Source organism: Grampus griseus (genome assembly GCF_964374135.1).
Source record: "Grampus griseus genome assembly, chromosome: 12".
Classification (NCBI taxonomy): Eukaryota; Metazoa; Chordata; class Mammalia; order Artiodactyla; family Delphinidae; genus Grampus; species Grampus griseus.
Genome location: NC_139006.1, coordinates 26,725,017 through 26,793,283, shown reverse-complemented (window position 1 = coordinate 26,793,283; position 68,267 = coordinate 26,725,017). Strand labels below are relative to the sequence as shown.

Sequence of the window (68,267 nt, the reverse complement as noted above, 5' to 3'; positions counted from 1 at the left end):
CTCGGAAAGCCTCAGGGTCCTCCCAGCGTCCAGACGACCCTGGTGGGCGGCAGGCAAGGCCCCGGGAGCCCTCCCCAACTGGTTTTGTTTTCTGTATTTTCAAAAAGAGCATCCCCCAGACAGTCTGCCGGGCGTGATTGATGCTGGGGGTGGAAGCTTTTCACAGTCCTTGGCCTCTGACCTTGCTTTCCGAGGCGGCGCTGCGGTGGCGGGTTCCTGGCACGCCTCCTGGGTCTGCACGGGCAAGTGCTGGCGGGGCCACTGCTCCCGCCGGGTTTTGTAAACATTCAGGAACCATTTCCCAGTTTAACAACCGGGAATGTTCTCCGCCCGTTTACCAGGTAAGCCTTGAACCAAGCGTTATTTCTACTTGCAACAAAGGGTGATCCTGGAGGTCAAAATACAACGACCTGGGCGGCACGGCTGAGGAGGCAAAGAGCTCGCAGACTGTAGGTCTGCCCAGACGCCAGTGCTGCATCCACACCGTCTGGACTTGACGTGTTAAAAATGAAAAGGGAAAGATGCGCCTCGTGCCCTGTGGACGGTCCACGTGGACGGCCTTGGCCACAGCCGACGAGGCTCACAGATGCGGGGATGGGACGTGGGCCCTGCAGTCTGCCAGCCTCTTCCTCGGTGCAGCCTTGATCTCCACGTGGTGGATTAAACACATTAGCAGCTAAAGCAGTTAATTGCTGTGCAGGGGGCCGGCTCATTGTTTGTCTGTGAATCACCCACCCACACCAGGTGTCTTAGATAACAGGCTGGGAACTCGCAGGAGGAGGATTTCCTGTCTGCAGATGTGCCGATTACGGTGCTGAGTGAAGACAGTCAGCCCGCCTGCCGCAGGCTCGTGTTCACCCGCACAGTTAACCACTTGTGGCCTGGAGCCTGGCTGTGGTGGTGGGGGGGTGGGGGGTGGGAGCAGGACTGGCTGGCCCTGAGTGGACACCTCCGAGCAGGAGCCTTCAGCTTCCTTGTAGCTTCCTCTTATTTTAAAGAATGGCTAGAGCACCATGACCTCGGAAAAACCAGGAGCTGAAACGGTCCCGGGCCCCTCAGCATCTCCAGCCTCCAGGGAAGGATGAAGGCTCTGGCACGTCCATCCCTGGGCCACAGGAGCCCTGCCCAAGTTGGAAGAGCCCACCCAGGTGGCCACTGTTACGGGGCCCAGAGTGCCTGCCTCGAGACAAGGCAGGGGGAGTCAGCCCCTGAAGCCATCTCCTCTTCCTCAGGCTTTGTCTTAGCAAAAAGCCATTGCCGTTTACCTGTGTCACGTTTGAGCCTCAAACATGGGAAAAGGGAGCTCGTGAGATCTGGCTCAGGACTGGAGGCCAGCTTCCCAGCAGCACCCAACGACCACACTGAAGCCCTTGGGCCCGAGGACACAGCCCCTTGTGTGGCTGTGTTCTCTTAGGTGGGGACCCCACAGTGGCCTGGCTGTGCCCCCTGGGAGGGTCGCCCAGGGTGGGTCCCTGCCTCCCGGCACTTTGCTGCCTGTGCACCCACGCTGCAGTGTCTGACCACAGCCTGTGCTCACCATTCACACTCCTGCCGGCACTGAAATCTTCCCTCGTTACACGATCCCCCTGCTCGTCGGGAAGTGTGCTCCAAGGAGGCATGAAGTTGGAGGGAATGCCCGTCTTCCTGTAACGGGAGGCAAGGGGCACGTGAGAGGACGTGTATCTGGTTGTCTGCGTCCCCGTGTGCTGAGGAGCAAGTAGCCATGACCAGCTGGTGGTTCTCCCAGTGCGACCAGAGGAGGCTGGACTGGCCCGGCCGCATCGAGCGCTCTCGGGCGCAATGCTGCCCTGGGCAGTCGGCGCTGGGAGGGAGGGCCATCCCAGCTTCGAGGCACCGGAGCTCACACAGTCCCCCCGAGGGACTCCGGCCAGCAGGCGAGGGGCAGCTCCAAGGGCAGGGTGTGTGGACATCGCCTCCAAGGAGGAAGCCGGGTGTCTGCTCGTACGTGGAGTTCTAGTGCTCTCGTCATTTGTAATAAGCACGGCAGCGAGTCACGTGCGTTTTAAGGAAGAAACTCTTTCAAGGGAAGAGAATCACGAGGATGCGTATAAATGAATGAAAAGGGCAGTATCAGACATTCCCAAGAGGAGATACAGCTAATTTAACATGTGGCCAAAAAAACACCGAATTTTACTAGTAGTCAAAGAAGCGCAAATTCAATCCTCACAGTCCCCCCTCCACCGCCCTGCAAATGAGCAGAACCCACTGCCACTGAGGAGGGGGCAGCCCTGCCTGCGCCCCGAAGCCCCCCTGAGGGTGCCATCCTCATCCTGGGGGCCCACCAACCCCGTGCAGGGCGAGGAGCAGGCAGCCCGCGTGCCGGACAGGGCAGTGTGTGACCGTGACATGCAGGGTGACCGGGACGGGCCTCCACCAATCGTGGGAGGAGCACTACCTGCACACAAGGTGCGAGGGAGGCAGTCGGAGGATGACGTGACCGTTGCCATGTAAGCCCAGCCTGGGCCTGAGCTGGCGCCCGAGCGACCAGCCACTGGGTAGCCCCCCGGACCCCACACCCGTTCTCCATCTTCCTCTGGGGCTCTGGGCCTGAGCTGAAAGGGAGGGCATGACCCCCTGCTCTGAGCACGAGGGGGCAGCGCGGCAGAGGGCGTGGGCCTGTCCCTCCCTGTGTGACCCCTGTTGAGGGCTTGCCCACCCCAGGCCTCACCCGCAAGGCCCAGCTTCCAAGCCCTGAGGTGCCCGCGGCTGCCCCTGGGGCTTCGCCTGCTCCAGCCCCTCCCTTCCTTCAGTCTTCATTCTGGAAGCGTCAGTGGAGTGCCTGCTGCATGCGGCCTGTTCTTCACTGTACTGCCCCGCACCCCCCATGAGCCATCCATTTATTCTTTTTACCAGTGGCTTGGCTCACACATCCCACATACTTTCCAAGTTCATGTATGCAGAACGTCCTAAAAAATCCTGGCTTCAAAATGGACTGCAGAGGCCACCTAACTCCAGCATATGTTACCGTCTCCTGTTACTACTTTCAAATTTATCTTTATTTCCTTCGGGATCTGGGATATGGTTTGCTGGCATCTGCAAGGTGTGTAGTTACCATGGTTACCACAGGCGCAGGAGGAAGCACTCTTGACCTCCTGTGACCAGCCAGGCAGGGGTGCAAGGGAGAGCCTGGGACAGCATGGCCGGCGTCAGAGCAGCTGGTCCAAGTGCTGCCGGCTTTGCCCTTGGACTCTCCAGTCCCAGCCCAGAGTGTCACCGGGAGGCGCAGGGCCCAGGGGCCTGGGGAGGAACCTGAGGACTGAGCTATGAGCCCCTGCATAAGGGACTGTCGCCCACTAAGCCCATGCCCTCCAGTCCTGCCTGTGGGGCCAGCTCCCTCCTCTCTGGGAGCACAGTCCAGTCCCCTTCCAGGTGCCCATTGGGTCCCCAGGCACCTTGGCAGGATGCTGGGCAGGCGGCAGGTCCCACTCTGCACTCATGGGTCTCCATCAGGACCATAGGGCCAGTACTGGTGCCGTCAGAAGGTGGGGCCCTCCTGGCCTTGCACTACCCGTGTCCAATCTGACGGCGAAGGGCGCCAGCCCTCAGTCCCCGATTCCTGGGGCCGAGCCGAATGCAGAGGCCAGAGCCATCCGCTCAAGAAGCAGGCTTAGCTGAGCCTGTGTTTTGACTTCCCGCCAGGAGAGCAGCTGGAGACTTAAGGCTCCCCTCCCCGGGCTCCACCAGCCACCACCCGACCTCTGGGGCCTGAGCCATGGAAGCTGTGGGAACTGTGCCTTTGAAGCCATGCGTCCTGCCGTCGGAATCCCCCAGCCACGGTGACGGGGGCCACCCGCTGCCCCCCTGGGGTCGGGCAGGAAGAGTAGCCCTTGCCGCCCTGGCTCGACGAGGCCACATCGTCTGAACTGGGAGAGAAAGGGTGGTGAGGCAGCTCAGCTGTGACGGGGCGCAGGCTGTGAGCACACGGAGCCGGCAGTGCCTGGCACTTCCCCTTCTGGCCTCTCCCCCAAGAGCAGGGTTCGTGCGCTGACTGCCTGCAGGGATGGGTGGGTGTGCAGTGTAGGCCCTGGAGGTCTCGGAGCTGGGGCTGCCCGGGGAGTGGGGGGGTGAGGTTGTGCGCACTGTCTGCCTCCTTTGGGTCAGCTCGTGCGCCACGGGTGCTGGGGGAACAGCCGCTGCCAGATGTGGGGACACGAGGCCACAGCCTGGTGGCAGAGAGAGGTAAACCCACGTGGAGCACCGTCCTGCCTCGCACAAGCTGCAGGAGGGGTGTGTTGGTGGGGGCGGAGGCCAGCCCGGGGGACCACGTGAGGACCCTGAGACACCCCTGCCGGGAAATGCACACAGGGGATGGGGCCCCAGTGTCTGTGAGGCCTGGGTCCTGTTTCCGACTTCCCCTTGGGCTGATGCCTTCAGAGGCTGCAAGGTCCTGTCGGGCTGAGCCTGCGGCCATGCTGATCCTTCCTGTCCATCACTCCACCATGTGGCCTGGGGTACCTGGCCCCGCGGAGTCCGGCCCCTTCCGCGGGGAGGGGCTTAGGGATCACAGTCTGGGGCTGGGGGCACATCGCCCTTGGTTTCTGCTGCTTCTACACCGTTTCTGTGGTCAGAGCCAGGAGCCTTGTATTTTTAAAAAATCATGAATTTCCAATTCAAAGTTGACGTTACGGAGTTTGAACCATCCTCTTTGAGTGACACGTAGGACCTGTTAGTATCTTCACTTGTGGGGACGTGACCCTCGGAGGTACAGTTCCAATGTGGGTTCGCAGGGTCTCCCGAGTTGTCTTTCCACGTGTTCTGTTACAATAGGCCCCTTTGTTTTAGGTTGTTTACACGTTATAGGGATTTTTTTCACGTTTAATTTTACTTTTTGAATATGTATACGTATAAACTGTGTATATGATTTAAAGAAACAAAATTGTATCATAGGATGTGTTTAGGAGGGTCTTGTTGCTGACTCTCCATCCACCCCATTTCCTCCCCATTCCTGCTCCGTCCTTTCATTGAGTCTCTATGCAGGTGTTTGTGTGTGCACATGTATACACACGTGTGTGTGTACGTACATACATGTGTGAGCGCGTGTTTGAGGCCCTTGGCGCTGTTGGTGCTTGATGTCTTACCAATTCTAAGTGGACATTCTGAGAAGGGTTTTAAATAAAACAAGGAATCTCGGTCAGAACCACTAATGAAAACCTCCCAGCCTTGCTCTTTGTGTCCTTCAGGCCGAGTTCCAGAAACCAGAGGTCTGAATTTGGAGAAGGCTGGTGTGCGTACCAACCCCAACACTCAGAAGATCCTGGTTGATGCCCAGGAAGCCACCTCCGTTCCCCACATCTATGCCATCGGAGACGTGGCGGAGGTACGGCCTGCGCCACTGCCTGCCCCCACCCCGTCCCCCGACCCTGTACCCCTGCCTTGTGGCTCACACGGGCTCTGCGCTGAGCCCCAGGAGGACTTGGCATCACCCCCGCCTCCATGCTCCTCCTCTCTGTGGACGGGTGGGCGGACAAGGGGGCACCGTCCACAGATCCTGCCGTGAAGCTCCTCACGGGTCAGCTCTGAGGGATGGTGTCTGTTTGCACACCATGGAGTGGCCTCGACCTCCTGGCCTCGGTTTACCTCTGATCTTGGGCAGTCCGGACCCCCATGAGCCCGGCTTGGGAGGCATCTGTCAGTGGCCCCCCCTTAAGGGCCCAGAAACACCGGGGGCTGCTCAGCTATGAGCCCTGGCGCCTCAGGATCGGTCGGCCTGTCCTGCACACGTGCATCGCGTCCCGAGGAGGGCAGCCAGGGCAGGGTCCCAATCATAGGCTGGGCCCCCAGACCTAGCAGGCCTCTCCACGGTGCCGCCACAAAGCGCCACGAACTGGGTGGTCAGAACAGCAGAATTTGTTCCTTCCTGTTCTGGAGGCCCAAAACCCGAGGTCAAGGCATCAGGGCTGTGCTCCCTCCTCTGGGGAGGACCCTCCTCACCAGGTCCAGCTTCTGAGGCCCCGGGTATCTTCACAAGCATCTCCTCTGGGGCCTGCCTGTCCCTGGATTTAGGGCCACCTGAATCCAGGCTGACTTCATGTCAATCCTCACTTTAATTATCCCTGCGAAGACCCCAACTTCCCAGGAGGGCACAGTCTGAGGTACTGGGGGGATATGAGTTTGGGGGTGCTGTGAAACCCACCGTGGTGTTAGTTTATGTTTATTCTTCACACATTGAGCACCAGGCACTTTTCTGGGTTCTGGGGTCACTGCAGGAACAGACAGAAGTCCCAGCCCTCGTGGAGGTGATGTTCTGTCACAGTCACAGGTGACAAGCAAATGAGCTATTTCAGGTGTCAGGAGATGCTCAGTGTGGGGGTCAGAAAGGCGGCAGTCATCATCGATGCTGTGGGACCGCCCCTCCCTCAGCCTCCCCAGCCTCTGCTGCAGCTTGTGATAGGTGGGGGGCTTCCAGAGAGCCTGGCACACACATGGAGATGGGGCAGGGGGCGCGGGGAGGCCATGCACGGCTGGGCCTCCCTTTGTTCCTGAAGGGCCAGCCTGCTCATCTGGAGACAGTCTGTCCTGCACTACAGCCTGGCCCCGGTGTCCCCATTGTACCAGAGGGGCCGCCCCTGCCGTGGCCGGTGCTCAGATGGGAGCCAGTTGGCTGCCGCTTGAGCCTCAAGCCCCCCATGAACCCAGGCTCATGAGATGCTGTGTCGGAAACAGCCCCCTGTGTCGTGACCACGGGGACAGCCCGCTGGGTGCGTCAGAGCTCCAGCCGCTCCCCCCGCTGGGTCATCTGGCCACCTAGTCGACCCATTGGTGTGGACGAGGCTTCATGCTTGCTCACTGCCCTGGGGACCTGGCTGCTTAGCTGGGCAGTGCTGTGTCTTAAAACACTCAGCCTGCTCCCTCAGAAAGGTCACTCTGAGCAGCAAGAAGCGTTAACCCCCAGGGGTCTGGCGAGGGGAAGCCGTGCTTCAGGGAGACCTCGTGTGCCGTGTGGGCTATGTCCCCGTTAGTCAGTTAGTCAGGCCGGTGGAATGCACGGGCTGCCTACACAGCTTTATCGCTGCCGATCTCCATTCATTTCTGGAATGTCAAACAACATCTGCATTTCCTGCTGCTGCAGGGGTGATTGGCAGCCAGCCCCAGGCCGATGCGTGTGGGGACACGGGGGCTGTGCCACCCCCTGCTCCCCGGCAGGACACACCCTGGGGCAGAGGCCTCCATGAAACGGCGTCCGATCTGGGCTCGGTAATGGGCTTGACGTGCCAGACAAGCTGCGTGTCGGAGCCCACTGCTGCTCCCAGGGCCCGTCTTAGCCCGAATCCGTTAGTGCGAATGGGTAAATGGTGGTTGGGTCCCTTTTGAGCTTTGTTGTGGGGGCAGCTCTGCAAAGGCACTGACGTGAAGAAGGGGTCCTGAGAGAAGTCACAAGTGGGTACGGGCGGTGTGGCCAGGCTTGTTAGCGGCTCACCCCCTTTTCCAGGGAAGGGGCCGTGACCACAGCTGTCTCCCCCCTGAGCAGGACAGAGGGGAGCATGCGGGGACAAGTAGAGGCAAAATGCGTCTGGGGGAGACGCCCCACTGGGAAGGTGGTACCCCCACTGAGGGTCAAGCTGAAGTAACCCCGTGCTCCCACCTCCCAGGGACGGCCAGAGCTGACGCCCACGGCTATCATGGCCGGGAGGCTCTTAGCCCAGCGGCTCTGCAGTCGGTCCTCAGACCTGATGGACTATGACAACGTGAGTGCCCCTCCTCTTCAGACGCCACTTCCAGCCTGTGGGAGCTGCAGCTCGTTCTGGGGGTGCACGTGTGTCTGTGCATGCGAGCATGTGCGTGTGCGTGTGCACCTGTGTGTGAGGTGCAGCCCGGGAACAAGAGAGGGGGTTGCCTGTCCAGGGACTAGCCTGCAACTACCGCTCTCGGTGTACCCCAGTGGGGTCTTCGCTCTGGTGCCTAATCCCGGCCCACCCTCCAGGTCCCCACGACGGTCTTCACACCGCTGGAGTATGGCTGTGTGGGGCTGTCAGAGGAGGAGGCCGTGGCTCGCCATGGAGAGGAGCGTGTGGAGGTGAGTCAGGGCCCCAGGGAGGGGGCTGCCAGGACACAGGCCTGTGTGGCCCTCCACCCCATCATGGCTGGCCCCCACAGAGGCCTGCGGCAAGCGGGAGTGTTGGCGTCCTGCTTCCTGGGGCCTGCAGCTTAGCAGGGCGGGGCGTGGGGCCCGGAACGATGGCTGTGATGGGCTGGCGGTGCTGGCGGGCAGCCCCGGGAATGACGGGACCTTTGGGCTGCGGCCCACCTCAGGGGGGTGCATGTCTGCCTTGACCTGAAAGGCTCCTCCTGCCCTCCGACCTCTGCTCGCCTCCACCCCTGCCCTTCTGCCCCCGCCTGGCCCTGTGCCTCCTCCACGAGTCTGGTCCTCGTGGGCCTCTGTCAGCCCAGACCCAGGCACCCACCCCGGAGGGAGGGGTTTCTCTGGGGTCTGCCTGGTGGGCTGTGGGTGCTGTGGCAGCTTGCAGGCGGGCTGGGAGAAACCGGACCCACGTGGCCACCAGAGCGGCCGGGGGCCCTTTGGGAATGAGCGCCCCGGGCTCCAGTGCCTGCCCTGCATCCCTGCGCCCCGGTTCCCTCCATCAACGGCACTTTATTTGCTATTTTTGTTCGATTCATCACAAGTGCCCTGGGACATGTGTCCGTGGCATTCCGTGATGTTGTTTTATGTTTCACAATGTTGAATGGCCAAATGCCCTTTGTTTGTTTTCTTTTCAATTCTGTCTTCGTTAGAACAATATTCTCTGAAGCTGCATTAATTAATAATGGCTGTGCAGCACATGTGAGGGCTCTGCTCATTTTTTACTCGGCCGCAGCCCCGAATGCGCTATCGGCCCTTCTCAGGCGCTGAAAGCCTTTGTCCAGCAGCTCCGGTGGGGGCCGCGCCCGCCCCGCCTGCTGGCTCGAGTGAGGGCCCGGCAAGAACCGAGGTGCCCGAGGGAGGCCAGACGGGCGGCCGGGCCCCCCTTCCACTGCCTGCGGTTGCCCCGTCCGTTCTCTGCAGCGTCCACCTGGGCTGTGCTCCTGGGCAGTGCCCCTGCCTGCACTGAGCCTCGGGCTCTGGGGCAAGTCAGAGGGTGGCCAGTCTGGCACCCGTTCCGCTGCTGTAGTTCTTGGGGGTCTTGGGCCTGGTGGGAGAGCGTCTGTCTGCAGGCTGCCGTGCCGGGAGGAGAGGGGTGCCTCCGAGGCCAGCCGAGCCTTGTCCTTGCCCCAGACCACAACCTGCAGGCTGAGCGGGCAGTTCCGGCCCACCCCCCACTGTGCCCACAGCCTGTCGAGCTGTAAAATGCCCCCGGGGCTTAGTTTGCTGCAGCCGCTGACCCAGGAATCCGTGTCTTGTCACCCAGGTTTATCACGCGTATTATAAACCACTGGAGTTCGTGGTGCCTGAACGGGATGCGTCCCAGTGTTACATAAAGGTGAGCATCCCCGTGGGCCTGGCCGGGATGAGAGAGAGCCCCCACGGCCGCGCACGCCCCTGCTGACCATGTGCCTTTCAGATGGTGTGTCTGCGGGAGCCCCCACAGCTGGTGCTGGGCCTGCACTTCCTTGGCCCCAATGCTGGCGAAGTTACTCAAGGATTTGCTCTGGGGATCAAGTAAGTCCACAGGAATGTGGGCCGTTACGTGACACTCAGGCTGGGGTCCCCCGAAAGTCAGCGGCACCGCTGTTGGAAGTCTGCCACATCAGGGTCACTCATGGTCATGTTTTCAGAGAGTGTCTGCCCAATGGGACGGGTCCGGTCGGTCACCTGAGAGGTGGCCATGTCCATCTCTGGCCGGGCCAACCGGGGGGAACAGGCTCATGTCCCCAGCCAGGCCTGAGGGGCACAGTAGGTCTTCTCTGCTCAGAATGAGGGTTGGGGGCTGAGTGCCCAGTCAGTCAGGAGCAGGGCCTCGGCATCAAGTGTGCTGGGAGGGCCTCCCGGGGGGTACGTGTCCTGTGGGGCTGGTCCCAGCTGCAGGCTGTGCATGGCGGGGCCCCGGGGCCCATGCTGTGGAAGCTCTGGTGGGGGTGGGTTTCTGGGTATGAAGAGGCCAGGCAGCTGGTGAGGGGCTGTCAGAGGCAGGAGGGCTGGGGTGAAGCAGAGGGAGGGGGCTGAACTCAGAGAGGAGGGCGAGTGGGCCTGTGCCTGGTGGGCTGGGGGCAGCAGGAGGCCAGGCCAGGCAGGTGGGAGGTGGGCCCCAAGGTGGGGCTGCCTGGCTGCTGCAGGCTCGGGGTGTTTGCTCCAAGGGAGGTGGGGCGGGGCCAGCATAGGTGTTGGCAGGTGTTCCTGGCTGCCAGCTGGAGAAGACAGGAGGGGGGCCAGGGCTGGGGGACGGTGAGGAGACCGTGACCTCCCAACTCTCCCCCGTGTGCTACCACCTGAGGATGGAGGCGGGGGGACTGGAACACGCCTCCCTGCACTGACTCGTCCCCCGAATCCCCTGTCCCCGGCGTGCAGGTGTGGGGCCTCCTACCAGCAGGTGATGCGGACGGTGGGCATCCACCCAACCTGTGCCGAGGAGGTGGCCAAGCTGCGCATCTCCAAGCGCTCGGGCCTGGACCCCACCGTGACCGGCTGCTGAGGCTAAGCGGCCATCCCTAGACCCAGGGTGCTCAGCATGACTTCTGCCCCCACGGCTAGGCTCAGCAGAGGCTCAGAGCCAGGTACGCATGCCAGGTAGGTCCTATGTTTAAGGGGAGTAGGGTGCCACTGTGAATTGCTCTCCAGGTGCAGGAGAAGCTGCACCTGCCGAGAGGGCCCCACCCCCCACAGGGCACTCCAGACCCCAGCCGGGTTGCTGCTGCTCCTCATGTACAGGCGGTGTCTGGGGGCCAGGGTCACCCCGTAGCGCCTGTCCTGGGGGCGGGGGGGTTGGGGACTCAGGGTGTGGAATGCTCATTGGGCCTCCCTACCACCTGCCCCGCTCAGAACAGCCCAGCTCCTTTCTCTATTGCCCAGAAGGTGGAGACGCAGGCTCGTGCTCAGAGCCACCCGCAGTCTGGTTCTGTTAGACTTTGCAAAGCCGGGCTGAGTGGGCTGCCAGAAGCCCCGGGGTGTGATGTTTGTCCTGAGACTCATCTAGGAGGAAATAAGCAAGTCCCTGCCTGACCCCAGCCAAGGGGATGCCTGTGGTTGGGGCCTTTCCGCCTGTCAGCCTGAGAGGGGCAACCCCTGGCCGTCAGCTCCTCCTGGGTTGGGGTCCCGAGGGCCCCGGGGGACTGTGGACAGAGCAGTGGGCACCCACGGGATGCCCACAGGTGGGCGTGAGGGGCCAAGCCACGGCAGAGGATCAATGGACCAGGCCCAGAGCCTCTCCTGGGGCACCCAGGGCACTGGCTCCTCCACACCTCCTGGACAGGGCTGCCTCTGATGAGCTTTATCATTTCAGGGTGTTTCTAACAGTTATGCACGACCTGGTGGGGCAGGGCCACCCCTTGGCTGGTTTCTTCTCTGTCCCCCGAGAGTCCCTGTGTGCGGGCAGGTGTGGGAACGTGGGGCCACCCCATGCTGACCCCCATCCTCGGCAGGCAGGATGCTGGAGGCCGAGCCCGGGTGAGCCTCGCCCCTGCCCAGTGCATCTGGACCAACGCCGAGCACCCTGCAGGGATGGCCCAGGCCTGCATCTCGCACCCCCGCCCATGCCAGATGATGACGACTTGCTCAGAAACCCCCCGCGGGCTGCCCACGTCTGAGTTCACTGGCGTTTCCAGGGCACAAATAAAGAGGGTGTTTTCCGGAAGTGTGCCCTGCCCATGATGTCCCCGACGCACCCGGGGTGGCCGCCCATCCGTCACCATAGGGAATCCCTTCCGAGTCATACTGTGCTGGGGTCAGCGTGCGGGGGCTCCCCATCACCCCGCCCCGGAGGACCCTGCCTTTCCTCCTGGAGCAGAGCCTCCTGGGAACGCAGGCTGTGTTCCAGAGCCACCTGCCAGTGTCATGGCCGGTGACAGGAGTGGGATGGTGCTGAGGCCCTGTCCCCCGAATGTTCCGCTTTCCCGGGCCCCATCCAGCTTGTCGGCTGGGCTCAGGCTAATCCCGCACATGGAGGCTGACGGGGAGGGAGGCCCCCAGCACCTGTCAGTCACCGCGGAGAGGTGGCGCTGACAGCGACGGGCAGGGCCCGGTATTGTACTGGGGCTTTAGCGGCGGTTAATCTCGTGTCTTCCCAAAGAAAACATCACTTAGTCTGCCGCCCGGGAGCCCTGGGTGGGACCCTGCTTGTCAGCGAACAAAGGAATGTCTTTGCGCCTTAATGGGCCTGCGGGAACTCAGACACCGCTCGCGTGAAGCGTGTGCAGCGGCCCTCAGACGCCCCATTGAGACGCCAAGTGCCGGGAGGGGCCAGGCCTCTTGACAAATGCAGCGCGATCAGCCGTGTCCCGTTTAACGCCCGGCTGGTGGCCCCACGAGGAGGTTCCCTCTGCGCTGGGCATGGCCTCCCAGCCTTGGAGGCAGGGGGCGGGCTTTGCGGGGTCAGCTGACCGGGATGGAAGGGGGGCCCTGGACACTGGGATGGCCGCATGGGGCCAAAAGGGACCTGACGCGGCCTCACGGCTTACTGTGATGCCGGGTGATGCAGTCGGGCTGGGAGCCCCACGTACCTGACAGGCGGCCGCCCCATGTCAGTGCCCCTGCAGCCCCTTTCCCAGGGCAGCCTCGATCCAGCTGTGCCTGCGACATCCTCTCTCTGGCCAGTTCACGCAGCCTGTGTGGCCACCGAAGGGAGAACAAAGCCCCCACGGTGCTCGGGAGAGCCCTGGGGCGCCGCCAGTGTGGAGGCCCCTCCCCCACGCGGGGCTCACCCCCTCCCCGTCCCAGGCAGGGGCCTGGCCCTGTTCCCAAACATCAGGAGCCACAAAGGGCCCGGCCATGTCCCCCATCCCCCTGCCCTGGGGGCTCCAGTGGGGTGGTGTGTGCAGACCCAGGCTTCCCTTGCTGACCCCCAGTCCCCCGCCCTGCACTTGGGGAGGCACCTGCTGTACTCTTGGGTCTCAGGCCGGAGCTGGGCACAGGGCATTCTGTCCTGCTTGTGTGTCCCTCGGGCTTGCCTGGCTCCAGGTTCGCTCACTGCGTGGCCTGAGACCCCTCCCTGGGCAAAGCCCGGCTCCAATCCCTCCTCCCAGGGAGCATAGGGAGGGGCCAGAACCCCACAGGCCAGGTGCTCTCCACCTGGGCCCAGGGCCGCCTCCTGCACCTTGGCATGTTTTTATGGTGCAATGAAAATATGACTTTAATTCCTCAGATTGTTCTGTGTAACCTACAATGACCCCGCGATGTCCTGCACTCATCTGTGGCTGCGAGTTGTGCAGTGACGTGGGGGAGCTGCCGCTGGGGCCAGCCCACCCCTCCCCTGCCTCTCCCTCCGTTGGGAAGCCCTCTGCCGCCACCCCAATCCTCTCCCAGCCCCCTGAGGTGCTGTCCCCGAGGTCCTGGGCCCCCAGGGAGACGGATACACAGGGGAGGGTGACCAGTCCTCAAGGGCTGGGCTGAGGGCTACACACCCTCCGCAGGCCGTGGGTGCCCCCCAGCATCCCACAGCCGTGTGGTGACCCCCAGTGTTGCTGGGTGGGTAGCAGGGAACACCCACCCCACACATGCCTCAGCCATAGTTTCACGCGGCGGCAGGCCTGGCTGAGTAGGTGACCGCCAGGTCCAGCCAGGGGTCCTCCAGGCGGAGTTGCCCTGTGAGAAACAGCCATTGTCAGGTGGTGCCCATAGGTTGGGGCATCTGTCCTGTGGCCACAAGCCAGGCAACAGCTCAGAGATGTGGCTGGTGTCCTGGCCTGAAGCAGGCCCTCACCCACCACTCACTGCCTGACGCTGAGCTTCCAGGAGCTGCCGCGGTGCAGGTGGCCCAGGGCCCTGCAAGAGGGACGCCGTGAGTAGGCTGGGCAGTGCGCTTGTCCAGAGGCCCAGGGCCACCAGGCTGAATGACTGAGCCCTGTGGACCCTGTTCAGGCTCTGGGCGCCCGGCCCACCCCAGTCAGGGCACCGCCCACAGTGAGGCCTCAGTGCCCCACACTCACATCACTCACGGAAGCATCTGGTTCTTACGAGTCCACCATGAGAGGCTCCTCCGTGCTGGCCGGGTCTGGGCCAGGCCACCAAGAGCCCCAGGCTGCCCCCACTCATCCCTGAGCCCCTCTGGGAGCCCAGGGCCCCTGGCTGCCCTCACCTGAGCCATGGCCTCTTCCTGCCCAGCTTGACCAAGCCTGCCCTGACCTCCACTGCCCACCTCCTTTCTGGTCAGCGCCCACCGGTCCTGCTCGGTCCACCCTTGGGTCCTAGTCCGGGTGCACGTGGGGGGACGCTGTGGGCCAGTCACTGCCAGAAACAGGTTGGGAGATGCCCCCACACACCCCCGGGGCAAACAAGCCCAGCAGGGTGCCTGGGCCCAAGGTGGCCACATCACAAACAGCCCCATGAGTGTCCCCTGCCCTGTCTCTGCTGTAGTGCCAAGGTCCCACAGCACATCCCTCTGCTGGCCCAGTCCTGTCAGGAAGCATCTTTGGTGGAAGTGATGCCTGATCCCAATGGCCACAGATGGCATCCCCTTGGGCGGGTGCCATGGTGCCTGGGGACAGTAGCTGGGTTGTCCGCCCCGAGTAGCCAGGGTCCGGCAGGAGACCCGCTCCTGCTGACACATCGGATCTTTTGGGCAACACTGGGAGGGAGAAGACCGTTTTATAGATGCTGCTTCTTGGTCTGCAGGAGCTCGGCCTCAGGACAGGTGGGCTGTGGCCTTCAGACCTGGGTCTGACGTCTGTGGGGGGAAGCACAGCCTAGTCTGCCCCGAGGCAGACTCCTGCTCTCCCCGTTTGCTCTCCCCAGGCCCACTCCTCCCCATTGGCCGGCCCTCCCTGTGGCCCAGCTCCTGGAGATCTCTCGGGTTTCTGGGCCTGCCCCGAGGGCTCTGGGAACCCTGCACGTCCTGGGCCCCAGCCAAGCACCTGTGCCTTCCCAGGGCCAGCAGAGCATCTTAGAGCTGAGCCCGCCTAATCCCAGCCAAACGTGGCTTATGGTGCTCGGGTGTCCCTAATCCTGAAACCCAAGCCCGGGTCCCAGCAGCCATACCAGCACCGTCCAAGTGGGCAGCAGGAGGACCACCTCCCTCTGCGTGCCTGTTGTTTGGAGCTGACCCCCACTGGGGACAGGGCACCCGCAGGGTGAACACCCAATCCTGACGAACACAGGTGAGCTCAGGAACCACCGAGCCCTCACTGCCTGGCTGGTCCTGCTCCAGCCTTGCCCCCGGGCTGCCCAGCGGCGACAGCAGAAGCAAACAGGAGAGGCAGGCCTGGCTAAAGCCTTGAGACTCTGGCCTCTAGGGTTTCATGGGACAGTGATGCAGCCTGCAGTTCCATGAAATTAAGTTTGTTGGGGTTTTATTTTCCTAATAAATTTGGGATCTTTATGGCATAAATCTGATGATCAAGTAACACCAAAAGCTTGGGAATAAAGTAGAACCATGAGCAACAGGCACTGTGGCCTTGTTACGTAGCAGCTGGGGGTCAGGAGCCTGCAGGGCCCAGCTCCCTGCCTGGCCGCCAGCCACTGACCCGGCCAGGGCTCCAGGCACTGGGCATGGCCCCCCACAGGCCCCCTTTTCATAATTAGGTTATCGAGGCATGCAGCCCATGATGGCAAGAATGGCTAGTGGCCCCTGATGGTCTTAGTATCTTTGAAGAATTTTCATACCCATAAGTTCCCCCAAAGCAGATGTAAGTGGCTCCTGAGCTACCAGGGTCAAGATGTGGGACAGAACAGGAGGCAATCGAAGCAACATCTGGACGTGTCTTCTTTGGGCCCCCACCTGACAAGTGAGAAGACTGATGCCCAGACCCCCAGGTGCCCCGTGGGGCATGAAGGTGCAGCCAGGCCCCTGCCTGTGGGAGAGGGTGGATGGGAGGCGAGCCCTCTGCGGCCTCAAAGGCGCATTGTCCTGCCCCGGTGGCTGGAACTGGGCCGGGTGATTATAATAATAACGTCCTGACGCTCAGCAAGTAGTTGGGTTTCCATAGCTCAGGGAGTATCTGGTTTTCAAAGGGGAGACATTGTACAAGTGGAGTGTTGTTCACATCAGCCGTTCTCTGCAGGTCAGAGGCCCGCCCGGCGCCTGCCTCCTCCCAGAGGTGCATGCCTGGGCACACCGGGCGAGGAACTGCACCGGGAGGCCCTCCCCACCTGCCCTACAGGGCTGCAAGGACCAGGTCCTGCCGCGGGGAGGCAGAGAGTGGGATCACTTCCCCCACGGCACTCGCCTGGCCCTTAAGCCTTTGCCAGGCTGTGCCTCCAACCTTCTGCCTGGCCAGCCCCCCTCCTTGGTTATGATTCAGTGCAAGGCTCTCCCTCCAGGAAGCCTTCCTGGAATGGTGTTTCTCTCTTGCCCTAAAGGAGCCTCCCTTCCTCGTGTCTCTGTCCCCAGCATGGTGCCTGGTGTGTAGTAGGTGCTCGAGGCACAGCTGTTGATGAACCTGGGTGTGAAGCCTTTACGTTGTGTTTTCCATCCTGACAGGTCCCAGGAGCCTGCTTTGCAAGGTCTGAGCTCCACACACCGTGTGTCCGTGGAAAGGGGTGCAGCTCAGAGCTGACCTGACTTCCTGTAGCTTTCCTCCTCCAGCTCTCATGTGCCAGGGCCACACAGGGGAGCAGGAGGCCAGGTCTGCTCCAAGTGTTCCACTAGGTGCTGTGTGCCTTAATACAGGCAGGCATAGCTGGATTGGTGCTATTGGAGACAGATGTACAGGGGGCAGAGGGGCTGGTCTGGGTGGTGTCTGAGCAGCTTGTATAAAGCTAACTTTTTTGCAAATAAAAGTGATCAACTCCACACAAAATAGAAAAGATACTGTCTGAAGGCACTGAAGATCAACCAAAAGCAATAAAAATCTAGAGAGAATCCAGCCACTGGAAAAAGAAATGTACTGAGTGAGATTTGCGTGTATATGCTTTTCCCCTGAGGGCCCTCCCTAGGGCAGGGCACCAGTGACCAGAATGGGAATAGGAAGCTGTAGTCCTGTTGGCTTGAGGTGCCAGAGAACAGCTGGGGTCAGCCAGAGCATCTGGAAATGAGGGAGAAAATCCCTGAAAACCTGCATGTAAACTCCCGTCAGATCCTTGGTTGATGACTGAACTGCTCGTGTGGGAGCGAGACTCAAGGAGGAGAGAGCAGAGATTTCAGTGATCATCCACTGCAGGGGGACAGAGAGTTTGGATCTCAAGTCCCACCAAGTCACAGGGGCTGTGCAAGCACTGTGGGCTTTCCCCTGAACCTACAGCAAGTCCACACCTTGCGAGAAAAAATTAGGTTCCAAGACTAACGGGTTTGTGTAGGACTAAAGGCAAAACTGCAACAGATCCACCCTCACAAAAATAAAACAATGCCTCCAAAAGTTCAAAGTGGAAGGCCTGATGAAACAAAGGCCAACACACTTCAGAAGATAACAGACTCCAAAGGCTCTACAAAATGCCATCAGTGTCCAGAACGCAACTAAAAATGACTAGATGTGTGAGGAACGTGGAAATGTGATTCCTAGCCAGGAGGAGAAAGCAGTTCCTAGAAACCAGCCCCAAGATGATCCAGATGTTGGAATTAAATTTTTTAAAAATAAATTTATTTATTTTTGGCTGCATTGGGTCTTTGTTGCTGTGCGCGGGTTTTCTCTAATTGCAGAGCAGGGGCTACTCTTTGTTGCGGTGTGCGGGCTTCTTATTGAGGTGGCTTCTCTTGTTGTGGAACATGGGCTCTAGGCATGTGGGCTTCAGTAGTTGTGGCATGCGGGCTCAGTGATTGTGGCTCACAGGCTCTAGAGTGCAGGCTCCGTAGCTGTGGAGCACGGGCTTAGTTGCATCGCAGCATGTGGGATCTTCCCAGACCAGGGCTTGAACCTGTGTCTGCTGCATTGGCAAGCGGATTCCAGGGAAGTCCCTGGAATTAAATATTAAAACAGCTTTTATAAATATAGGTAAGTCCTCAAGGGAAAAATTGGCCATAATGAATGACCACAGAGAATTTTAGCAGAGAAACGGAAATGGTCAAAGAGAACCAAATAGAAATTCTAAAACTGAAAAGTATAACAATAAATGAAAATGTAACTTGATGGACTTTAACGGATTTTAAGAACAGTTTGGAGATGGCAAAAGAAAGGGTCAATGATCTTGAAGACAAATAAATAAGAATTGTCCAATCAAAAGAATAGAGAGTAACAATAGAGGTAATATGGATCTGAGAGACCACAGTAGAAAGTCTAGGGACTTCCCTGGTGGTCCAGCAGTTAAGACTCCGAGCTCCCAGTGCAGGGGATCCAGATTCGATCCCTGGTCAGGGAACTAGATCCCACGTGCCACAACTAAGCGCCTGCATGCCGCAACTAAAAGATCCTGCACGCCGCAACGCACATCCTGCATGCAGCAACAAAGATCCCACGTGCTGCAACTAAGACCCGGCACAGCCAAATAAATAAATAATTATTTTTTTTAAAAAGAAATAAAGTTTAATATAATCGTGCTTCGGAGGGAGAAAAGAGAGAGAATGGGGCATAAAAAAAATTTGAAGAAATGATGACCTGAAATTTCATTAATTTTGGGTCAACTTATAGATCCAAGAATCCCAACAAATCTCAAGCAGTATAAACATAAAAACAAACAGCCAGGCAGGCAGGCATATCACAGTCAAGCTCTTGAAAATCAAAGACAAAGAGGAAACTGTGAGAACAGTTGGAGGAATAAGGACACGTTACATGTGTCTGACTGCACATCGAAAAAATGAAGGTGAGAAGAAATGGAATGAAATCTACATTCAGAAAGAAAGCCAACCCAGAAATATTATTCAAAAATGAGGGAGAAATGAAGACACTTAGGTGACAGCTGGAGTGATTGCTTGCACTACAAGAACTAAGGTAGGAGTGACCAGAGCAAATTTGAACAAAGAAATGGCAGGAATGGTTCTGGGTTCTGCTGTCCACCAGCTGGCTCTAGGGACGGGCCCTGAGGAAGGTCCAGGGGCAAGCAGCACAGGCAGGCTTAACAGGCTGGCAGTCCTCAGGCAGCTGGCGTCACCTCTTGGGCTGCGTGTCCCTGTTTCCTTGCTGCCCTAGCTCTGGGGAGCCACAGACCTGACACCAACCCTGAACACTTCAGAGCCTGACGACTGCCTCTGGGCCTCCCAGTTCAAACACACATCCAGGTCCAATAAGCACATGAAAAGATGCTCAACATCACTAGTCACTAGGGTAATGCAAATCAAAACCAAAAGGTACCACATCACGCCCATTAAGATGGCCATTATTTAAAAAAAAAAAAAAAGAAAGAAAAAGAAGAAAAGAACACCTGTTAGTGAAGATGTGGAGAAATTGGAACCCTTGTGCATTGCTGGCGGGAATGAAAACTCATGCAACCACTGTAGAAAATTTGGCAGTTCCTCAAAAAGTTAAACATAGCATTACCATATGACCCAGCAATTCCACTCCTAGGTACATACCCAAAACAATTGAAAGCAGAGACTCAAACAGATATTTGTATACCCACATTCACAGCAGCATCAGTCACAACAGCCAAAAGATGGGAGGAACCCAAGTGTCCACCAACAGATGAATGGATAGACAAAATGTTGTATATATGTAGAAAGGAATATTATTGTCTTAAAAAGGAACAATAAGTCTGATAGGTGCCACACCATGGATTAACCTTTAAAACATTCTTCTAAGTGAAATGGCAAATAATATGTGATTCCAACTATACGAGGTACCTAGAATAGGCAAATTAATATAGACAAAGTAGAATAGAGGTTACTGGGAGCTTGGGAAAGGGGTGGTGAGGAGGAGTGTTTAATGGGGACAGAGTTTCTGTTTGGGGTAATGAAAAAGTTCTGGAGATGATGGTGGTGAAGGTTGCATAATAATATGAATATACTTAGTGCCACTGAATGTAGACTTAAAAATGGTTAAAATAAATTTTATGTATATTTTACAATTTAAAATATATATATACATAGAAGATGGCCTGAATAACAAAATAAAGTTTTGGACCCAAAAAGGTATTTTCTGATGGTGTGGCCCAGTTGGGTGGGTGTGGTTGGGTGTTTTGCACAAGTCTGCTGCCCACTCTCCGCTGACTGCCCTGAGTTGGCCTTAGCTGCCAAACTGTCGGGAACTCTGTCGGGAACTCCCCTTCTCCTTTGAAGCAGGAAGTTTAAATTATCAGGTCAATTAGGAAAGACACAACCGAAAAATACAAGTTTCATTCACACTTCCAGGAGGCGTTTCCTGGCTGGGTGCCACCTCTATTATTTTTGGCGAGGCTGCTGAAAGCCCCACAAACCCTGAGAAGGTACAGTGTAATCTTTGATTCTGTTTCAAGGATCAAAGCAAGTGAGTTTGGCTGTAAATGCAGATAACATTTCAGAGATGGTTTCATGAAAGAAGTCGCTAGACCAGGGCAGAAAGGGAGCTGGTGTTACATCACTTCCAGTGACCTCGGCCGCCTTGGCCCTGGCAACCTGTCCCCACCTGGGGGCCCCGGGGCACGAGGTGCTAGAGGTCTCGCACGTAGGGCAACAGCGCTCCCCCGCACCGGCGCCTCCTGTGCCGGGGCGCTGGCTGGGCAGCCGCTCAGGGTCCAGCCTTGAGGGGTGAGTTGAGCCAGCCCGCCCACGGCGAGGGAACCGGGCTCCTCAGGGGACGGTCCTCGGGGCCAGCCCCGCCCCGTCGCTCCTGGGCGCACGTACGCGCCCGGCCCCTGCTGATCTCCAGCTACGGGTACTCTCCGGGCACTCCGTCCAGGAAACGCTGCAGCCCCTCTGTGCCAACCCTCCCAGGTGCCCTCGGCCCCCAACATCCCTCCTGACGCTCAGCACTCAGTGCAGTTGTCGCCGCGTCTGTCCCTGAGTCCCAGCTAGAGCCAGGTGGACGCCACGATCCCGCCGCACCGAGCCGTTCCTCAGCGCAGCGCGCCGCGGGCGCCTGCGCACGCGACCCCGCCCGCCCTCCGGACCCGGCCCTTCCTGCGCCTGCGCACGCGGCCCCACCTGCTCTCGTGGCACTCCGCGCGGCGTCCGGCTGAGCGCCCTCCCATCAACCCTCGCGTCCTGCTGCCCCGCTGGCAGGGCCCGGAAGCGCCTGCGCGACCGAGGCTTCACGACGCAGGGCGCAGGCGCAGCGCGGCTGGGAGGCCAGCGAGGGGCGTTCCGGGAGCCGGCGCGGGGACGTAGGGGTCGGCCGCGCGCACGCAGGGGGCGTGGCCGCACGACAAGGCGGTGCTGGGGCTCGCGCTGCTCGCGGCTGGGGTCGCGGGCTGCGCCCGGCGGGTTAGTGTGTTGGGGTCCGCGCCCTTCCGTCCTTTCCCGACCCCGGTCCGCGCCGGCCCTGGCCTCGCCTCGCGGCGGCCGGTCTCGTCCGTTTTGTAGGTGCGCTCGGACTCGCTGTCGAGGGAACCGGACCGTCGTGGCGCCGCGTGGCCGCAGGTAGGTGGGCTTCGTGCGGCGGCGCCTGAACCGGGCGCGCGCTGTCCTGTCCCGGGGAAGGGCCGGGTCCCTCGGCGCCGGGCAGGCTGGGGACCTCGCTCCCCGAATTAGTGAGAGCCAGGCGGGGCGGGGTCCCGGGCGCGCACGGCAGGAGCGGGAGTGGTTCGTGGTCACCGTTTTTTCAGCGCTCGGTGAGAAACTGGACCGGACGGCATTTACCTGCTGTCTTCGGTCTCTGCCTCCCTAGCGTGTTTTTAGTGTTAGGATGGGACGGGCTTTCGGGTGGAAGACCCCCACCTCCCGCCTCGCCACCAGCGTTGGGGGTTGGGGAGGCAGGTGCTGGGGCCCCTGGCGGCTCCGAATGCTGCAGGCCGCCCTGGGAGGTCCTGGGCGGAAAGACCAACAGGCCGTGCCCCCTGGAGGAGCTCCCGCAGATGGGGGTAGGTAAACACGTGGGAAGCCGCCCCGAAGGTGAGTGCAGACTGGCGCCCCTAGGTGGGAGCCGGTTGAGCAGTGGGGGGCGGGGTGTGTGTGTGTGTGGAGGGCTTGTTGGGGAAATCGCGCCAGGAGGGGTGAAGCAGAGAGCGCTCTGTGCAGGCCGGGAGTGGACCTCGTGTTGCAGGGAGACTGGGGAGGTGGCTACCCTCAGGCTGGACTGCGGGAGGACTCCTTGCATCCGACGGGAACTGCACCTCCTTTTTTGTTTTGCGTTTCTTTGGGCTGCTCAGGGGTGATGATGGTCACTGTTCTCCAGGCCCTTTGCAGGGACCACCTTGGGGTGGCGAGAGTAGACAGAGCAAGTGAAATTTAACTTGGGTTCGGATTCTGGGCTGTTGACAGGGAGGGGAATGCAGGGAGGATATGTTTGGGGTGGGGGTGGCTGCACTGTGAGTAGCGACATGAGTCTGGGAGACACAGGACGGGTGTGGGGGTGGGGGGAAAGCTGGAAGGCACACAGGTAGTGCTTGCCATGCTTCTGGGGCTGTGATGTAAAAAGATCTTATGACACATTCTGCACCTGATAGTACAGTGCTTGGGCGGCTGGGAGATGGTTCACAGGACTGTGAAGCGTAGCTTGTAAATGGCGTGGTGATGTGTGGTGGGGTCAGCTGCCTCTGCCACTAACTGGTTGGTGTGTGTGGCCACAGACGAGTGACTTTACTCACCACCGTGCCTCGGGGTCAGCCTCATCAGGGGTCATTGTTGGTCATGACTAGAGCCGTCAGTGAAGGTTGTTATTGTCACTCCTGAAATTCTTTGACAGCCATCCAGGCCGTCCAAGGAAGCCCAGGGGGATCTGATCTGGCCCCCTGATCTGGCCTCCTGGGATTGACATCACCGCCATAACATCTTGCCCTTGAAACATCCCAGGTGGCATGTACCTGCTTTCTGGGACCTCCCAGGCAGGCCTCTGGGCCCCCTTGCATGGAGAGCTCCTGGTGGGGGCCCAGGGTCGGCTGCCCAGTGGTGGTGGTTGGGCCTAGTTCCCACTCTTCCCACCTTGTTTTTGGACAGATCGCCTCGGATGGTGGCCTGCGTCTGACAGTCCCATCAGCTCTTCTCAGCTCTTCTGAGGCCGCAGTGGTCAGCTCCCCGCTCAGCACTTGCCTGGAGCACCCCTTCGCAACCGTCTGTCCCGTTGTGTCTGCGCGCCGCTTCTGCCCACCCTCTGGGCGCCGTCCCTCCCTCCTCTCCCCCTTCTTTCTCTAGTTGACGTGACAGCTCCCGTCTGCTCCCAGCATGCCTCGTGGCCGGCGCCAGGGCCCTCGCAATCCCATCCGGGCGGCAGCCAACTACGCCAATGCACACCCCTGGCAGGAGGACGGGGCCACTCCTGGGGTTGCGTACACCCCCCTAGTGGATCCCTGGATTGAGCGGCCCTGCTGTGGGGACCCTGTGTGTGTGCGCACGACCATGGAGCAGAAGAGGTCAGCGAGTGGTGCTGTGGGCTGTAAGCCCACGGAGAGGGGACCCCCGGCAATGCGCATGGGCCCGCGGCCCCTCAGGGTGGACTTCCACTGGGTGCCCGGCTCAGACCCAGGCACCTTCGATGGCTCCCCTTGGCTGCTGGACCGTTTTCTGGCCCAGCTGGGCGATTACATGTCCTTCCGCTTTGAGCACTACCGGGACAACCTCAGCCGCGTCTGCGAGATCCTCGGGCGCCTGACGGGCCGAGCCCGGGCGTGGGCAGCCCCTTACCTCGATGGGGACCTGCCCCTGCCTGACAACTATGAGCTTTTTTGCCAGGATCTTGAGGAAGTTATTCAAAACCCAAACAACTTTGCTGAGTACCACGCTGCAGGGCCCTGTTCTTTGCCTCTGGCCTCGAGCCAGCCACCAGTGGCCCCACAGCTGCCTGTAGTGAGACAGTACTTAGCTAGGTTCTCAGAGGCCTTGGCCCTCAACATGGGCACTCCCCCCAGGTCTGTCCCCGCTGCTCTGGCCACCCCCACTGTTTCTAGTTCCAATTCCACATCTAGAAATGCTCTATCTGAGCAGCTGCTAGCCATGGAGAGCAGCTCTGGGCCTGTGGAACCTTCTGCCTTGTCCAACTCTGCAGGCAGTGCTGGTCCTGGTCCCGTGGGGCCATCTTCTTCCCAGCCAGGGGAGGCGGCCCCCAAACCTGTCCTTGCAGTTGCAGAATCTGCTGAACCCCCTGCCCAGAAACCAGGTCCCACTAACCCAGGGGGTCCAGGACCCCAGAAGACAAAGGAGGAGGTTTCTGAGACAGAGGCAGGCCAGGAGGCATCCTTAGGTACCCCAGAGGGGGCAGTGGACACCCCAGCCACCCTAGGAGAGCCACCATTCTGTCCCACGCACCAACCCACAGCACTGGATTCCGAACACGGCCTGGGCAGGTATGGCAGTGCCCCCTTGTCATGAAGTGGTCTGCGTGACCAGGGAACCCCACGGCCCCCCTGTCAGGACAGTGGGGTATTGCCAGCTAACTCTAGATGGGGTGCACCAGGTAGTGCCCTGTCCACTTGCCCCATTGCTGGGCAGGAGATGGACTTGTTTGGCGTCTGCCATGTCTGAGCACAAACAGCTCCCCTTAAACTCCCACCCCAGGGCACAGCAGGACAGTGGCCTCTGCCCTGTGCCCCTCATTCTCCAACACAGTGGCCCAGAGGCTGCCTCCCACTGGGCTCTTGGCTGCATCCCAACACCTTGTTGGGAAGCGCCTTCTCACTTGGCCTGTTCCCGCTAGTTGGAAAGAATTGCGTAGACCAGTCCCCATCAAGTTTGTACAGTCCTTGTAACTAGTCCCCCCCAAACCCACCCCCTTCAGTGCTGGCTGGGACTGGACTGGGTCCGCTGTGCCAGCCCTTTTGGATCTAACTCCTGTGGTGTCTGCTTTGACTCCTGCCCCAGTCTCTGCTCCCTGTGTCCCCTATCCTCTGGACTGGAAGTTAAGGAAGGTTGCATGGAGGAAGCAGCTGCTTTCATTATTCAGTATAAGTGGGAGGGTGTCTTGGCAGAGAAGGGTGCTTCCCTATGTACGGGCTTACCAGCAGCCCTGGCCCACTGGGACAGCTTTAATGCAGGAGGGTGGAGTGGGGGCCTCCTTGCCAGTCTCAGCTCCCTTTCAGGCATTTGCCTGCAGTGTTAGCATCTAGTCTTGTTTTGGCCCGCGCTGCCCTCCCCTCTGCTCTTCAGCATCCTGCCTCCACGCCCACTCGTGCACTTGGCTGCTTCAGCACTCAACGCCCAGCGCTGTAATGACTTGTGCCTCTGGATGGACTGTGAGTCCCTAGGGCAGGGCTCCATCAGTCAACCTCGTGTCCCTGCTACACAGTCGGTGCTATTAAACATGGGTTGGATCCATGGCTGAGTGAGTCCTTGTCCATCTGGGAGCAGAGTCTGGGCCCAGCCGCGAGCACCCGGTCAGCGTTGCAGGTGTGGTTCATGGCAGGGACTTGGATCCTTGCAGGGTCTGGCTGAATGGGTGGGAGTGGGAGGCTTGGTGGGAGGGGTGTGGCCTTGAGAACTATCTTCCAGGCCAGCGGTGAAGTGAGCAGGCAGCAGACCAGGGCTGTGAGTCCCCAGGGCCGAGGGTGGAGTGAAGGACTACCTGCTCTGCACAGGGAGGGTTTTCTAGTAACAGAGCTGACTGGGAGGCTTCTCCAGCCCAGGTCAGCACAGGACAGGCACAGTGCATCTGCTCCAAGGGACAGATAGGCAAACATTTCAGGCCCCTGTGGGTCCTATAATTGGGAAAACAAAACACCTTCCTGGAGAATAGGAAAGAAAAAGAAGTGGAAATATAACTGCAATCAGAAAGTCATTTTAGGAAGGAAAGTAATAAGCAAATGGTAAATTTTAAGTAAAATAGACATTGTTGGGATTACTTCATTAGTAATTTGCTTGAAAATGTTCTGGGTTCAGGTGGTTTTATTTCTGAGTTATTTTACGGCACAGACACCTCATAAGTAAAACAGCTGCGAGTCTTAGAAGTAGGTGGGAAGCTGATGTAGCCCCAAAGTGAAACAAGCAAGTTGATAAGAAATCAGTGTGCACCCTTGGTTCTGATCCAGTGGAGGAATTTGGATGTTCCAGCCCAGCCTGGTCACACTGCTGCCCCCATGCTATTGCTCAGGCCCGGGCCCTCCTCCTGCAGGCTGTCCTGGTCAGCTGTGGCCTGGCCCACGTATGGGTCTGATGTCGTTGGCAACATTGGGGCCCCAGAGCTGCCCTCTGGGGCGGGTGGCCCAGTCAGCAGCCTTCTGCACAGGCTGCCTCTCCCGTCTCCACTTAGTGGACCTGGAGTGAGTTCCCTCAGCCCAAGATTTCCATCTTCCGTTTTGACCCCCGGTCTCACTGGGGGCCTTTTCCCCCTCGGGCCCCAGACGGCTCCTGCAGGCTCAGGTTATGGTCCAGCATACCTCTCATGAGGGTCATCTGCAACGGCAGGCCCGGGGGCTTTGGAGAGAGACTGGACAGATGACCTGCGGAAAATGGGTTCTGTTCGTGTGCCCTGGCCATGAAGAAAAGGACGGGAGGGCAGGCCTCAGTTGTGAGGGCAAGGTCACCCATTCCTGGGGTCGGGAGAGGGTGGGAGGGCGCTGGCCTTCCAGACTGGCAGCGCCTATCGTTCCGCAAAGTGACTGCCCCATATTTAGCTGGCACTGTGCCCTGCCTTTGGGCAGATGTGATGACCCAGCTGCTCCTCTCTGGGGGGAGAAGGAACACAGAGGGCCAGGAGAGGGGGCTCTGCTGTGCGTGGCAGGAGAAGGGCCCTTGGGTCATGGCCACTCCCGGCTCTGCACACGTAGGCAGCCCACCCGGAGGAGGGTGCTCTGGGCCTGGCAGGGTTGCTGGATGTGCTCAGGGTGGGCTGTGCTGGGGCGTGCATTCCAGACCATTGTGTCTGTCCCTCGCTTCCCTTGGAAATACCCGGAGGTCTCATTTTCTAAAGCTGGGACACGATGGGCACTGTGGGAGGGTTTGTAAAGCGCCCGTGTCCAAGAAAACTTCTAACACCGGAAGTGTTGAGGATGAGGTACTGTGAGATACAGAACATTTTTTAAAGCTGCAGGAACGAAAGGACGTGGAAATTGGTATGGAAGGATGAGCAGAGAACTTGTAAATAAAGCCGAATAAATACAGGGGTTTAGTTCACGCTGGCAGGGCTGTTTCCAATTAATGGGGGTAAAGTGGATCATTCAGTGAGAGGACTTGGAGCAGCTGGTCAGTTGTCTGGAAAACAGTGAAACTCACTATGTGCCAGCCGTGCTTCAGGTGGATTAAAGATTTAACGGTAAAAAGTCACAAAAGCACCATGGGGAGGTACGGGCAGATTTTCTGCTGTGATTCCAGACATTCTAGGTGCCGTGAACCGCAGGAGGCCTCTGGGCGCGCTGAACCCTGGCCCGCGTGCAGGTGGCGGCTGCTCGCTCCATGGTCTCGGCTGAACCATGAGCCATTGGAATCACCCGTCCTCAAGGCGGCGGGGTAGGGCTGAGTGAGTGCCCAGTGGGGGTCACCGCCTTGTTAACAGCCTGGAGGTCCGGCAGCGAGGAGTGCGGTCACCAGGCTGCTGGCGCTGTGTTGGTCAGGGCGGGCCGACTGTGCTGCAGGAACAGAACCTCCACATCGTGGCCACCCCATCCATTGTGGTCCCTCGGGTCGTGCCGACAGGGCTCTACTGGCTACGTTTCTCCATGACCGCAGAGACTGGGGAAGGACTGCTGTGAACCACTAGTGGTGCGCATCACTCCCCTCCGTTCACCTGGCCTGAGGGAGCTGCTGAGCCCTCCCGCGAAGTGGGTGGGGCCCTCAGCACCGAGCCACAGGACACAGCCGTGCAGCCGTGACGGGGGGCCACATGGGCCGTGGGGAGAGATGCCCGTGCGCACCTGCTCAGGCTGCGTGGCCTAAGCGACAGGAGGTGCTTCCTCCCGGTCCTGGAGCCTGGGCATCCGAGATCCAGGTGTTGGCAGGGTTGGCTGCTCCCGAGACCCCTCACCTCGCTGTGTGTCCCCCAACGGTCTCCCTCAGTGTGTCTGTGTCCTCGCCCCCTTATGAGGACACCGGTCCTATTGGATCAGGGCCCACCATATGACCGCATTGAAGCTTAATCCCCTCTTTGAAGCCTCTGGACACAACCACGTCTGAGGTGCTAGGAGTGGAGCTTTAACATGGGAACTTGGGGGAGACAGCTGGGCCATCAGAACGCCCGACATGGGTTTGTTTGTTTCCCATCTTTGCAGTCTTGGGCAGTGCTGTCGTGAGCATCCTTCTGACGTCGCCCCTGTGTGCAGAGCTGCTCCAGCCCCGAGCAGGATGTGCCCAGTTCTGTATCTGGGACCCCTACAGAGGGTGCGAAGATGTTACTCTATATTCCCAAGTTTAAACATTCTTCCTTTCACGTGACTCTGGAATCTCCTGGCTTGCAGGGCGCCCTTGACAGCCCGTTCCTTCTCCCCGGGTGCCCTGTCTCCCTGTTGGCGGGGCCGTAAGAAGGTGAAGAGGGACGTCCCTGGCTGCTTTCCACCTGTGTGTCTGAGCAGTGCCGGCCTGGGCCAGCGGTCGGGAGTGAACCCGCGCCCTTACACCTGCCTGTGCGGGTGGCAGAAGTGCAGCCACGGTGCAGGGACACCTGCTGGCCGCTGGGAGTGCCACATCGGCCCCCGAGAGGCCTCAAGTGATAGCGACCTTCACCACCACCATGCTTAGGGGCCCCTCTCCAAGTGGGACTGGGTTCACGGGAACTTCCTGGGCACCAGCCCGTGGGCATCAGCCCCATCCCAGGCCCTGGGGAGGGCCATCTGGGCACTGATGTCAGCCCTGGGGAACTGGCCCCTGTGGACCATCCCTCCTGGCGGTAGTGGGCCCCAGAGGCCAGTGCTGGTGCCTGGGAACGGTCCCACTTCCTGTAAAACATGGAGCTTTTCTGTGCATTCACCGGGAACAACCAGGGCGGCAGCCCATTGCTAGCCAGTCCCACCCTGGCCCCTAAGTGCCAGGCAGGCCGGCTGAGAACACCCAAGTGGCCTTCCTTCCTGCCATCTCCAGCTCCTGGACCAGTGGCTCCTCACCCTGGCATTTCCTCCTGGCCCGGCAATGATGGCCTGTCCCCCCATCCCAAGGAGTCCAGTTGGTGCCTCCAAGCCCTCAGCTGTAGGAAGCCCTTCATACTTTTTGTTGGTCAGGCCGCAGAGGTGCTTAGGGGAGAACGGGCTGTGCTCACCTCTGCCCAGGCACCCATCATATCACGTGGACCTTGACCCCAGCGGAGGAGCCTGGTCCTCCGTGGCCATCTTCCCCAAACACGGGGCAAGTTGGAAAGGACACTCACAGCCCCCAAGGGGCTTCACACGAATTGCTGGCAGCTGCCCAAGGGCCCAGGATGCTGCCCCAGGGATGTGAGGCCAGCGCTGCTGCTGCCTGAGCAGTGGATCCTGCCAGAGGGAGCAGCGTCCCTCCCAGGCTTTGCAGGAGCAGGTGACTTGCTTCTCTTGGATTGAACAAGAGGCTCAGGCCCAGGACGGGTGGGTGGCTGTCCTCCCTGGGCCTCAGGAGCACAGCACTCAGCTCCACTTCCGAAACTCATGTCCACAGCCATCCCCGAGTTTGCTTGTGGACCCTCTGGCTCACAGGGAGGTGCCCTGCGCACGGGGGGCGGGGTGGGTAGGCTGTAGTCGGGACTCGGGGGGCTCCTGCTGGCTGGGCTCAGGAGTCTTCCCCGTGCACGTGCAGAACAGCCAGCACGGGCCTGCCAGCCTCAGGCCGTGCGCAACTGGGCGCAACTGAGGCCACGACCTGGGCTTCTGGGCGACGCTGTGCCAGAGGCGGGCAGGCCCAGGGAAGGGCTATGAGGGTGTTCCTAGTCTCCCCCCACCCCCCCACACACGGACACGTCAGGCCCCGGGAGTCAGGCATGGCTGGGTTGGGGGAAGGCAGTGTAGGGATGGTGCCCGGTTCCCGCCTCCCCAATGGGCTCTGAGGCCCGCTAAGCACGGGGCTGCTTGTGGCACCGTCCTCCTCCCCACCCCCTCCCCGGGCCAGGGAGCTGCCTCCCCGGAACCCCTCTCCAGGATCCGCATCTTTGAAGCCATGGATACTGACAGAGGATTCAGTGAATCCAAGGTCGCCAGCCGGGCGTTGACAGATGCCCGGCCACGATACTATTTCTGATTTAATAACCGAATGGGAGGCTGGCCCTTGGTAATAATTAGGGCTAATTACTGAGGAGGTGTTGACAGAAAGGCTGAGAGGAAACAAACTACCTTTATCCCGGGGCTTAGAGTCAGATTACACTGTGCTATCTGCCTCTCAGAAAGGAGACGCTTCAATCACTCACCAGAGGCTTCAAAGGGGAAGGGGCCCTGGCCGTGCACGGGCTCAGGAGGGCTATGAAGCATGCCTTTGACTCCGAATGGCCACGCAGAGCCCACTCCAGAGATGGTTTCTTTGTGAAGTTTGAGTTCCCTGGGCAAACCTGCCGCTGCACCCGGGCCTGGGCGGGGCTCTGCAGGCACGGGCGGGAGGGGGGGCCAGGGCTGGTGCTGAGGCCAGGTCCTCCCTGGGCTGGGCCCATGCGTGGCAGTCCGCAGGAAGGCAGGGCGGCTGGTGCGTTTTCCTTGGCCCAGGGAGCGAGCTGCAGGGAACAGGGTAGGGCTGTCACCCAGCAGGCTGTCCCCTGTCTCACCTGGACCCCTGAACCGCAGCTTCTCCACAGCATTGTGGGCCAGTCTGGCCTCCTCGGAGGGGGCTGTGTCCTCGGCCTTACTATTGGGGGACCACTCCTGGGGGCCTGAGTGTCACTCACTGGGCTGCCCTCACCCAGTGAGCCAGCACCGTGGACCAGATGCTGACCCACAGGGACCTCGGTGACAAGAGGCTAACTACCTAGAGCGTTGTCCTGTGTCGTGGGCTTGTTGCTCACGCGCTGTGTGCCGACTCCCCTGGACCTCCCTGCGTTTCAGAGATGGGGGAGGGGTGGTGGTCAGACCTCCATGTTCTGTGAAGCAGGAGGCTTCCCAGTGATCTGGCCTGGACCGCCCTGGGGCCGCCACGTCTGTAACGTGACTTCCAGGGGCCAGTTCTGGGATTTGGGCCTTGCTGTGGTCTGAGCTGATCAGGAAGGTGGAGGGCGACGGGGCCTACTCAGGATGGCCTGTCCAGGTGTGGCCTGGGAGGTGCAGAGGGGCTGGGTCTCAGTTCCTCCTGGCCTGGAGAACTGGCCAGCTCAGAGTTTTCCTGCTAGAATGGCTGTGCCGCATGAGAGAGAGGGGACTGCTGGGTCAGCATCTCCCTTCCCTGGTGCTACTCTGCTTTGGGAGTAACAATGAGCATGAAGATGATAAAAGTTACCAGTAAATTGCTTAGCTGAGTACTGACTACCTTGTGTTGGGGGCGCTATTGATGGATTTAAGTCTATTTATATTAGGGCAAAAATAGGATGGGAAATCACTTTAAATAGGAGAAGCACTTAAAAATTGTCATTAAATCTGTTTAAAGTCACCTTAACTGGAATGAGAAATTGGATCTAAAGCCAGAAAAATCTAGACAGGAAACTGGGTTTTCATAATACCTTAGTGGTAAATCAAATACCATTAACTGTAGGTCAAGAAAAAATAGCCCCCAAATATTGTTCAATATATGTTATTTGAAAAATAGCCTCCTCGAAAATGGCCAGGAGGGCGGCGGCCCAGTGGTTGCCCCATGCCTGGAAGGTGCTGGTGCCCTCCCCTTGCGACTGTTGTGCGTGGGGACGGCACGGTCGTCCCGTGATGAACAGCCTTGAGCACTGTGATCCACCCAAGTCTGGAGCTTATTCCGATTTCCTTAGTTTTCCTCTTGTGTCCTTTTCCAGGACCTCAGCTAGGACTATGTGACACTTGGTCACATCCCCTTGGGCCCCTGTGGGCTGTGATGCCTGAGACAGTTTCAAGGCGAGTACCCTCCGCTATGATTTGCCGTTTGTGTTTCTCGAGATCAGCCTGGGGTCTGGGTTTCTAGGAGCAAGACCTCCAAGATAAAGGGCCATTGCATCGTGTCAGACCCAGGGGACGTGCTGTCAGCATGACCTTGATCGCCTGGACGGTGGCGGTTGTCGGGTCTCCCCTGTGAGGAGGGCTACCTCCACGCACACCCTCGCAGGCAGGGGTCCAGCTCCGCCGCCTTGCAGGTCACTTGGAATTCTGCTCAGATTTGTCTGCTCTCCCTGTTGATCTATTTCTTCAGTCATTTCCTTCATCACTGTGGACTCACGGTATCAATCAGGACTGATTGTTAAGACACGAACTTACAGGGAGTCCCAACACATGTACAGAAACCTTTCCATGGTCAGAGCCCTCCTCTCGCTGCCCCTTGGTCATGAGCCCACCCCTGACCCCTGACTCTGGCCCCTGGCACCTCCAGTCACGCTGTCTACCTGGCCCTGCCGTTTCCAGAATGCCGTGTGAATAGGGCCAAGCAGTATGTAGCCTGTTACTCGCTCTGATTTTCTGGGGAGGCGTCCATGGTGTTGCGTTCATCAATACTTTCTTCCTATTTTATTGCTCAAGGGTGTCTTGTCATTTCGCATTCGGGCGATATTCTGAACAGAACAGACCAGTCAGGTACAGGTGTTTGTGTGCACGTATGTTTTCATTTCTCTAGATTAAATATCCAGCGGCGGAGTGCTGGCAACTTGACGATCGGCTGTTTTGTGCTCCAGGGACCTGCTGGGCTGTCATCCAGGGCGTGTGTGCAGTTTGTATCCTCACCTGTGGCTCAGCAGCCGTTGGCTTCCTCGGGGGTTTGTCTTCTTCATTTGAACCGTGTTGTTTTCATTTGCATTTCCCTAGAGGCTAAGGATGCTGAGCGTCTTCTTGTGCTTATTTGCCATCTGTACACCTTATAGGTGAAGTGTCGTCTGTTCAGATCTTTTGTTTAGTTGCTGTTGAGTTTTTTTAAATATTACTGATATACTAAAACGTGCACATATTTAAAGTGGATAATTTGATAAGTTCCAACACCTGTGTAAGCATCACCATACCCAAGACATGAATGTGCCTGCTGTCCTTAGGGAATCCCTAGGGTTTCCTCCCAACCTTCGACCTTTGTAAGGCCTCTCCCCACTCCCTGCAGCGCCCCTCCCCAGGAGCCACTCATCTGTTTCCTGTCGCTACTGGGTAGTTTGCACTTTTTAGAAGTTTATGTAAATAGAATAGAATATTTACTCTTTTTTTCTGGCTGCTTTTAGTAGATATATGATTTTGAGGTTGATTCGTGGGGAGGCGTGATCAGTGCCCCTTTGTTGTTGAGTATGGGTATACCACCGTTTGTTCAGCCTTGATGGATGTTTGGATTGTTTCCAGTTTGGGACTTTTTTTGGAGAAACAGCCACGCTTTATTCCAAAGCCATTGTACCAGTATGTTCATAGGAGAGTTCTTCTGCTTCACGTGCTTCCCAGCGGCCAGGGGTGTGGTCAGTCATTAATGTGGGCCGCTCCCATAAGCGTGTAGTACAGGTGACTGTGGCTTTCGTTTGTGTTTCCCTGATGACCAAAGCTGGTGAGTATGTTTTCAGGTCCTAATTTGGCATTTGCATATCTTCTTGGCTATAGTGTTTATTCACATCTTTTGCCCTTTCTTTTAAAATTTACTTTCTGTTTTTATTTACTTTTTCTTTGCTTTCCTCATGAATTTTGAGGATTCTTTATATATTGTGGATGCATGATTTACAAATATTTTCTCCCAGTCTGTAGTTTGTCTTTTCATTTTCTTAACACCATCTTTCAAAGAGCAGAAGTTTCTAATTTTCTTGAAATGAAATTTATCCGTTTTTCTATTGTGGATCATGCTTACTGATAGTTTTTAAAAATCATGAATGGATGTTGAACTTTGCTGGATGCCTTTTCTGTATCAGTGTAGCTGATATGGTCTTGTGTTTTTTCTTCTTTAGTGTGTTAATGTGATGGAGTTATCTCTATTGATTTTGGAATATTGAATCTGCTTTGTGTTCCTGAAGTAAACTCTAGTTGGTCATAGTGTATTCTTTTTTTTTTTTTTAACTTATTTATTTTATTTTTATTTTTGGCTGCATTAGGTCTTCGTTGCTGCGCGCGGACTTTCTCTAGTTGTGACAAGTGGGGGCTACTTTTCATTGTGCACGTCGTACTGGCTTCTCGTGTTGAGGAGCACAGGCTCTAGGCATACAGGCTTCAGTAGCTGTTGCACATAGGCTCAGTAGTTGTGGCTCGCAGGCTCTAGAGCACAGGCTCAGTAGTTGTGGCACACGGGCTTAGTTGCTCCGCAGCATGTGGGATCTTCCCGGACCAGGGATCGCCACCATGTCCCCTGCATTGGCAGGCAGATTCTTAACCACTGGGCCCCCAGGGAAACCCCCGTAGTGTATTCTTTTTATATACTGCTGGATTTGATTTACTTTTTTTTGAGGATTTTTACATCTGTATTCATGAGGAATATTGGCTTGTGGTTTTCTTTTCTTGTACTGTCTTTATCTGCTTTTGGTATGAGGATCATGCTGGCCTCAAAATGAATTGGGAAATGTTCCCTTTTTTTCTGTTTTCTGGAAGAAATTATATAGAATTGGGGCTATTTTCTCTTTAAATGTTTGGTAGAATATGCCAGTCAAGTCATGTGGGCTGGAGTTTTCTTTTCTTTGCAAAGATTTTAACTAAAAATGCAATCCCTTTAGTCACTATAGGGCTATTCAGGTCATTTCTTCTAGGTGACCTAGAAACCCCCTAGTCTGTGGTTTTCAATTTCTATTTCATCTAAGTTGTTGTATTTATGTGCACTGAGTTATTTATGGTATTTCCTTATCCTCCTTTTAAGGTTAGTGGTGTCTGTAGTGATAACCCTTCTTCCATTATTATAATTGGTTTCTTCTCTTTTTTCAGTTGTCAGGCTAGCTACCGATTTATCTATTTTATTGATCTTTTTAAAGATCCAATCTGTGGTTTTGCTGATTTTTCTCTGTAGTTTTACAATTCTCTTGTTTTATTTATTTCTTTTCTGACCTTATTATTTCCTTCCTTTTCCTGGCTTTGGGCTTATTTTTCTTCTTTTTCTAGTTTCTTGAGGTAGAAGCTAGGTCATTGATTTGAGACTTTTCTTCTTTTCTTTCTTTCTTTCTTTCTTTTTTTTAAAGAAAACCTTTATTTTAATTTTTTTTTTTTTTTTTTTTTTTTTTTTGCCACACTATGAGGCTTGCAGTACCTTAGTTCCCCAACCAGGGATTGAACCCAGGCCCACTGCAGTGAAGGCACGGAGTCTTAACCAGTGGACCACCAGGGAATTCCCCCTTTCTTCTTTTCTAATTTGGCATTTGATGCTATAAATTTCCTCGAAGTCCTGCTTTAGCTGCTTCTGACAAGTTTTGCTATTTTATATTTTCATTTTTATTCAGTTCAAAATATTTTCCAATTTCTGTTGGGACTTCTTCTTTGCCCCATTGATTATTTAAAAGCATGTTGTTTGTTTCCCATATATTTGGAGATTTTTCCAGTTGTCTTTCTGTTATTGATTCCAGGTTAAATCCATAAGGTCAGAGAACATTGTGCGCTTTTGGTTCTTCTGCATTTTTTTGAGATATAATTGACATATAACATTGTATTAGTTTCAGGTATACAGCATAATGATTTGATAGTTGTATATATTGCAAGATGATTGCCATGATCAGTCCAGTTAACATCTGTCACCTCACATAGTAACAAAGGTTCCTCTACATTTTTTTAAATTTTGTTTTATTTTTTTTTGTCTGCATTGGGTCTTCATTGCTGCGCACAGGCCTTCTCTAGTTGTGGAGAGTGGGGGCTACTCCTCGTTGCAGTGCGCGGGCTTCCTATTGTGGTGGCCTCTCTTGTTGTGGAGCATGGGCTCTAGGTGCGTGGGCTTCAGTAGTTGTGGCACATGGGCTTCAGTAGTTGTGGCTCACAGGCCCTAGAGTGCAGGCTCAGTAGTTGTGGCGCTCAGGCCTAGTTGCTCTGTGGTATGTGGGATCTTCCCAGACCAGAGCTCGAATCCGTGTCCCCTGCATTGACAGGCAGATTGCCAACCACTGCACAGCCAGGGAAGCCCTTAAGGTTTGTTTTAAAACACAGGATATGGTCTATCTTGATGAACGTTCCATGTATATTTGAGACGTATGAGTTGTTCTGTTGGTGGAATGTTCACTTCATGTCAGCTCAGTCCAGTAGATAGATAGTATTAGGTCTCCTGTACTATTTTCTGGCCATTTGTTGAGTTGATTGCTGAGGAGTTTGAGTCTCTAGCTGTAATTATGTATCTGTCTACTTCTGCTTTCATTTCCATCAGTTTTTCCTTCATGTGTTGTGAAGTTCTGCTGTTAGCGGAGTACATGTTTAGGACTTTCATGTCTTCTTGATGAATTGATGGCTTGTGTCATTGTGTGTTTTCTTCTCCCTGTTAATAGTCCTTGTTTTGAGGTCTGCTTTCTCTGATAATAATGTATCCATTACACCTTTTTTTTTGTTATTTGTATAGTATATCTTTTATATTTTTACTTTCAATTTATCTATGTTTTTATTTTTTTATTTTATTTACTTATTTATTTTTTGGCCACTCTGTGTGGCACACGGGATCTTACTTCCCTGACCAGGGATCGAACCCATGCCCCCTGCATTGGGAGCACAGAGTCTTAACCACTGGACCACCAGGGAGGTCCTCTATGTTTTTATATTTAAAGTAGGTTTCTTCTAGATAATTTACAGTCGGGCTTTTTAACAATTAGCTTATAGTTGTTGGGTCTTATAATAGCATGTTGAGAGCATTTATGTTTATTGTAGTCGTTTTTATGGTTCTATTTAGGTCTTGCATTTTGTTTTCTCATTTTCCTGATGCTCTGGCCCTCTATCCCTTCTTTCCATCCTTCTTTTGGATTATTTGGATATTTTCAAATACTCTGTTTAAATTTTCTGTTAGCTTTTTGTCTGTATCTCTTATATATTATGTTTTTAATAGTTAGTAGAAGCCTTACATCCATATGGGTCCCCTTACCCTCCCCCCTTCATGTTATAGCTGTCAGATTGCAAACCCCAACAATATACATGTTCACTTAAGAGGTGGAAATTTGTCTTTTATGTTTACCATTTCTCTTCCTCTATCTTCTTGGAGTTCCACATTTCTTTCTGATATTTCTTTTGAGCTGTAGAACCTTCTTTAATATTTCTTTTAGGGAATATCTTCCCGCAAGAAATTCTCTTGGTTTTCCTTCACCTGAAAATACCTTTATTTTGCCTTCATTCCCAAAAGATAATTTGATGGATATAGAGTTCTTTTGTTTACTCTAAAGATGTTCCACTGTCTTCTGACTTCCTGGTTTCTGATATGAAATTCACGTTCACACAGATGATTATTTCCCTATGTGTAATGTGCCGTTACTGTCAGGATTTTACTGCTGTTATTTTTCAGCAGTTTAATTATGACATGAGTATGGTTTTCTTTGAGTTTATCCTGCTTATGATTCATTGAGTTCTTGAATTTATACATTTTTGTCTTTTCCCAAATTTGTGACATTTCGGGCATTATTTATTCAGGTAATTTTCCTACCCCATCTCCTTCTCTTGTCCTCAGACTCCCATGCATGAATGTTAGACCTTTTTCTATTATTCTGCAGTCCCTGATGCTCTAATCATTTATTCCAGTCTTTTTTCTTTCTGATCTTATATTGGATAATTTCTTTTGACCAGTCTTCACGTCACTGACTCTCTCCTTTGTCATCTCTGATTCCATTATTGAATGTCTTTGTTTCAGATATTGTATTATTTAGTTCTGGAACTTCCTTTTTTAAAAAAAATTTTTCTCTCCGCTGGGAACTTTCTTTCATTCATTTCAAGTGTGTTTACCTTTGCCTCATGGAGTATAATCATAAAAGCTGCTTTAAAACCCTTATCTGATATTCCCAACATCTGAACTGTCTTGAGGTTGGCATCTGTAAATTGTCGTTTCCTTTGAGAATTGACCTCATTTCGTGGTTCTGTGTGTTGAATAATTTTGTGTTGTATCCTAGACATACCCTGGACCGGGTATTACATTGGGTCCTCTGGAGAATGTTGAGTTTCGTGTTAACAGGCATTCAACCCAGTTAGATTGTCTCACCCTCTGTGGGCTACAGTTTTACTTTCATTTCCATTTTCAAGGCTCTTGATACACTGCTTTGGGTCTGTCCCACTCACCAGCCACTCTGGGTTCAGCCTGAGACTTGGGCAGTGGTTTAGGTCCTAGTTCAGGTCTTAAAGCTGGTGCTGCTTTGGGTCTATCCCACATGTATGCAGCTCAGAGAAGAGCCTGGGGCTTTTGTGGGTTCATTCACAGAATTAAGGGATCTTTTTCTTTAGCTCTCTCCTCTCTGCCATTCTTATACCCACATAGGATCTGGCAGGGTTCTTTCTCCATGGTTCCTCTGACCAGAACGACAGGGGTCTCTCAGAGTCACTTCTTCCACATAGCTCCGTGTCCAGGGCCCATTCTCGGGGCAGGGCCAAGAGAGAAGAGAAACACAGGCCATCAGGGAGTCAAACCCTAACTTTTTAGAATCTAGGATTCTATTGGCTTTTTGACTATATTTCTTGTATTATATATTATGTTTTTAACTCAATCTAGGACTTAAACTAATCTCAGTGCAGAGAAAAAGTGTCTCTCCAAGTTTTAGCTACCACTGCCTTGCAGCAGTGCAACTTAGACCCACCCTCAAGGCAGTGCCCCAAGACATAAAAATAAAAGCAGGAAGCTTGTGCCCATTCAGATCAATTCTCCAAGTTTTTGCTTGCCTCCAAAGTCTGTCTGCTATTGTTCACTTTTCAGAGTTTTCAAGTAATTGCTGTTTATATTTTGTCTAGAGTTTTTAGTTGCAATCTGGTAGATAGAGAGGAGAGAGGCTGTAGTGAGCCTACTTCATCCTGGCCAGAACCAGAAGCCTCTTTAGGTGGTATTAATTTACATTTCTCCATGAGTGAGGTTAAGCATCTTTTCTTATGTTTAAGGGCCATTTTCATATCTTTATTTGTGAATTGTCTATTCATGTCTTTTGCCCAATTTTCTATTTGGTATTTAGTCCTTCTTTAATTTTGAAGACTTTATGTGTTTTAAAGATACTTTGATTTTTATCTCTTTTGATGTGTAAAAGTTAAAAAATTTATTGTTAAGTACTTTATCTTCTTAGTTGGTATTGTAAGTGGGATTTTCTGTGACGGGTTATTGGTTGTGTACATGGAAGCTGTTGAGTTCTCTTTGCTAGTTTTATTTGCTGCTACTATCACTGAAGTTTTCCTTTAATGTTTGTTTTTTCATTTGTTTGTTTGCTTATTTGTTTTTTGGCCGCGGCCATGGTGCACAGCATGCAGGATCTTAGTTCCCCGAGCAGGGATTGAACCTATGACCCCTGCAGTGGAAGCACAGAGTCTTAACCACTGGACCTGCAGGTAAGTCCTGTTCTTTTAATGTTTGGATCTGTTTTATCATTGATTATCTAGGGCTTTCAATGTATACCATCATGTCATCTGGAAGAGAATTTAACATCTTCTTTTCCAGTTCATATGCCTCTAATTGATTTTTCTTATCTAACTGAATAAGCTTAAACCTCCCATACAATGTTGACTAATATTGTAGACAGTGGGTATCCTGATCTTAATAGAAATACCTCTGATATTTCTTCATAAAGTAATGTGTTTTGGCTTTAGAACTAAGGAGGGTGTGTGTTTGTGTGTGTGTATGTGTGTGTGTGTATGTATTATAATCATTTTTAAGAAACCCATCAGTTTCTGTTTGCTTAAGTATTTTAATTAAAAATGGGTATTGAGGGCTTCCCTGGTGGCGCAGTGGTTGAGAGTCCGCCGGCCGATGCAGGGGACACGGGTTTGTGCCCCGGTCCGGGAAGATCCCACATGCCGCGGAACGGCTGGGCCCGTGAGCCATGGCCGCTGAGCCTGTGCGTCCAGAGCCTGTGCTCCGCAACGGGAAAGGCCACAACAGTGAGAGGCCTGCGTACCGCAAAAAAAAAAAAAAAAATGGGTATTGAATGTTGTCAGAGGCTTTATCAGCATCTATGGAGATAATCATATGCTTTTTCTTTATAAATCTATTAATATGATGTATGACATTAATGGATTTCCTAATTGAACCAACTTTGCATTCTAGGATAAATTCCACTTGGTCAGCATGTATTACGTTCTTAATTTGATGTTGTATTTTGTTTGCTAATATTTTATTTGCTATTTTTGTATGATAAGTGATATCAATCTCTATTTTTCTTCTGACCAAAGCTTTAAATATATCTGATGAATCTTGGTATGTAATGTTGTTTTGCCATTTTAAAAAATGTGTGGTTTAAGTATTTCCCCTTTTACCTAGAAATCATTTAATAAATTTTAAAAAATTTTTAGTTGGAAAGATCTTTTTGGTTTTTATTTTGTTAATTTTTTGGTTTAATTGCACTGTGATCATAGAATATTGTTTATAATGTTAATATTTCTTCTTTGCGGAACTTACTGATGTTTCAGTTGTGACGCAGTATTTGATCACAGAGAATGCATTCATGTGCCCTTGAGGAGAAGGTATAGTGTCTGTTGTCAGAGTGTGGAGTTCCCTACAGTTCCATACTGTTTACCTTGTTGAGTCTCTGTCTCCTTACTTATTTTGTCACTTGGTCTGACTTGTACTGACGGTAGTATATTACATTCTCCAATTACTAGTGAGTTTTTTTCTATGCCTCTTTGCATCTCCTGTAGTTTGTGCTTTATAAAGGTGTTGTTTCTGTTACTTAGTACATAGATGTTCATACATTCATTGTGAACCGCAGCTTAGTATTAGAAAGTGTCTGGCTTTGTCAAATCTGATGCTTTTTGGCTAGAATTAAACTTTTTTTAAAATTTATTTATTTATTTATTTTTGGCTATGTTGGGTCTTTGTTGCTGCACGTGGGCTTTCTCCAGTTGCGGCGAGTGGGGGCTACTCTTTGTTGCAGCGCGCGGGCTTCTCATTGCGGTGGCTTCTCTTGTTGCGGAGCACAGGCTGTAGGCGGGCGGGCTTCAGTAGTTGTGGTGCACGAGCTTAGTTGCTCCGTGGCATGTGAGATCTTCCCAGACCAGGGCTCGAACCTGTGTCCCCTCTATTGGCACATGGATTCTTAACCACTGCACCACCAGGGAAGTCCCTAGAATTAAACTTTGATGTCAGTGTTTCAACTCCTATTTTCTTACTGTTTCCGTTTGCCTGACATACCTTTGTCTATCTTTAATTTCAGCCTTTTGGAATCACTTTAACTTGTTTCTCTTATTGACACATATTCTGAGTATGAGTCCTTTATCAGATATATGTTGCAACTATTTTATCCTTGTTTCTAGCTTCATTTTTTACTTCCTTAATGTCTTTCGAAGAAAATCATGATTTTGAACTTCTTCTGTGTGACACTGGAGTTTATTCATTTTCAGTTCTGTGGAGTATTCTGTCATATGAATGTGCCAGAAGCATCCCATTCTGCAGTTGATGGTTATTTGGGTTGTTTCTGGGTTTTATTATTATGCACAATACTGCTATGAACACTCTTGTACAAGTCCTTGTGTGCAAGTTTCTTTAGGGTGTTTAAGCGTGGGGTTGCTGGGTCATAGGGCGTGCCAGGTGGTCCCTGATCATTTTCCATGGTGATTGGTTCCACATAGGCCCCTCCAATGTGGTACACGGCTCCAGTTGCCCCACATCTTGGTCAACATTTGCCAGGCTGTTTAATTTTTGGCTAATCTGCTAGGAGTGAAGTTATTTCACGCTAGGGTTGAACAGGCATTTCCAAGATTATTAATTAGGTTAAACATCTCTTCCTATGTTTGTTGGGTATTTATGTTTCTTGTGAAACATCTGTTCAAGTCTTTTGCTCATTTAACGTTTGGTGTTTGCTTCTTTATGTTATTGACCTGTGTCTTTATCTATTCTGGATACAAGTCCCGTGTGGGTTTGTGGCAAGTGTGGAGTAGTGAGTACTTGTGTTCACCGATGGCGGGCATTTTGCCACATTTGCTTTACTTCTCTGCCTGTGTACTTGTATGTAGCTAGACACAGGTCGAGGGTTTTTTTTCTGAAACGTTTGAAAACAGATTGCAGACATAACATTTCATCCCTAAAATACTGTATCCTAGGAATAAGAATACTCTTCTACATAAAATACCATTGTTTTCCCCAAGAAACTTAGCAATATTAATTCTATATTATCTGCAGCCTGTATTCAGATTCCCCCAGTTGTGGCCCCTGTTTCTGATCAGGATCTAATCAAGGTTCACACGTTGCATTTGGTCGACATGCTCTTTAGTCTCTGAATTTAGAAGAGTCACCCTGCTGTTTCTCTCGCTGTTTCTCTTGACCTTGACCTTTGCCATGCGTCTGAACTGGGTGTCCTGTCTGGGCCCCTGGTGGGTATGTCTGGAGGTTCCCGAACGTTGCTGGCATAGGTGGACGGCGATGGGCCCTCGGGAGATGAGTGATGCAGGCTGTTTACTGCGGGTGGCCCGCTTCAAGGACAGTGCCAGTGGTGACAGCCCGGTGTCCCCTCATGAAGGAGCATTTCCTCTGTGATTCATAAACGACCTGTAGGCACAGCAGATCTCCTGCTCCCAATAGCTTTTCCCCAGTCGGATCATTTTCCGGATCTGAGAGGTGATGCTCTCTGCTTGTACATGCAGTTCCATCTTTTTATTTCTTTAAAGCCGTGAAGCGTTATATTTCACAGACCTGAACGCTCTGCTCGGGTCCAGGTCTGCGCCTGCGGTTCCTGGTGCTCCTGGTCCTCGCAGGGCTGGGCCTCCTTGTCTGCTTTTACGAGTGTTGGCTGGGAGCCGGCATTTCTTAGGGTTTTTCCTGTGAATTCACTGAGGCCTGGGTTGAAGGGGTCCTTCTGAGAGATGCACGGCCTGCAGTTGGGGGGCCCCAAGGTGGTGTGATTTGGAGCTGAGAGCTGAGGGCGGTGACGTTCTAGAATCTCCGAGCACAGCTTTGGTTCTGGTTCAGCCTAACACTTGAGCCCATGGCCCCGGGGACCTCATCTGTAGGGGATACTCCTTCGAGATTACCCACCTCCAGAGGGCTCAAACTTTGTCCCTCATGGACCTGGGACTCCAGGTCCCTAGGGCAGCAGGTGCCCTAGGGCAGGGCCAGCTGCAGGCTCTGTGGCCCTGCCCACGCTGCACTGTGCTCCCACACCAGGGTAGTGGGGAGGCCGGGTCCCCCCTCCACAGGAGTAACCCTGCGGCTGTCCTCCGTCTGTGGGCCGGGCCTGGGGGGCTCTGGGGGCATTTGTAGCAATGGTGGAAAGGCTGTCAGACTGTCTCTCTTTTTAATTTTTAAAGGAATGTGTCTTGCAGAACCCAAAGTTGTGCTCCATGGATTAAGTTTCAGGCTCCTTTGCCCTCTGGGTGGGGGGAGAATGACAGGCCAGTGGAGGTGGGGGCAAGGCCAGCGGGGGGCAAGGCCAGTGGGCGGCCATCGTGCTCACCGCTCCGGGCGGCCTGGTGCCAGGAGATAGGATAATACGATTATTCTCAATTAGATTAATAAAGAATAATTAGACGTCATAAATCAAGTCATCATAGAGTATTGTCATGGGAAAAATATGTAGCTAGAATTAATTAGTTTTCAAATAAAGTGTTTACTTTAATTGCTTGAAATGATGGAGCCCTTAATTGCCGAGGCTTCGTCTTGGCCTGAGCGTCCGGCTGTTGTAACAACTTGACGGGTTTATTCCCTACGTCCGGGGAAAACAGTGGAGGAGGACTTGATTTCATCACCTGGGAGCTAGCCTGGTGCGGTGAGGTTGTGGAAACGCCCGTCAGGCCGCAGGCAGGTGGCAGGTGTGGGCTGGGTTTCTGCTGGCGCTGCCCAGGCCCACCGTGCTGCCTGTGTGTGTGTGTGTGTGTGTGTGTGCGCGCGCGCGTGTGTGTGCGCGTGAGCGCCTGTGTGAGCACGTGTGTGTGTGTGTGTGTGTGTTGAGGGGCTGCACGGTGGGAGCCTGTGCAGGGGTGGCCTGTCCCTCTGTCCCCAGAGCCCCTTCCCGAAGGCCCACTCCGGCCCTTTCACTTCCCCCCTCTGGCAACTGTGTGGGCGCCTTCCCCTTGCTGTGTGCAGGCTGGGTGGGGGCTGTCCCAGAGCCCAGCAGGAGAGGCCCCCCCCAGCTGCCGCAGCTCCCGGGGGGTCCGCTCCTAGCCGTCCCCTCTACACCCTTGGCCCGGCCCAGGGCCTGCGGGCAGACATACGTGGCCCTGGCTGCTTGTGAAATTGGGGTGGCGTGGTTGGGGTGGGCTCGGGGGGGCCCTGGCAGCTTCTCCTTTGGGGTGGGTGGGCCCAGCAGGCCTTACACACAGGACCAGTGATTTGAGGAAGGGTCTGTCCTCTGAGAGCAGCCCTCCAGGGGAGTGGCTGGGTAACTGGGCCCTGCCCCTTGCCCACACACACACCTGTGCCGGCCCTTCTGCCCCTTGGTGGCAGCGTGCAGGCTCTGGAACACTTCGAACCTGAGCCTGGGAGGCCTAGAGCAGATCACCGGACGGTTCCTTGGGTGGCTGTAACAGTTGGAGGTTGTGATGAGCAGGACCGGGACCCGGCAGGCCGTGTTTGCAGCCCATGTGACGAAGACCGTGGACCCCATACACCTCTGACTTGGCTGGGAGGGCTTGTTGGGGAGGGCCCCCTGAGGGAAAAGCTGGAGCGAGGCCTGGGCAGAGGGCAGGATGAGTGCTCCCAGTGTGTGGACAGCTGAGACGAGGAGGACCCTGCCCAAGTTGGTGGGGGGTGTGGGCACTGCTGCCCTTGCCTGGGGACAGTACCTGTTGGGACAGAGGGTGCCGGGGTGGGCAGCATCCAGGGATGCTCTGGTGCCTTCCCGAAGGAGGACAGGTGAGTCATTCACGCCCTTCCTCGGTCCCCAGGTGACAAGCATGGCAGCCCCACCGCTCCCACCACCAGACCCCCAGTTTGTCCTCCGAGGCGCCCAGTCGGCGGTGCACACACTGCATTTCTGCGAAGGAGCCCAGGGGCAGGGGCGCCCGCTGCTCCTCTCAGGGTGAGTACCCCCGGCCCAGGGTGAAGTCGGGGGGTAAGGGGCTCAGGCTGCCCATCACCCGGGCACTCGCCCTTTCAGAGCCCTCGACGCGCTGTCCCCTCGGGCCTCCCCCGTGGAGGACGCAGGGACATGGTCTCCGTTAGAGGCGCCAGGCAGCTGGCACTGTCAGTGGCGGCCTCCCCACCTCTCCAGAGAAGAGGCTCCAGGGCCCTGCCACCCTCCCTGTAAGAGGAGCACGTGTCCCCTGGTTATGTGTTCAGAGCTGTCCCCTGAGCTGGGAGCTGCTGGCTGGAGCACCTGACCCACCAGCTGCGTGGTGTCCAGCCCGCTCCCCCCCATGCCCGAGCCTGACTGGAGCTTCTCTGAACAGGTCCCTTCGTGGGCTGGTGCACATCTGGAGCCTGCAGACACGGAGGGTGGTCGCCACCCTGGATGGCCATGGGGGCCAGTGTGTGACCTGGCTGCAGACACTGCCCCAGGGGCCCCAGCTCCTCAGGTGAGTCTTGGTGGCAGTGAGCCAGGTTGTGGCCTTCGGGGGGGTTCCGTGAGCTTTCCAGGGGAGGCCCTGAAGGCCTCCCCCAGCTGCCAGACGGCCCCAACAATGGCAGAACCGGGTGACTTGTCGAGGGCAGCGCAGCCCGGGTGTGTGGGCCTTCCGGGCGGGTGCCCATTGAGAAGAGCCCGATGGACGCTTAGGACGGCTCTGTCCGAGCCCACCCTGGCCTGCTGGGGCCCCCAGGGCGAGGGCTGGGGGCCAGTACTTGGAGGAGCCTCCACTTCCCTCCTGCAAGTCGCGGGCCCTGGTGTCCTCATAGCCGCTCTGCAGCGCAGCCTTCTCCCTGGCCATGGAGCCACCTTCCTGCGAGGCAGGAAGGACTGGTCGCCAGGGTGGCACAGAGCTGAACCTAAAGCTCACCCAGGCTGATGGGGCCCCACTCCCTGCCCAGTGCGGCTGCCCCAGGGGGGACTGGGAGGCCGTGCAGGTGCCAGGGTCGTGGAACTCTGGGCTGCCAGCGTGGGTGGGTGGGAGATGGCAGAGCGAGGGGTCTGGCCCCCTGGCAGAGGAGATTGCATGTGTTGACACCATGGTGGGCCGGGACTGGGGAGTCTGGGGGCTGGGTAGCAGTGAGGGAGGGTCCTGTGGAGGTGACGGGCTGGGACCCCAGGTGGGAGGTGGGCCAGGAGGCAGCAAGAGGGCGCTGGTGGGTGAGGGAGTAAGGCAGGGGGCTTCCCTCCTTCCCCTGGAGAGGGGGATGGTGAGGGAAGGGCACGGACAGGAGGGAGCGGGGGCCACCTGGCAGCCAGAGCGACTGCTATCTGGGGCGGCCCTGACATCTGCCCCTGTACAGGGGTCCCAGCTCTGCCACCCCCGTCAGAAATCTGCCAAGTCAAAGAGGGCTTTCCCCGGCGCCCTCTGCCCCAGAACTCCCAGATGGTCCTGCTCTCCTGCTCCAGACTTGGAGCTTGGACACCTGGGCACCGTGGAGCCCAGTCCCCATTAAACAAGGCCTCTTGGGCTCCCAGTGGCTTCAAAGCACTTTTGTGTGGGACTGAAGCCGCTCCCACTCCCTGCAGGTGGCTGAGGCCCCAGGAGTCCTGGAGGCCATACCCTGGGCGTGTGTGCTTGTCCATCCATCTCAGCGCCTCGCTCCTTCCCTGCCCAGTTGCCCAGACGCACCCCTCACTGCAGGGCCCTCACGTGGCTTTGCTCTTTCCCTGATGATGGATGCTGTGTCTGAAGACCCCACAAGGCTGCTGGAAACTTCCTCCTGAGGTTTGAGCCGAGGTGTAAGCCCTTCTGGACATGCTCCTCTGCGCACCTTGGGCTGGCCTTGGGGAGCCTCAGGCCGGGAGTTCCACCCCTTGGAGAGCTGGCTGGTGCTGTGCGGGGTGGCAACTCCAGGGGCACCCTGCTCATGTGCATGATGGATGGCGCTGTGGGGGCCCCCCGCCTAGGCAGGCGCAGACCACGCAGGTGCTTGGATGCTGCACTAGAGGCCGGGGCCCAGCTGTGTTTGGAAGTCAAGCCTCCAAAGTGGCCCTTGAGGGGGAAGGTGCCCTTTCATGTCAAGGGGCCGGAGGACAAAGCTGGGAGCCAGGGCTCTGCAGACACCCCAGCCACACCTGTACCCCTGAGGATGCACCTGTGCCTCTACAGCTGCCTGGGTGGGCTTGTTTCCTTCTTCCTTTATTGGGAGGCGTGATGTACTTACAGGAAGGTGCATAAGACGAGTTTCAGACCATCTTATCATGGGTGGACACCTGGGCAGCCACTGCCCGCCCCACGCCCGCCCAGCGGCCTGTCCTCATCCTCAGGAGGCAGCCCCTCCACCTCATTCTTGCTTTACCGTCTGAATATGCATCTCCAAAAAGCATAGACTCATTTTATGTTTTTTTTCTTTTAACCTAAATGGAGCGACATGGAGCAGCTTCCTTTGTGTCTGATTCTGTGTTTGCGAGACCCGCCAGGGTGTGCACGGCTGCAGTGTGTTGTGTGGGACTTTCTGTCTTATTCCTCTGGACGTGTGTACCCAGATTCCTCACCTTTCTGTGTCGGTGGAGATCTGGGTTGTCCACTTGGAGCTGTTGTGGATGAGGCTTGAGAAGACTCCCACCGGGCCTCCCGGTGCTGGGGGCCCCCGGATCCAGCAGTGGGGCTGCTCAGAGGCCACCAGTGTCCTTGAAGGGGCTCCCACTGGCCAGTCTGGGATGGTTAGGGCACAAGAATCAATGAGAACTCTGGGTGATGACCCATCAGTAACACAGGAATGTGTGAGTCCAGACTGATGGGAGGAGGGGAGATAAGAGGCGAGAGCCCGCTGTCTGGTGGGTGTGCCTTGTGGACGTGGAAGATGACCGTCTGCAGGGCTGACGGGCAGCACCACTGTGGGTGGAGGCGCTGGGTCATCTGAGGCCAGGGTGGCGGATGTCACAGTGTCTTTCCCAGAAGTGCCCACGGCAGGGGGAGGGGCTTTGAGTGAACACACCTGGCGGGCGCCTCTGTCCAGGTGATCAGGGTGGGCAGTCGGCCTTATGTGCAGTGTCATCCCCTTGCTGTCCTCCCCAAACATGGAAATGTCACCCTGGGGATGACACGCACACACACAAGGGACAGGGAAAGGCGTGGCCCGTCCAGTCCAAGGGCCTGGTGAGCGCTGACCAGCCCAGTGTTTGTCCCGGGGCCCCGAGCTCGCCTCTCCGTGACTGGCACTGACCCACATGGGCTGTGCCAGGGTCCCTCGCTGTGGGGGAAAGCGTGGAGGTGGCGGCGCAGCTGGGCGCGTGTACAGCGTTAGCAGTTAGGGGTCCAGGCGAAGGAGGCAGGGAGCCACTGTTCTGGGGGTTCCTCAGATACAGGACAGCCCTCCCTCCCTGTGTGGGTGCCCTTGGCCGGCGCCTCTGTGTGAGAGCACGGTTCCCACTGCTGCTTCTCTCCTGAGCTCCACTCAGACACGGTGTCGAGAGGCCTCACGTTCTCTCTCTCCCGCGTCGCTGCCGCTTCAGGCCGAATGACTCCTGCTCCCCAGGGTCCAGGCACATCCTGCCAACACCAGCGGTTCTCCAGACAGAGCTGGGGTCTGGATCAGGATCGGGTGCCCTGGGTCTACCTGGGGGGCATCCATCCACGCAGCACCGAGGTCTCCCAATGGTGCAGGTAGATTCCGGGCCCCGCGTGCCCTCCTGTCCCCTTCCACAGCTCCAGGACTGGCCCACTGTCCTGTCCCCTTCGTCCCCACTGGCCTATGCTGCTGCTTCTTCCCTTGTTTGTCTGGACCTCACCCCTTGGGAGGAGGATGGGAGGGCGGTTCTGTGGGGTGACCCTCACGTCGGCTCAGCTCCGGGGTTTCTTGGGGTCAGACTGGGGAGGTGGGCTTTTGGGAGGAAACCCTTCTCATCCCCTTGTCAGGGGTCTGGAACATCTGTGGGGCTCATCCACCTGGGGAGTGTGTCCACGGTGTCCCACCAGCAGGGACCGTTCCCTCTGCCTCCTAGGCTCCTAGGAAATGAGTCCTGAGGCCCAGCGAGGAGCATTTCTGGTGAGTGTTAGAGCCGCGCAGTGGATAGTGAGCCTCAGGGCTGCAGATACCCCGTCCCTCCATCCTCAGCGTCCGCCCAGGGGCTCTGCCCCCACAGCTGTGCCTGGGCTGATCTCACGGGGAGGGTTTCTCCTCCTTTTATAGCATTCTACTTTCACTGGAACTCTTCTGTTTAATGGGAATTCTCCTCCCTGTGTATATATGTGTTCACTCATGGGTCTGAGCTCGTGGAGATTTCTTTTATTCTTGGGTTAGAATTTCATTCTACCCATAACACACTGACATTTGTCCTCACCCGGGAGGGTCACGGCCCGTCTCCTCTTATTTTGGCAGCCAGGGCCGCGACCTGAAGCTGTGCGTGTGGGACCTGGCGGAGGGCAGGAACGCCATCGTGGACTCCGTGCTCTTGGAGAGCGTGGGCTTCTGCAGGGGCTCTGTGCTGGCTGGGGGCCTGCAGCGCTGGTTGCTGGCTGTGCCGGGGAGAGGCAGCGATGAGGTGAGTGAGCCCATTCACCCTTGGCCCCTGGCTGCAGGAATACTGTGCCCCGAGTGGCTCCTCAGGCCAGCCTTGGCCTGGTCACCTGAGGTGGCCCTGGCGCTAGGGGTTGGGAAAGGGGCCCGAAGTGGCCCAAGGTCTCTGGGAGGCCCTGGCACCCAGCCAGGAGCAGCACGGGATGGACAAGGTCAGGGCCCGAGGCTGTCAGGGGCCTTGGGAGCAGGCAGGCATGGAGGGAAGCCCCAGGCAGACCCCATGAGGTCGAGGTAGGCCTCAGAGTCAGGACAGCAGGGGAGGGCGGCCTTTTGGGGTCAGAACTGGGCACTGGCGTGAGAGGTCTTGGGCAGGGCTGAGACACAGGGTGTAAGGGCTGGCACCAGGGTGGCAATCGCAGTCACAGATGAGCGGGGCCCCTCAGAGGACAGGGCTCCTGGGGGCAGTGGGTGGGATGGAGCCCCAAGGTCACTGTCAGATGGAGTTCAGGCTGAGTGTCCAGCAGTGATCTGTGGCAGGGACTGGTCAGTCTGGGCAGTGGTGTTCACACCCCAGGGACAGAAGAGGCAGAATCCCCAGGGGAAGCAGAGCCCAGGACGGGGTGCCGGCGGGGAGCGCCGAGGGCAGGGGGATTGGGGTGCTGGAGGCAGTGGGGGAAGGAGCCCCAAGTGCAGCGGGATGGCCTGGTGGGTGGGGGCCTGGGGGCGCCGAGAGTGGGCGTGGGCCTGGGGTACATGTGCAGGGGGAGGGAGGCCCCTGCCTACCGCCCACGCCCCGTCCTTCCCGTGTCCCCTGCTGCCCTGAGGGCCTATGCGGCGGGCGGGGCTGGGCAGGGACGCAAGCCTTGCACCCGGGAAGTTTGGCCCCCACCCAAGAGGAGTCGTGAGTCTTAAAGCAGATTCAGCTCATAAATAATGAGGCAGGAACAGGCATCTATTTGTTCATGATGGCGTTTAAGTCACCAATTAGGAGCTACATGCGATTTTCTTGCCAGTTTGCCAAAAACCTGTTAAAAGTTTTATTAACGTGAAAAGAGAGGGCTCTGCTTTCTCCTGGTGGCAGCAGCCGGGTGGCGCCGAGCCTCCTCAGTGGTGGGGGCCGGACCACACTTCTGCTGAGGTTGCCTTCCGCTTCCCCCGCCAGCCTGGCCCAAGACTGCTCGTCCCCTCTGCTTCTCTCCAGCTCCCCAGCTTCTGGTACACCACCACCCCACTGCCCGGGAGCCACAGGTCTGGGAACCTTGCATATCCTGGGAAAAGGGCTGTTTTCCATGTTCCCACCTGGAATCAGCACCACTGGCCTGTGCCCAGACAGAGCCAGGCCCGGCCGTCTGGGTGGCCACACTTGCCCGAACCAAACATTTTTCCTTCTGGAAACAAAACTTGCCCTTGAATGCCAGGTGGAAGCATCCCGGTGTGAGGAAGGCCCCGGCAGAGTGCAGAGCCCCTCCTGGGACCACAAGGACCAAGGGGCACTTGTTCTGGATGCCAGCACTGTGCCCCCTCTCATGGCGCCTAGCCCAGGCCTGGGCTGCCCTGGTGTCGCCCTCACTCTGGGCCACTCACCTCTGCCCGATCCCCCCGCCCTCGCGTCTCTCCTCACTGCCACCAGAGGGGTCTTCCTGAGCCCCCAGATCAGGGGTGGGGGCATCCCTCTCTGACCCTGGACCCCGCTCCCCCATCGCCCAGCAGCTTGTCCTCCTGACGTAGTGACGTTTTAGGAAACTGGCATCGGAGCAGAAATAGGAAGGCAGGCATCCAGCCCCCAGCACCACGTTCCTTGACCTTCTAGGTCCCCCGCCTTGGCCGGGACGGGCTTGGGTGCCTGAGGCCCAGCCAGTCCCCACCCCTGCCTCCCTCCCGCTGACTTTGGGGGACAGAAGGGCTCCGAGGCCCCCTCCTCTTTGGTTTGCTCGGTCACTTCTGGGCCACACTCCATGCCACCGCATCCTCCTGTACCTCCTTCATTTTGCTGGAGCTTCCCCTGAGCTTCGTGGGTGCTACAGGAACTCCTTTTAGCAGCCTCTAATTCATGGCGGGATGACGCTCACGTCACTTAGGTCCTTTTCCGTCTCTTTGGGGCAGTGAGAACGAGGTGTCTGGGGTAGGTGCTGGCCCTGCAGGCAATGTGATACCGGCGGAGGGGGCTGTGTGTGCATGTGTGTGGGCATGTGTGTACACGCATGTGCACGTGCGTTAGTGAGAGCAGCAGCAGGGCTACACCCGTTCCACACTGTGTATTTACACCTTGAGTTCACCCTGGGGTTTCCTCCTGGGGGTTCTGTGCCCCAGGTGTCAGAAGTGGACCAGCAGGTGTAGGTTCTGTCCCCTCGATGCCCCATCACGTCTGGACCTCAGACTCCTCATCTGCAAACCTGGGGCTGCCCCGTGTCGACGAGGGGTGCCTTGCAGCTCTGCGGTGCACACACTGTTGTTGGTGGAGTGTCCCCAGGAGGGTGGCTGGAGCCACCAGGTGGGGACATGTCACCCAGCCAGGCGCAGGAGGGGCTGTGTCAGCGTCAGGCGACACTGAGCACAGGCCGCACACGGTGGAGGAGCAGGCGCTGGGGCCCCAGGTGTGCAGGTCTGGGTGCCATGCGACAGTCCTGGAGGGCTCAGGGTCATCCACGTGTGGGGCCCGACAGGGAAGGAGTGCCAGGAGGAGGGTGGGAGGCCGAGTGAGCTGAGTCAGCGCCGTGGGCCAGGCCGCCTGCTTGGCCAAGAGGTCAACGCAGAGGAGGCCTGAGGTAGCTGCGGGGCAGTGACACCGCTTGAGGGACCTGCCAGTCACTCATGAGTGACGCGTGCATTCCACACAGCCCGGCAGTCCCCGAGCCCAGGAGCCCGTGGGTCAATGCGGGAGGCACGGCCTGGGTTCCCGAAGGCGCAGACAGGCCCACAGTGGCCGGGCTGAGGCCTCAAGAGTCTCCTGTTTGTGCAGCACAGACTTGACTTGGCTCTGGCCCAACTCAGCTTGTTTTCTTACTGTCAGGTTCAGATTCTGGAGATGCCGTCCAAGACGTCAGTGTGCTCCCTGAAGCCCGAGGCACAGGCCAGGCTGGGCATGCCCATGTGCCTGCAGCTCTGGCAGGTAAGGCCCAGCGCCCGCCAGCCACGCCCACCGACCACACCTGCCGGCCACGCCCGCCAGGTGTGAATCATGCCCATTAGGGACTTGGTTCCTCATCACCTACGGGCACTGGCCCCTGGGAGGCGTGTGCACAGCGTCCTCCTCAGCCTTGGTGTCCCCAGCCCTCCAGCCCTCCTGCTGCGAGGACGCCTACAGACCCTTTGGGGATGCCGGGCTCGTCCTCGTCTTCGCAGGGCGGTGTGGGAGACAGCAACCCCCTCCTGGGGGAGCCACATGCTCCCCTCTGGTCTGCTCACCGGCGCGGCCTGGCGTGGGGCCGGGAGGGGGTGCTGACTAACCCTGCAAGCCTGCACGGCCCCTGCGTCGCCAGGATTAATTTTTGTTACTTCTTTGCCTTGTTGAGGCTGGAGTGGGCTTAATGTGCTGGCTTTCCCTGCGGCCACACTTGGAATTTCTGATCCACGCCATTTCCTTCTTTCTTGGCTGTTCTCTCTGATTAGAGAGGGTCTGGAGGCATCTCCTGAGGCTGCGGCAGAAGCCGGGGGGCAGCGGAGTCACAGGCCTGAGTCCCTGCAGGATGGGTTCTGGCTCTGGGGCTGAGCGCGAGGCCTGGGAGGGACCCTCCTGACCAGAGGGGCAGCTTCCCACCCCCAGCGGTCAGCACCAGCTCAAAATGGGCGTCTGCTCCTGGGGGCAGCAGAGCAGATGGTCCGGTGCATTCATGTGGAAAGAGTCTCGGCAGCGTCTTTACAGCTGCAGAAGCCATGGGGAGCAGGTCACTGACCAGGGCTGTCCCGGACCGCTGCCTGCGGCCTGTTTTTCAGCTCCGAGCAGCTCACCTGTGCCTCCTCAGAGCCGCCCCGGGCTGCCTGGGACCAGGGGGAGGCCGTTCCTGCCCCTGCTGTGACTCTCCTTACGAACCCGGCCAGGCTCGCATGGTTTGGAGGTGTCTGTGTGCCCGCAGGGTCCCTGGGCCCAGCTCTTGTCCCTCCAGGGCCCTGCCCTGTCTTGCAGTTGGTGTCCCTGCCATCTCTGAACTGAGAGAAGCCCATGGGGGAGGGGCGTGAGGAAGTGGGGACTCTGAGACTCACCTGGATGGCAAAGCTGCTGGTGCCAGCAGGCAGGGTTGGGGGGCGCCTGGAGGGGCAGCGGAGGCTGTGGAGGTGGCCTGGTGCTCACAGGCCCCGGGCGGGACGGGGCTGCATCCGCTCACCCTCCCTCCCTGGAGATGCTGTCATTGCCTAATCGTGTAAGAATTCCATCAGAAAAATGTGCAGATATGGGATGTACAAACTTGTCAAGGTAATTGACGTGGTTGACAGAAGGACAAATCGAGTTGTGTTAGTTGATACAGATCCAGCGCAAAGCATCCTGTTAAGAAAAGACTATGCTGATTTGAAATGTCCCTTTATTCCTCGCCAAGCCTGGAGGTCCAGGTTATAGCTTATTGATCTGAGTGTGGCAGAGTGGCCCAATGTGGGATTCCTTTCTGAAACATTCAGAGATTTCTTGTTTTGCTCCTGAGAGTGGATGGCCTGTGTTGTTAGGATGATTGTCATGTAGGAGGTCAGAGGTTGTCCACACCAACCCTCAGAGCAGGTCCTCCAGTGTCCCCCCCACACCCCCAGCTAAGGGCTCCCCAGGGAACCTCGAGGTGCTGGGGGGCGCCTCGGGCTGGCACACCTGGGGTGGGGACGGGAACGCAGAGCGAGCAGAAGTCAGCCTGGCACCAAGGGCGTGGTCGCCAGAGGACTGAGGCCCCAGAGCCCTGACCCGCCTGCAGGGTCTGTCCTGGGGGGCCGCAGGGACCCTGTGTGCTAGGAGAGAAGGTGGAGGGGCCTCAGTGCAGGGACAGAGCCTGGCACGGGGCCCTGTGGCTGGTCTGGCTCCTGCCCTGGCCGCCCTGTGTGCCTGCACAGGGGGCTCAGTGGTGTGCAGCCCCCACTCCAGCCTAGGCACTCAGAGCTCCCAGACCATAGGCAGTGGGGGAGCCCTGGATGCAGGAGGAACATGCAGGGTGGGGACTGGGGAGCAGGCTGGGCCAGGCAGTGCGGTGGGAAGCTGGTGGGAGGACACAGCAGTGCCCCAAGGGGGATGGACCCAAGGGGGCCCCGGCAAGTTCCTCACAGCTGCTTTCTTGGACTCCTCCTTCCTGCTTGTTTTTGGGAGCACATGTTATCATCAGAAAAAAGGGCTTGTGGGAGGCGTCCTCCAGATCCCAGAGCTGGTCTGTACGGGGCTCCCCTGGCTCCCCTCACTCTGCGGGGCCCTGAGACATACCCCTCACACCAAGCACGGCGAGCTCTGCTTCCTGGGGTTCAGGACGTAGCTAGCGTCCACTCATGTTAGACACTCACGGTGTGCAACACCTAGGCATGGAGCCCCTCTGGGTGGGCAGCGAGCTCCAGCAGGTGGGCCAGGAGGGCCCGCCTGGGTACTGTCGGCCACGCCTAGGCACGCGGCTCAGCACCAGCCTTGCCTGCCAGCAGCGGGTCCCCATTGGAGGCAGCCTTGCTGGCGGCCCCCAGGCCCTGTGCTCACCACTGGCCATCCAGGGTTTGAGGGCCGCCGGCTGAGCTCCTGGCCTCGGGAAATCCTCCGCTGGCAGGGGGCGCTTGGTCGTTTCTGAGCCCTGGGAGCTCAGTGGAGAGCAAAGGTGCCGGGTCCTGGCGGCAGTCCCGGGACTGGGCACCAAGCACGGGGCGGCCGCTCTCAGTCGGTGCCAGGCCGACCCAGGGTCCCCATGCTCCCCTGCAGGCGGCTGCACAGCCCTCTGACCCACGCCCTCATCCATCACGCGGCTCGGCCGGCAAGGCGCTGACTCTGCAGCCTTGACGGTTGGGGGGCTTCCGCGGCGACGTTGACAAAGTACAGAAGGTTCATTTTTCATTGAGACGGAGCTCGAGATTTTCTTTGGCCGGCAGTTCTAGACAGGTGGCCGGCCCCGCCCAGGGGTGGCCGCACGTCTTGGCCGGTGGGAAGGAGTGGGAGGACCAGCCAGTGTCCCAGACCCCGACGGCAGGCACACCACCCAGCCCGCACTGGCCCCAGTCTGGGTGTCGGCCCCCTGGGGGTGTGCAGACCCCCCAGGGCTCAGTGGGGAAGGCGGCCTATCTCAAGCTCCTTCTCCTCCAGAAGGCCCGGGCCCCCCGAGCATCCCCCAGCTGACAGCGAGCTGTCCCCACAGGCTGACTCCAGTCCCGGCCCTCTCCTCCTGGCTGGCTACGAGGACGGCTCAGTGGCCCTGTGGGACGTCTCCTCACGGAAAGTGTGCAGCCGCGTCTCCTGCCACACGGAGCCCGTCATGGGTCTGGACTTCGACTCCCAGGAGGCCAGGGGCGTCTCAGGCTCTGCGGAGAAGGCGCTGGCCGTCTGGAGCCTGGATGAGCAGCAGGCCCTGCAGGTCAGTGGGCCAGGCCCGAGGTGTCATTTATCCTGCTCTGCACCAACAGTCTGATGGGCTGGAACAATATTTAGGCATGAAGAGGACTTGTGGCAGGTCCGCAGTTAATTAATCATCGGACCCGGCGCGGGCGGGCCTGGCGGGCGGCAGTAGAGGGGCTGGCGCTCGTGAGCCATTCACAGGGTTTGGGTTTCCCTCAGACCTTGGCTAATAGCGGTCACGTCTCGTCCATCTAGAGGAAAGGCATGTAGAATCCAGGACTGTGCAAGCCCGTTTGCAAAACTCAGAGGAATTTGGTCAGTAAGGAACTGATCAATCAAAAAGAAAAAAAAAAAAAAAGAAAAAACCCCAAACCCTACATGGAGAAATCCCTTAGTGAGGCCCCTGTGGCTGTCTGCAAGCTGCCCGGGGGCAGTGAGAGGGCCGTAACGGCTCAGTGGCTTCCCATCCCACGTGGCTGGGGGCCCTTCGGGGCCACATCTGGGTGCCCAGTGCTCAGCCCTGTTGGGAGGGGGTGATGGAGTTGGCCGGGAGAGGAGCCTCCTGGCCAGGCCTCAGATGGGTGAGGTCCTGGGGAGTGAGGTGCTGGGTGTGCCCTGTGCCTGTCAGCCCCCTGAGGGTGACCTGAGTGCACACTGGCTTCTGGGCGGGGGCGCCCCCATTAGCCAGGAAGCCTCAGAAGGCTGAGACCTGACCACGGCCGGCTCTGCGAGCCCAGGTCTGGTGGGGGAGTGGGGCCCCAGTGCGGAGCTGTGTATCCCACCTCCTGGAGCTCTGGAGGACAGGGCCTGTGGCTATGCCCTCTACAGGGGCTGTGTGGTCCAGGCTTCCCTGCAGGCAGGAGACCGCAGGAAGAGGGCATCTCTCGGGCCCTCCCCAGATGGGAGGCCTTGCCCAGCAGCCCGGGGCCCCCACAGCCAGGGAAGAGGCTCTGTGCACTTGGGTGGGTGGGAGAGGGCAGGCATGGGTGAAAATCGGGAGACACTGCCATGCCCAGCGGACATTGCCATGCCCTGGGTGCAGGATAGCAAGGGGCAGGGCTATCAGGGGTGGGTGAGGGGTCCTGGGCACGAGCTAGGGGCCAAGGGCGGACTCAGCAGGGAGATCTTCTATGCGGCAGCTGGAGGGACCGCTCTAGCTTCCTAAAAAGCACAGTCCATGGGAGGACCAAGCTAGAACCAGAGCGAGTGGCCATGGCTGCAGGGTCTGGGAAGGGTCCTGAGGGGCGAGCAGCCCTGTGGAGTCCCGGGGAGCGGGGAGGGAGAGGGAGGGAGGGGTCATGTGACACATGAGGACAAGGCAGGTGTTCCAACTTCCTTGGCATCACCTCCTGCCCCCCACGCCCCCCCCCCCCCCACTGCAGACCAGCCTGTGCCACGCTCGCCTGACTTGCAGTAAAGCAGCTTCCCGTTCGTCTTCCTGTCCGGTGTCCCAGGGAGTCCACAGAGGCCCTGCAGGATGGGGTCAAACAGGCCTCCCTACGGGGCTGGGGCCGGCTGTGGGGGTGGAGCTTCTCCAGCCTCCATTCCAGAGGAAGCATCTCCAAGGCCTTGAAGTCCTGGATGTGGGTGGTGGGAGTGGAAGTCACCATGGTGCTCATCTTTAGAAATGGGGCAGAGCCACGTGGTGCTGGGTCTCAATGTTCTGAGCCGTCAAGGACACAGAGCCTGGCCAGGTGGGCATCGGGGTCCCCCCCACACCCTTCTCTGCTCCTGCCTGGTGGGAACCAGGCAGCGACCCCCACCCCCATGAGGTCCAGTGCTCTGTCCTGCTGTGGCTTCAACTTCAGCCCAACTTTGCAAATGCCTAGAGACCCAGGTGGCTCTCCTGAGGGCCCCACTGACTGCGGTGCCCCCAGGACCTGGGAAGAGGCCCCTCCTGCCGTCCTGGCCCAGGTCGGCCTGGTCTCCCCTGGCCTGTTGGAGAAACAGCTGCAGGAACTTCAGACTTAAATTTATGGGGCATGTTCCAGCTCAGAGCTGGAGGTTCACTGTGCATATGAATTGGAAAGTCAGAGCATAGGGAGGCCAGGCCAGCCGGGAGGTTGGTGGAGGCCGTGCCGCAGCCAGGGCCTCTCTTAGCGTGCATCCTAGGAGGCGCCGCTCCTCCCTCCGACTGCCCACTGTGGCCTCGCTGGAGACATCCATGTCCCCAGAGGCCCAGACACCTTCAGGTCCTGGAACGCAGGCCTCAAGGAGGAGGTGTCAGGGCCTCGAGGGCCTCAGTGTCGCGGTGTCCGCAGGCACCTCTCCCTGGGCCCTCGGTGCCGCAACTGGTCCTGAGGCGCTGGCCGTGGAGCCACGTGGGCAAAGATGTGCCTTACCTCGCGGCAGCAGCTCTAATGAGCCCAAATCAATCTCCCCGGGCGGGTGGGCGGGCGGGCGCTGCAGAGGCGCAGATGGGGCTCCTGCGTGGAGTGAGGGTAATGGGAACCAGATGGGGCCGTGCTGCGCGCGCATTCCTGGCACCTGAGGTCATGTGCTGCGAGAGCCACTGGTGGCCGGGATCCTTCCTGGAGGGTCCTGGTCCGAGACGGGCTTGGCCAGAGGCCGCGGCAGTAACTGGAGCCTTCGGCCACCCTCTCTAGGACGTTGGACGCTCACCCACCTGTAGGGGCTGCTCGCTCTGCTCCCCTCGAGCCCGGGGTCTGGGCCTTGGCTGTCGTCAGACACAGGTGGTGTACAGACCTGCCCTCCCTCCCACACTTGGGGCAGGGTCCACGGCCTTGAAGCAGGGGCTGATTTACGGCCAGCGGTATTTCTAGGCCCTGAAGTAATAACTAGGCCCCCACCCCAGCCAACCCAGGCTGGAGTCAGACCACCACTCCCCCCCATCACGCCCACGGCTGGTCGGCCAGGCGTCCCCTCCTCCCTGCTGCGTGGCCGTTGCCCGCCTGCTCCCCAGCCCTGCCGGGGGCTTCCCTCTAAAGTGTGTCAGCAGCTGGTGACACTTGGGCTGGTGCAAGGGAGACCATGGGGCCCCGAGCTGAGGAGCTATGGGCACAACACCATCCCCACCCCCACACACACATATCTCGGGACACCATGGGCGGGGCTCCGGCCGCCTTGACCATACATGGGTGCTGTGGGCCCCGATAGGACTGGTCTCTTCCAGTCCAGGTCCCCACTGAAAGGGCCTTGTGCCTTGATTCTGAGCTTCCAGGAGGGGCTGCGAGGATGGGGGTGCATCACTCCTGTCCCCTTTCCCCTGGGCCGTCCTGGGCATCTCAGCCCCTCCCAGGTGGCAACACTGGCATGGATGCGCTCCGCTCCGCACCCGACTCGCAGCCAGCCGCACAAAGACCACTGCTCAGGCTGCTCTGCAACTTCCCGGCCACCACCTGGGCTCCCAGCTCCACCAGCAGACAGCAGATTTGGGGAGCCCTTTACTCCCTGGGAAACATCCCCGTTGTTAACAAATCCACCTTGAAGCAGGGCCCCGAGTGGGTTCTGGCTCACCCACTGCTCCAAGCCCAGGGCGGAGTTCCTGGGAGAGGAAGAGTCGGGGGCTGTGAGTCACCTTGTCCTTGCCCATGAGTTGGGGCTCAGGCTGACGCACCCCTGCTGCGGGCACACGTGTGGGCTTTGCCTTCTCATGCGGGCATGGCTGCACCAGCTTCCAAGGGAGGGGGCGGTGGGGGTGAGGGCCATGCTGGGCACCCACCCAGTGAGTGGGTTATGGCTGCTTGTGTGCAGCACAGACAGGAGGCACTGAGCCTGGATTCCTCTGGACAAGAGCACTGGAGTGGCAGAGAGCGCGGGACATGCGGGGATGCTGCTGGTCGCCATGGACGGAGAAGGGGCCCGGGACATCACGGGCCTGGGCACTGGACAGAGGCCGCAGGAAGGCAGGGCAGGCGTGCGTGTAGGGGCTGGATGGGTCGCCGCAGGGGCACTGCCCATGTGCTGGCTGCACTGACCTTTTTCAGTTGTTTGTGATTGCATCCCTGTTTTATCTGCAGGACTGTCCTGTCCATTCCTGATCAGGCTTACGTTTGTTTTCTTTAAACATCTTTTCCCCATTTCCCGTCTACCTTTCTCTTCCTCCCCTGAGTCCTCCAGGCTCGATGTGCAGCTCTGACCGGGATTCATCACACTCACTTCCGGGCGCCCGATTTTTCTTTGTTCTCTGACTGCGGAGCTGATCAGAGTGTTTTTATGTTTCCAAATCTTTGATTCTTTCCCCAGTTATTTTTTATTTCTAGGCTTCTAACTTGATCCATTTGTGGTTGGAGAACTAGTTCTGAGTGATAGCAGCTCCCTGAAATGCCAGTAGGTTCCCGTGGCCCCCGTGCTTGGAAAGAGGTATTTCTGCTGCCCACCACCCAGCTGCGCCTGCCCCTCAGGCAGCCGTGTGGTTCATGTGGGCCACGTGGGTCGAAAGCCATGCCTGCCCCGGCCTCGGGGGGGTGCTTTTGCTGGGTCCATCTTGGTGACTTTCCTGGGTCCTGTGTGTTCTTAGTCTGCATTTTGAATCTTCCTGGGGGGTTGAACTCTTGTTATCTCTGGGAAGGATTTTTGCCTGAAAGCCCATTTCAGCAGCGCTTCACATGGCTCAGGCCAGGTGTCTTCTGGCTGCTACTTCCTTCTGTAGCTTTTTTCCATCTTTCACCTTCAGCCTCCCTTCACACACAGGCGTCCCCCTCGTGGGCCAGCCGCGCACACGACCTCATTGCACGGGTTCTGTTTTGTCCCGTGCGCGCTGCCTGGCCGCCTTGTCGGGCCCTCTAGTGGGGCTCTGCTTTTTCATGCTTTGCGACAACCTCTGCCTTTTCTCTGGAGCACTTGGTTGGCTTCCTTCGTGTGCTTTGAAGACACATGGTCTCCGGTGACCCCCGTCTGCTGGGGACTGGTGGCGTCTGGTCCTCACTCCTGGTCACCTCGTGGGGCTTCTCCTCGGCCGCTCCCAAGACGTTCTTTTTATCTGTGGTTTTCAGGGGTCTGGCCTCCCTGAGAGACATTGTCCCATGGCCCTCGAGGCTCTGGTCAGTTTTCTCTCTTCTTCAGGTCAGATAATGTCCATTGATAATGTCCCCTAGTTTACAGACTTTTAAAAAATAATAATTTCCGGCTTCCGTGGTGGCGCAGTGGTTGAGAGTCCGCCTGCCGATGCAGGGGACACGGGTTCATGCCCCGGTCCAGGAGGATACCACGTGCCACGGAGTGGCTGGGCCCGTGAGCCATGGCTGCTGAGCCTGCGCGTCCGGAGCCTGTGCTCCGCAACGAGAGAGGCCACAACAGTGAGAGGCCCGCGTACCGCAAAAAAAAATAATAATAATAATAATTTCCAATCTGCTGTTAAGCCTGTCCTACACATTTTTCACGTCAGTTATTAGCTTTTCAGTTCTACATTTTCTATTACTGTGCCTTTTTTTAAAAAACAAAAGACTCTATTTTTAGAGCAGTTTTAGGTTCACAGCAAAATTGAGAGGAAGGTACAGAGATTTCCCATATACCCCCAGCCCCCCCACTATCGACATCCCCCCGCAACAAGTGGGACATTTGTTACAATCGATGGAACTACACTGACACCTCATCATCACCCAGAGCCCTTGGTTCACATCAGGGGTCACTTCTGGTGATGTACATCCTATGGGTTTGGACGAATGTATAATGATATGTGTCCAGATGTGCAGTGGTGTCTGTTTGTTGTCATTTGCATTTCTCTAATGACATACGATGTGGAGCATCTTTTCACATGCTTAGTTGCCATCTGTGTATCTTCTGTGCTGAGGTGTCTGTTCAGGCTTTTTGCCCATTTTTAAATTGGGTTGCTCATTTTCTTAAGAGTTCTTGTGTATTTTGGGTAACAGCCCTTTATCAGATGCGTCTTTGCAGATACTTTCTCTTAGTCTTTGGCTTGTCTTCTCATTCTTTCAACAGTGTCTTTACAGAGCAGAAGTTTCTAATTTTAGTGAAGTCAGGTTATCAGTTGTTTCCTTTATGGATTATGCTCTGGTGTTGTATCTAAATACAGGGTCACCTAGGTTTTCTCCTGTCGTCATCTAGGAGTTTTACAGTTTTGCAATTTACATTTAGGTCTTTGGTCTATTTTGAGTTGATTTTTGTGAAGGTGGCAGGTCTGTGTCTGGATTCGTTTCTTCTCATGTGGACGTCCAGTTGTTCCAGCACCGTTTGTTGAAAAGGCTACTTTGCTCCTGTGTCAAAGGTCACGTGTTTATGGGGGTCCATTTCTGGGCTCTTTTTTCTGTTCCACTGATCCGTTTGTCTCTTCTTCCACCAACATCCATGGTCTTGATTCCTGTAGCTTCACAGCAAGTTGTGAAGTTGGTCCTCCCGCTTTGCTCTTCACCTTCACAGAGTGTTGGCTGTTCTGAGTTGGTTCTGAATTTCCATTTCTCTGCTAATAGATCCTACCTGTTCACTCATCAAGACAATTTTTTGGTAATGATTTGCATTTTCTTTCATTTTTTGGAACTTATTTAAATATTGCTTTAAAGTCTTTGTCTGATATGTTCCACACCTGTGCCGTTCTGGACTGGTTTCCATTAACTGCTTTTTTTCCTACTCCTTTGGGTGTCTAGTAATTTTTGTCTGTGCCAGACATTGTACTGATGGAGATGGAGACTGGATTCTCTTACTTTGCAGAGCAATCACTCTCAGCCCTGCGGCTGTTCACCTGCACCATGGGCTTGGCTTCCACTCCGTCAGGCAGTATGTGGGGCCCAGGGTCATCCCAGGCTCCTGTAATGCATGGGACTCACCTTCCAAACTGTACCTCCCCTTCGCACTTGTGGGGCTTGGTTTCCAGCTTCATCATGGTTGGCCAGAGTAGGCCCAACCAGGGCGTGATGCCTACCCTGCAGCGCGGCCACGCGGGGTCTCATCTGGTCTTGTGTGGACACACAGATGTCACCCTCGGCTGCTGGGTCCAAGGTCACTGTTGATCTCTTGTATTCGTTCCCTTTAACCCTGCAGCAGCCACTGGCCGGCTAACCTTGTGTGGTGCCCTGAGTGGGCACAGCCCAGCCCTCACAAGGACTCGTGGGACCCACATGGCCTGCAGTCCCTCCCCCAGCCCCCTCTATGCTGCTGCCTCACCCCACGGGTTCCAGCGGCCCCACCCTCTGATCACCTCCTTGGCTTCACGTGGCCGCTGTGCTCCGCCTGGACTTTGCGGCCAGACATTCCGCGAGCAGAGAGCTACTGGGCCTCTGGGAGGCTCCCCTGTCAGCTGCCCTTCCCACCGGTGTTGGTGCCTGGACGCAGTCACGCAGTGTCTTTTGTCCAGTTGGTGGTTGTTGGCAGCACGCGGAGTGGTCTGGCACCAGCTGCCCATCACAACCACCTCCTGTAGTCCCAGCTTCATGAAGGGTGTCTGTTTGTCTGCTGAGCAGACATTCGCGGCTTCTTGTTGTGAACTGTACACACTCTGTTGTTGTCAAGTGTGGGCAGTCTGTCCGAGTGCTCCCTGGTCCCCAGGGCGGGCCCTGGCTCTCGTCTGCTGGCTCCCGGGGTTTCTTGGCCAGTCATTCTTTTGGTGTCTCTCACGTTCACAGCACACATTTGGCTTTAACTTTGGAATCCAGTCAAAAGTCTGTTGAGTATATTTTTATTCCTTTTCAGAGAAATACAAGGGCAAATATTAGGAAACGATTACACCTGGGTGGGGAGAGGAAGTGAGGTTGTTCTGTCAGCACCTCAGTGGGTGTCAGATAATCTCCGTAGAATGAGGCTGACTGTTGTATCTTCGACCCAGATGACAAAGATGAGCAGATCAGTGAACTTCACACCCGTCTCTTTTGCTGCCGTCCTGTATTTCTGTTAGTTACACAACCGGTTCTGTAGCCTTGATCCCTGTATTGTCTCAGGCCTAATCCTGCAGGGGACTATGTTCCCTACTCTCTGCCAGGCCACTTGCTGCCGTTCCCCTGTTTTCTCCTGAGAGACTGGACTTAATCTCCTAGTTCTCCAGGAAGAGCTGATGGGACGCATCCCCTGGGTTCTTACATGTTCACAAATGCTCGTCTGTTGTTCTCATACCTGAGCGACAGTTTGGCTGGATATAAAATTCTCAGGCCTCCCCTCCCAGCTTCGCAGGCGTCACCCCACTGTCTGGCCCAGACCTGGCCCAGACGTGGCCATGGGCCATTCTGCCCTCATGGTTGACTTGATCCTTTTGCCTGACAAAAGGACTAATCAGCTTTGCGTCCAATGACGTTATCAAGCGCATCTTCCTGTGACCACCCTGTAGGCTCTCTGTGGATCCTAAGACTTCAGTTTCTAGAAGCAAGAACAGATTTTCTAAACGGCAAAGGTCAGAGCAGCTGCGCGGCCTTCCACATCTGCTGTTTCTCCAGTGGCCATGCCTCTGTCCCCAGGTTGGGTCACACCTGCCCTTGCTGTCTCTTCCGATTCCCCTCGCTTCTGCAGTGTTTGCTTCTCTCGGTGCCTGTGGATCAGGCTCCCTTCTCTGGGTTTGCTCTCCTGGTTCTTGTTTTATGGAGATCATTGCTTCATGCAGTTCTGTTTTGCTGATTTGCAAAAGTGCCTGGTGAGTGTCTGGTTGCTTCCGAGGAATGCTGCCATCTTTCGCTGAGTTTCTTTCCTCCTTTTCCCTGTGTTGTCTTTGAAAAACGAATGACTCTCCCTGAGGCTGCTCTGGCCCAACAGGAGGTGAATTTGCAGAGAAAGGGGAGCTGCTGTGGGCACACCAGCGACCCCGGGGCAGCAAGGACTCCTGGTGCCCAGGGCTGGGCCAAGACAGGATGGGCGGAAGGACGTGGCCATTTGGGTCATCACGACGATGGCCAAGTCTGTGTTGTCAACGTGGGGCAGAGCTGCCAGATGGCCCCACAATGGCTGCACATCCAGCCCCAGGCAGCCTTCCCCCTTGCATGCCACGCAGGGCTGCCCTTCCCCCGGCTTTGCTGTAGGTGGGGTTTGCGTTCCTTCTGCTCCTTCTGCTTTGGGTGCGGTGAGTTTTCACGAGAGAGGACCCACTGACCTTGCTGCCGTCCAGTGGGCAGTGCTGCTTGGAGGCTGGGGGGCAGTATTTCCTTGGGGAGGGGCCCAGGCCGCAGTCCACTGAGGCCTGTCCTGTCTCAACCCGAGGGTCTGGCCAAGGGCAGAGGTCGCCTGTGCTGGCTCCAGGAGGTGGCAGTAAGATGGCAGGAGCGCTTGGCTCCCTGTTCCTGACAGGGGCGTCCTGGTAGAGGAGGAGGCGTGGAGGCAGGTCTAAGAAGCCACCTAACGGTTCTCCCTGCCGCTCTGATCACAGGTGCGTGGGACTCACGTGCTCACCAACCCCGGGATCGCCGACGTCAAGATTCGGCCAGACCGTAAGATTCTGGCCACCGCGGGCTGGGACCATCGCGTCCGTGTGTTTCACTGGCGGACGATGAAGCCGCTGGCCGTGCTGGCCTTCCACAGTGCCACCGTGCACTGTGTGGCCTTCGCTGACGACGGCTTGCTGGCCACAGGGTCTGGGGATCAGCGCATCAGTGTCTGGTCTCTCTACCCGTGCACGTGACTCGTGGCTCCTTGTCAGGACACTTGGATAGCGGGAAGGTGGTGCAAGGGGTCGGAGGCCATGGGCCACGGGCCCCACTGGTCATGGGAAGAGCCGGTCATTTGGGCCTCCTTCCTGCATGGGACCTGCTCCCTTTCATGAAGCACAGCGTCTGTGCCACAGCGACTGCCATTTAAAGCATAACCAGGCCAGACACTGGGCACCAGCGACCCAGGCAAGAGGCCGACCTGGGGGTGCCTGATAATAAACTTGTTTGCAAACCTGCAAGCTTGAGGTACGAATTCTCCCAGGTGACCCCCTGCTTCCCCGGGTGATCAGAGCCCAGAGCTGTCTGTCCTCAGAGCCTCCACTGGGCAGGGTGGCTGGTCCGTCCAGCAGGGACGCCAAGTGTGGGCCCCGGGTCCTGGGCTCCTCACACCGCAGACGGCCAGGAGCTCCTGCATCACAGGGTTGAACCGGTGACAGGCTCCTGACGGGAGTGCGGCAGGGAGAGGGCCCCCGATGGGGGTGGCGGGGAGGGCACAGGGCTAGGCCTCCAGCAGGACCAGCAGGAGAAAAGAAGGGCCACCTCGTGGAGTGAGGCTGAGAGTGGCAGGTGGCTGTCCCAGTGTGGCTTCTAGGCATAAAGCCCAGCAGCCCAACGAGACAGACGGGGACCAAGGGCACTGTTGCAGCCGCTCACACAGGGCAGCCGCCGGCGACTCCCACGTGGGGCCGAGCCCAGACCTCAGAACAGCTTCTCTCAAGGCTGGGCTATGGATTGGGAAGGAATGGGACCCTGAAAATTGGGATGGGGGCTGTGGGCAGAGCCCGACCAAGCTGGGGGCCACAAACCCCTCCGTTCCATCAGCTTCTTTGCCGGGAGAGCCCCCTTCGCACCCTACCTGAGGTCAGCCCCCCTTTGGCTGCAGGACCTGAATGGCCTCCCCCGAGGCAGGGGCCCTAAGGGGCACTCAGGAACCCCCTACTCCACACTTTGCTTATAACCAGACTGGGTCCCAGCAGGCCCGAGAGGGTGGGGTCTGCGGTGGCTGCGCTCCAGAAGGGCTGCGTGGCTTTCCCAGGCATCTGGAGAACACGTGTGCATCCAGGTGGCGGGATGCCGAACCCACTGGAACAGGGCCCTGCTGGAGAGTCTGGCCTCCAGGTTCAGCTCGGGGGCTGAAGGGCTCTGAGGTTTGGCTGATTGGTTGAAGCAGGGACCACGAGGGACACAAGTGGGGTTGAAATGCCAGCACTGTGTGGGGTGCTGAGAGGGGGGCACCAAGGGTGTTGGGGGAGCTTCATGTGAGACTAGCTCACCCTCCTCGGGCTCCAGAAGATGTGCCTCCCGGCAGCTGTGAGGACCACCTGCATCCTTGGAGAGCTCTGTGGTCCCTCTTCCCCGAAGGTCAGAAGCGGCAGTGGGGACGGGTCCTGGGGCTGCGGGGCCTCATGGTGGACAAGGGTCCAGGACTGCGGGTGTGGGCAGATGACCCCGGGCCCCGGCAAGAGGAGCCAGTGGGCAGCCGCTGAAGCCTGGCCTGGTCCCCGTGGGCAGAGCAAAGCGTTCTGGATCCAGCGAGCAGACGTCTGACCCGGGCCACCTGGACCAGCAGGTATCTGCCCCACAACCAGGCCCAGGTGCCCACCATACTGCCTACAACTTGTGCTGCTGATCCAGCCGGGGCCCCCCAGACCCACACCCCTGACTGGGGGGCTGTGCACCATCCCAGCTCAGGGACGGGCCTCCCCGTGGGCCCGTTGGACAGAGGTGCTGCCGGGTTTCCTCCAGCACATCTGCGGGGGTGGGGGGGCTGCGGCCCCTGGGATGTTGGGGGGTGGTGCGCATCCAGAGGGGTTTCCACATCACGAATGCCAGCAAGATGGGCGGCTCTGTTTAGGCTGCGGAGACCTGAACCCCGCGTGTGGGGCGTCCTCCGGGCGCTGTGGTCTGCTCAGGACCCCACTCTCTGCCTTCTCCACGGGAGGCAGTAGGGCACTGGGTGCCCCTTTCGGGAGGTGGACCTCTGCTTCTTCGGCCTGGCCGGGCTCCTGCATCTCACATGTGCCCCCACCCCGAGCAAAGCCAACGTTCAGGCCAGCGTCCCCTCCCGTGGGTCTGTCCTGGAGACTGGACTAGAGGCCAGTGCTAAATAGCAAAGGCCTCTGTCTCAGGACCCACTTGGCCTCCTCACTAGAGCATAGCTGCGAACACACCAGTCATTCTGTGGGTCCCGCCGCAGCTGTGACCCTGAGGTGCTGGGCGCTGGGCTGGGGCAGCCTCTAAAACCAGGCTGCAGCTGAGGACGTGGTGCCCATGCCCGCTTACATCCGCGCCATCAGCTCAGCGATCCTTTGGCAGAATCACTGAATTCACGAAAACAGCTGTGGCAGCGTGTCCTCCCGGCAGAGGACAGGGCACCACAAAAAACCAGAGGTGCCTCCCAAACGTTGGGGGTGAGCTGTGTGTGCTGTCTGCCGTGACTCAGCCCTGGAGGGGGAGAGGGCTCGGGAGACAAAGTGTCCATCCGTACCTGGCCCTCACCTCCGTTGAAGGCACAGGCAGAGGCTCCCAGAAGATCACGGCTGCTGGCCCTGAGCTGGGCTCTGGGCTGCCCACCAAGGCCACATGCTGTGAGCAGTGTCCCAAGGACATCTTGTGGCCAAATCTCCATGCATGGGGCTGAGTCGGGTTGTGACAGCCCTGCCAGACACTCGGGACCAGAGGAAGTGGGTCTGGGGACACAGGCATTTCTCCTGAGCTCGCCACTGCCTGGCCCTCTTCCAGCCGCCT

The 68,267-nt window shown here is 57.1% G+C and overlaps 3 protein-coding genes across 6 annotated transcripts in view; all 3 read left to right on the top strand.

The window, feature by feature from the left end:
• The window catches only part of TXNRD2 (thioredoxin reductase 2), a 34,515-nt gene extending 22,777 nt beyond the window's left edge, over positions 1 to 11,738 (top strand). The window contains exons 12-18 of one of the 3 annotated variants that reach the window (XM_082668307.1): positions 5,202 to 5,338; positions 7,611 to 7,706; positions 7,943 to 8,035; positions 9,366 to 9,437; positions 9,519 to 9,616; positions 10,463 to 10,668; positions 11,537 to 11,738. In XM_082668307.1, the coding sequence (XP_082524433.1) occupies positions 5,202 to 5,338; positions 7,611 to 7,706; positions 7,943 to 8,035; positions 9,366 to 9,437; positions 9,519 to 9,616; positions 10,463 to 10,586 (620 nt within the window). In that variant the 3' untranslated portion in view covers positions 10,587 to 10,668; positions 11,537 to 11,738. Of the gene's footprint in view, positions 1 to 5,201; positions 5,339 to 7,610; positions 7,707 to 7,942; positions 8,036 to 9,365; positions 9,438 to 9,518; positions 9,617 to 10,462; positions 10,682 to 11,532 lie in introns of all 3 variants that reach the window. The other 2 variants (XM_082668306.1, XM_082668305.1) reach the window with 2 other exon arrangements.
• A 9,610-nt stretch (positions 11,739 to 21,348) lies between these two features.
• Positions 21,349 to 65,758, top strand: GNB1L (G protein subunit beta 1 like). Of its 2 annotated transcripts, XM_082667868.1 has the most exons (8): positions 21,371 to 21,464; positions 39,277 to 39,361; positions 44,846 to 44,979; positions 45,350 to 45,475; positions 49,350 to 49,512; positions 52,498 to 52,596; positions 55,784 to 55,999; positions 65,240 to 65,758. In XM_082667868.1, the coding sequence occupies exons 3-8, from the start codon at positions 44,855 to 44,857 to the stop codon at positions 65,489 to 65,491; spliced, it is 981 nt and encodes a 326-aa protein (XP_082523994.1). In that variant the 5' UTR covers positions 21,371 to 21,464; positions 39,277 to 39,361; positions 44,846 to 44,854; the 3' UTR covers positions 65,492 to 65,758. The 2 variants fall into 2 exon arrangements, with proteins under 2 accessions (XP_082523995.1, XP_082523994.1); XM_082667869.1 differs by lacking the exon at positions 39,277 to 39,361 and having other exon boundaries at positions 21,349 to 21,464.
• Positions 21,369 to 25,281, top strand: RTL10 (retrotransposon Gag like 10). Its single transcript, XM_082667867.1, has 2 exons — positions 21,369 to 21,464; positions 22,980 to 25,281. Exon 2 carries the CDS (start codon positions 23,205 to 23,207, stop codon positions 24,345 to 24,347), a length of 1,143 nt encoding a protein of 380 aa, XP_082523993.1. The 5' UTR covers positions 21,369 to 21,464; positions 22,980 to 23,204; the 3' UTR covers positions 24,348 to 25,281.
• Positions 65,759 to 68,267: the final 2,509 nt, after the last annotated feature.

Coding starts and splice junctions, on each gene's coding strand:
- RTL10 (XM_082667867.1), top strand. CDS start 23,205: ATGCCTCGTGGCCGGCGCCAGGGCCCTCGCAATCCCATCCGGGCGGCA.
- GNB1L (XM_082667869.1), top strand. CDS start 44,855: ATGGCAGCCCCACCGCTCCCACCACCAGACCCCCAGTTTGTCCTCCGA. Junction 45,476..49,349: donor CAGGGGCCCCAGCTCCTCAG/GTGAGTCTTGGT, acceptor TTATTTTGGCAG/CCAGGGCCGCGACCTGAAGC. Junction 52,597..55,783: donor TGTGCCTGCAGCTCTGGCAG/GTAAGGCCCAGC, acceptor CTGTCCCCACAG/GCTGACTCCAGTCCCGGCCC.